The 72,089-nt window shown below is 35.8% G+C and overlaps 3 protein-coding genes across 3 annotated transcripts; 1 reads left to right on the plus strand and 2 right to left on the minus strand.

Annotated features, from left to right (window-relative positions):
* Nucleotides 1-37,644: 37,644 nt before the first annotated feature.
* LOC114410648 (serine/threonine-protein phosphatase 7 long form homolog) lies at nt 37,645-40,221 on the minus strand. The gene is made up of 5 exons (XM_028374603.1): nt 40,161-40,221; nt 39,913-40,038; nt 39,700-39,770; nt 38,161-38,331; nt 37,645-38,079 (listed from the first exon to the last, which is right to left on the minus strand). The coding sequence occupies exons 1-5, from the start codon at nt 40,219-40,221 to the stop codon at nt 37,645-37,647; spliced, it is 864 nt and encodes a 287-aa protein (XP_028230404.1).
* A 7,041-nt stretch (nt 40,222-47,262) lies between these two features.
* LOC114410649 lies at nt 47,263-49,384 on the plus strand. Its single transcript, XM_028374604.1, has 3 exons — nt 47,263-47,439; nt 47,817-49,286; nt 49,364-49,384. Exons 1-3 carry the CDS (start codon nt 47,263-47,265, stop codon nt 49,382-49,384), a joined length of 1,668 nt encoding a protein of 555 aa, XP_028230405.1.
* A 4,430-nt stretch (nt 49,385-53,814) lies between these two features.
* On the minus strand, nt 53,815-54,792 carry LOC114410650 (protein spotted leaf 11-like). Its single transcript, XM_028374605.1, has one exon. It carries the CDS (start codon nt 54,790-54,792, stop codon nt 53,815-53,817), a length of 978 nt encoding a protein of 325 aa, XP_028230406.1.
* Nucleotides 54,793-72,089: the final 17,297 nt, after the last annotated feature.

The following is a 72,089-nucleotide window of genomic DNA, read 5'->3' on the forward strand; positions in this document are numbered from 1 at the left end:
ATGACAAGAAAAAAAAGGGAATTGCTCTTAAAGCCTCATCTTCAATCCAAGAAGAAAGTGAAAAGGAAATTGATCTAGATGAAGATGATGATCTTAGCCTTTTTGTAAAAAAGCTCAACAAGTTTCTGAAAGTCAGAGGAACTCAAAGGCAACCAAATTTTAAATCTAAAAGAAGGATAGAAATTTCATCTTCTACTCCAAAATGCTTTGAATGCAATCAACCTGGACATCTGAGGGTTGATTGTCCTATCTTCAAGAAAAAGATGGAGAAATCTGAAAAGAAAAACTTTAGTGAAAAGAAAATGAAGAAAGCGTACATCACATGGGATGACAATGATATGGAATCTTCTGAAGATTCAGAAAATGAAGAGATAAACCTCTGTCTAATGGCTAAAAGTTATGAAAGCGATAAAGAGGTAACATCTTCAAATAACTTATCCATTTCTTTTGATGAATTACAAGATGCATTTGCTGATTTGCATAAAGAGTCAATCAAACTTGCAAAGTTAGTTTCATCTTCTAAGAAAACAATTTCAGATTTAGAAAATGAAATTTCAAAATTAAATAAAGAATTAGATCATCTTAGAACTTAAGTCTCAATTTCTAAATCAAATGAAAAAGTTTATATCTCTACTATTTCTGACAAGAAAATATCTGATTCTTGTAGTTGTTGTGGAAAATATGAAAAAGAAATTAAAGATTTGAAAAACTCACTTGCAAAATTTTCTTATAGTAAAAATAATTTAGATGTCATATTAGGAAAACAAATATGTGTCTCTAATAAGGCTGGAATAGGATATAAACCTAAAAAACAACAAAAATTTCATCAAAACCTCTTTGCTTCCACACAAAAATATAATTCTAGTTCTATCACTTGTTTTTATTGTGGAAGAAAAGGGCATGGCACATCTACTTGTTATTTTAAGAAAAACTACAACAACATTAAAATGATATGGGTCCCAAAAGGATCTTCAGTCTACACTAACACACAAGGACCCAATAAAGTTTGGGTACCTAAGTCAAAAACTAGATCATGTAGGTGTCTTCGAGGAAGGAATGGTACATAGATAGCGGATGTTCAAAACATATGACTGGAGATGCATCAAAGTTTACACATATCTGTCCCAAGAAAAGCGGGCATGTAACTTATGGTGACAACAACAAAGGTAGAATCCTTGGAGTTGGTAAAATAGGTACAAATTATTCAAACTCCATTGAAAATGTTCTACTTGTTGAAGGTCTTAAGCACAGCCTACTTAGTGTTAGTCAATTATGTGACAAAGGCTATCTAGTATCATTTGATTCTCAAAAATGCCTTATAGAACATAAGCATGACACTAATATAAAGCATGTAGGATATAGAGTCAACAATGTATATATGATAGACTTAAGCCTAAAACTAGATAACAATCATTGTTTTCTTAGCAAAAATGATGATCCATGGTTATGGCATAAAAGAATTACTCACATAAACATGGTATTGAGCATAATTTTTCTGCACCTAGAACCCCTCAACAAAATGGAGTTGTTGAGAGGAAAAATAGGTCATTGGAAGAAATTGCTAGAACTTTATTAAATGATACTTCTCTTCCAAAATATTTTTGGGCTGAAGCCATCAATACTGCATGTTACATCATGAATAGGGCCTTAATAAGACCCATTTTAAAGAAAACCCCATATGAGTTATATAATGGTAGAAAACCTAACATTTCACATCTTCATGTTTTTGGTTGCAAATGTTTTGTGCTTAATAATGGTAAAGATAATCTAGGAAAATTTGATGCAAAATCTGATGAAGGCATCTTTCTTGGATATTCATTTCAAAGTAAAGCATATAGAATATATAACAAAATAACTATGAGTATTGAAGAATCCATTCATGTTTCTTTTGATGAATCTAATGCTATTCTATCAAGAAAGAATATACTAGATGATATTGTAGAATCTTTAGAACAAATTCATATTCATGGACAAGATTCTAAAGGAAAAGGGAAAGGAAGCAATGAAGATCCTCAAGAAGAAGCAAAATCAAATGATGAACTTCCAAAAGAATGGAAAGCCTCAAAAGATCATCCCCTCGACAACATTATTGGTGATATCTCAAAAGGGGTAACAACTAGACATTCTCTTAAAGAATTATGCAATAATATGGCTTTTGTATCTATGATTGAACCTAAAAATATAAAAGAAGCCATAATATATGATAATTGGATAATTGCTATGCAAGAAGAACTGAATCAATTTGAAAGAAACAATGTGTAGGAACTTATTGAGAAACCTAAAAACTATCCCATCATAGGAACAAAATGGGTATTTAGAAATAAGTTAGATGAACATGGAATAATTGTTAGAAATAAGGCTAGATTAGTTGCAAAAGGATATAATCAAGAAGAAGGTATAGATTATGAAGAAACATATGCTCCAGTTGCTAGATTAGTAGCCATTAGAATGCTCTTAGCATATGCATCCATAATGAATTTTAAGCTTTATCAAATGGATGTTAAAAGTGCTTTTCTAAATGGCTTAATTCAAGAAGAAGTATATGTTGAACAACTACCAGGTTTTGAAATATTGGATAAGCCAAATCATGTCTATAAATTGAAAAAGGCTTTATATGGCTTGAAACAAGCCCCTAGTGCTTGGTACGAGCGTCTAAGTAAGTTCCTTTTAGAAAAGGACTTCTCTAGAGGAAAAGTGGATACTCCTCTTTTCATAAAGAGAAAATCACATGATATTTTATTAGTTCAAATTTATGTTGATGATATTATTTTTGGATCCACTAATGAATTATTGTGCAAGGAATTCTCTCATGACATGCAAAGTGAGTTTGAAATGTCAATGATGGGAGAACTTAATTTCTTTCTTGGATTGCAAATTAAACAAACCAAGGATGGTATCTTTGTCAAGTAATCCAAGTATTGCAAAGAGTTAATCCACAAATTCGGCATGGAAAATGCTAAGCACATGGCTACACCAATGAGCACTACTTGCTATCTAGATAAAGATGAAACCGGTCAGTCAATAGATGTTAAGCAATATCCAGGTATGATCGAATCACTTCTTTATTTATCTGCTAGCAGACCTGATATAATGTTTAGTGTGTGTATGTGTGCTAGATTTCAATCAAATCTCAAACAATCACATCTTAGTGTTGTTAAAAGAGTCATAAGATATTTAGTAGGCACTATGAATGTAGGCTTATGGTATCCTAGAAATTCCACATGCACCTTAATTTGATATTCTGATTCAGACTTTGCCGGTTCTAAAACAGATAGAAAGAGCACGAGTGGAACTTGTCAGTTCATTGGATCTACTCTAGTCTCTTGGCATAGTAAGAAACAAAATAGTGTTGCTTTATCCACTGCAGAAGCGGAATATATTTCTGCCGGCAGTTGTTGTGCACAAATCTTATGGATGAAGCAACAACTTTCTGACTATGGAATTCTTCTTGACCATATACCTATTAGATGTGATAATACAAGTACAATTAATCTTTCCAAAAATCCAGTTCAACACTCTAGAACTAAACATATAGAAATTAGGCACCATTTTCTAAGAGATCATGTTCTAAAGGGAGATTGTGTGTTAGAGTTTATTGATACAAAGAATCAACTTGCTGATATCTTCACAAAACCTCTCCCCAGAGAAACATTCTTCTCTATTAGAAGGGAATTAGGCCTCTTAGATGTTAGTGATTTAGATAAATAAGGATTGATTGATTGATTGATTTTTATGATTGATTTTTTGTGTTAAGTATGTTACTTTGCTTGATTTTGTTTAAATTCTTGTTATTATGATAGGCTTTATGCATTATTGTGTGTTTGATGTTTGAATGATTGAATTAAATGCATTAGTAGTGATGATTGATATTATTAGATGTATTTAGCATAGACATAGGTAATTTTTAGAGGAACTAGCCTAGTTTATGCTCTGGTAATCGATTACCATTCAGTGTAATTGATTACACAAGAACAGGCAGCCTGTAATCGATTACAACATCCTGTAATCGATTACCAGAAGGATTACTACTCCTGTAATCGATTACCATACCTTGTAATTGATTACACCTCATCCTCCTCTATAAATACCTTCCAAACCAGTCACGCTGCGCAGCCTCACTCTCGTTCTCGTGCCTCCTTCATCCCTAATCTTCAAATTCTCATATTTTCCTCAATTCTTCACCAAAACACGTCCCGTAAAGCCCAATCTTCCTCATTTTCACTCCTCTTTCGTTTCCACCGATTGAAATTCACTAAAACTTCCTCAAATGGCTGAATCGTCGAAGAAGAGAAAGGGATCATCCTCCACCATCACTGCTGCTGGCCATCGCCGCCACGGACCATCTGAAGCACCCACAACACCTATCGATCCTTCCTTATCATCTCCAAGATCATCCACTCTGTTTTCTTCCGATGATCAACGTCTACGGTACCTTTCTCAATTTTCTTCTAGGATCATTTTAGACCCTAAGTACCTAGACATAGATTTCTTCAATGATGAGACATTTGATTGTTATCAAGTGTTTCAAAATTCTGGATTGGTTGATTTCATGTCTTTAAAATTGCCTTATTATCCTGAACTTGTCAAAGTCTTTTACTGCAATTTAAAAATTCAAGATGACATTATTTCTTCTGAGGTGCATGGTATTTCCATGATCATTGATCAATCTTTGTTCTTTTCTTTGACTAAATTACCCAGTCAAGGTGCACCTTTTGAGGGCACCATAGTTGATGACTGAAAATTTGATTATTCTAGTCATGATGCTCGCCGTATGGTTTGTAATGACCAGGCTGAAATGACCGGTAGATTGCTGGCCGGATCATTGACCTTTGATAATCGCATCATGCACTACATTATTGTTAGAATTTTGCTTCCCCGGTTTTCAAATTTGGCTCAAGCCTCTGAGGAGGACTTGATTTTGATGTGGGCTTTCCTTACCGGTCGTCAGATCGACTGGGCTCACTTGGTTTGGTATCGAATGCATAAGGCATTACGGGCCAATGCACCTCTCCCTTACCCTCAATTGGTCAATCTGTTTCTCCGTCATTTTCAAATTCCACTTGATGATGAACCTTTTGTTCAAGTCAAGCGTTCCTTTGCTATTGGTGTTGGGGCAGTCACTTCATTTGGATAACGTAAGGATTGGAATGGTCAATGGCTGAAGAAAGATGCACTTCCTCCACAAGATGAGCGTACTCCTTCTCCTCCTCCTCAGTGAGATGATTCAGCCCTTATGACTGAAGTTCTTTCCGAGTTACAGGGTCTTCGTACTTATGTTGGTGAATGTTTTGACTCTTTGGATAATCGCTTTGCCGGAATGGATATCCGTCTCACATAGCTTGAAGAAGATGTGGGTTATATTCGTCAGAGCTTCGATCTTCCACCACCACCTCCACCTTCTTAGAGTTTAGTTTATAATTTTCTTTTTAAGCTGTGTATTTTGGCTATGGTATTTAAGTTATCATTTTCTGAACTTTATTTATCTTTTGGTATTTGGACTTTAGTCTTTTATGATTGGATTTTATGTGGTTTTGAATTATGACTATTTGGATTATATTTTGGTTATGCCTTATTTAGGATTTTGGTTGGTTATGACTGTTTGGATTATATTTTGTTCACTACATTATATTATCTATTATTGATTCCCACGAACTTTGGCTTTTTTATGTTGCCAAAGAGGGAGAAAAATGGGGTGGCAAAAAAGCTTAGAAGAAAAAAACTTAGAAATCAAGTGATCATTAATTCTCAAACATAGGGGGAGTGAACGCAATATATTATGCATATACATTGCTTGCTTGTATCTTGATTTCAGGACTTAAATTGTCATCATCAAAAAGGGGGAGATTGTAGAAGCAAATGACTTTGATGTTTTGATGATGATCATGATGATTTGATGCAAATGCGCTTTTCAATTTTAATTCAAGACAATGATTCAAGAATACAAGACACAACATCAAGATGATTGCTAGTATTTTAGGAAGGGAACTCCTAATTGAAATAGCAAAAGGTTTGGCCAAGTAATTTAAGTTAAAAAGTCTTTTTCAAGAGATTTACTCTCTGGTAATCGATTACCAGAGGATGTAATCGATTACTAGTGGCCAAAAATGGTTTACAACAGCTATTAAAATTTGAATTCAAATTTTAGTCTGTGTAATCGATTACACAATATTGGTAATCGATTACCAGCAGTTAATAAACGTTTCAATTCAAATTTTAAAACCTGTAATCGATTACACAAATCCTGTAATCGATTACCAGATGAGATTTTCAAAAAATTATTGGCCACCAAAGGTCTATATATATGTTACTTGCAACACGAATTTGCTGAGAGTTTTCATAACAAAAAGTCTTATTCTCTCAAAAGAGCAAAAACATTTCATCCTCTTAAGAATTCCTTGGCCAATACACTTTCAATTCAATAAGGAATTAATTAAGTGCTCAAATTGTACAATCTATCTCTTTCAAGAGAGATTTATTCTTCTCTTCTTTCTAAATTCTCAAAGGGGATTGAGAGACCAAGGGTCTCATGTTGTAAAGAAATTTGAACACAAAGGAAGGATTGTCCTTGTGTGTTCAGAACTTGTAAAAGGATTTTACAAGATAGTGGAACTCTCAAGCGGGTTGCTTGGGGACTGGATGTAGGCACAAGGGTGTGGCCGGACCAGTATAAATCTGAGTTTGCACTTTCTCTTCCCTTAAACTCGTTTATTTATTATTGCTTTATATTTATATTCATATTGTTCTTTTTGAATCATTATTTAAGAGTTCATTTTTTAAGGGAACGTGCAACTTGCATTGAAATTGAAATAGAATTTTAATTGGGGAAATAGTTTGCAATATCTTAATTCAACCCCCCTTCTTAAGATATCTGAGGCCACTTGTCTAACACGAAATTTTTCAAGAGCAAAAACTATGGCTAGTAGCTCTTTCTCAGTAGTAGTATAATTCGCTTGGGCAGCATCTAAAGTTCTAGAAGCATAATATATCACCCTAGGCAATTTATCAATTTTCTGAGCAAGGACAGCCCCCTATGCATAATTTGATGCATCACACATAAGCTCAAAAGGGGTTGTCCAGTCGGGTGCTTGGATGATGGGGGTGGTAGTCAATGCTCTTTTGAGGCAATCAAAAGCCTCTTTGCATTTATCATTGAAGTCAAATTCCACCTCCTTTTGCAACAAGTTGGATAGTGGAAGGACTAGTTTGCTAAAATCTCTTATAAAGCGCCTGTAGAATCATGCATGACCAAGAAAAGATCGCACCTCTCGCATGCAAGAAGGGTAAGGCAATTATGAAATAACAGAAATTTTTGTAGGATCTACTTCAATGCCCTTATTGGAAATAATGTGGCCTAAAACTATACCTTGCTCAACCATAAAATGACATTTTTCAAAATTTAGAACAAGGTTAGTTTCAGTGCATCTATTCAAAACCTTTTCCAGACTATCCAAACAAATATCAAAATAGGATTCATATACAGTGAAATCATCCATAAACACCTCTATGCAATTTTCAAAAAAATCATTGAAAATACTGATCATGCATCACTGGAAGGTACCAGGGGCATTGCACAGGCCGAAAGGCATCCTCCTATAGGCAAAAGTGCTGAAGGGGCAGGTGAATGTGGTCTTTTCCTGATCCTTAGGAGCAATAGTGATTTGCATATAACTAGAAAAACCATCAAGGAAATAGTAGTGAGATTTACCTGCCAGGGGCTCAAGCATCTGGTCAATGAATGGCAGGGGAAAATGGTCCTTTTTGGTAACCTGGTTCAGCCTCCTATAGTCGATGCAAACTCTCCAACTGTTCTGCACCTGAGTAGAAATCAGCTCCTCCTTCTCATTTTTTATGACGGTGAGGTCGTTTTTCTTCGAGACTACCTGGACGGGACTCACCCATTGGCTGTCGAAGATAGGATAAATGATTCCAGCTTGCAAAAGCTTGGTTACCTCCTTCTTCACTACATCAAGAATCATTGGGTTGAGTCTTCTCTGTGGCTATCTTACTGGTTTAGCCCCATCCTCTAAATTTATCCGATGCATACATGTGGATGGGCTAATACCAGGAATGTCTGCTAGGGTCCAGCCTATAGCCTTCTTATGCTTCTTGAGAACTGATAACAACTTCTCCTCTTGCTCATCAGCAAGGGAGGCAAATATAATTACTGGAAAACTTTTGCTATCATCCAAGTAAGCATATTTTAAATTTGATGGCAGAGGCTTCAATTCTGGTGTGGGCGGCTGGATAATGATAGAAAGAGATGGTTTCTCAGCCTGTACCTCATAAAGAAAGTCAGAGGTATGTGTACTTCCTAAAACATGGTTAGTTCTATCTGACTATAGAAAATCAATCTCAAGAGGTAAAACATCACCAGACATGTAATCAATATCAATTTCAGATTCACTCTCAGCATCAAATTCAGACATATGATCAAGTACAAATTCAGATTCAATGCATGAAGAGTGACATGCATGCAGATTAGAATGAAGATCAGTCATGTATTCATCAACAATATGGTCAATTATTTCAGCATGAAATACAGAAAGATCTTCAGATGGGTGTTTCATAGCATCAAGAATATTAAAATGAACAGTTATATCACCAAACTCCATAGATAGTGTGCCTACATATACATCTATCTTAGTTCTAGCAGTTTTCATAAAAGGTCTGCCTAGAATGATGGGAACTGATCCTTGAGAAAATCCCTCCTCCATATTCAAAATATAAAAATCAACGGGGAAAATCAGTTCACCAACTCTAACTAAGACATCCTCTATGAAACTAGCAGGATAAGCAACACTTCTATTAGCTAAATGAATTACCACATCAGTTGACTGCAAAGGGCCAAGAGATAGAGAATTAAAAATAGACAGAGGCATAACACTAACAGAAGCTCCTAAATCTAGCATGGCATTGTCAAACTTATTGTTCCCTATAATACAAGGTATGGAGAATGTACCTGGATCTTTACATTTTTCAGGGATTTGGGGAACAGATTTACCAATCAATGCGGAGACATTTCTGCCCATACTAATTCTTTCACTTCCTTTAAGCTTTCGCTTATTAGTGCACAACTCCTTCAAGAATTTAGCATATCTTGGAATTTGCTTTATTACATCCAGCAGAGGTATGTTTACCTCTACTTTTCTAAATGTTTCCAATATCTCCTGCTCTGCCTCTTCCATTTTTTTGTTGGAAATTGCTCTTGGAGTGAATGGAAGAGGGATATGCTGCTTTTGTAAATCAAAATTACCAGTGGAAGATTCACCTGCATAGAAATTGTTAGGTAACTTACTCTTTAAATTTTTGTCATCATCTTTTTCTGGAGTAGAGTGAGGTTAGGCAGGTTCATTTGCGGATGAGGAAGATGCTACTGGTTGAGGTCCTTGACATTGCTTTCCCGACCTCAATGTAACGACACTCACATTTTTGGGATTATGGACAGATTGAGAAGGTAATCTGTCAGAATTTTGGGATTGTTGTTGATTTAACTGTGTAGCCAATTGTCTCATCTGATTAGCTAAGCTTTGAATGGAGGCTCTGATCTCTTGTTGAAACTGCATGTTTTGCATAGTCATTTGCCTCACAAGTTCTTCAAGGGAAGGTTGCGGAGGGGCCTCAACTGTTTGTTGTTTTTGGGGCTGTTGTTATTGTTGTTGCTGCTGGATTGGTGGAGGAACGTATGGTCTCCTTGGGCCAACAACATTCTGAAAATAAGGTTGTTGTTGTTGTTGCTGCTATTGTGAACGATTCGACCATCTAAGGTTGGGATGATTCCTCCACCCGGGATTGTACCTGTTGCTGGAGAGGTCATAATTGTTCATTTGTGGCTGATTTTGCTGTTGAGGTTGAGGAGGTCTATTGTAGATGTTTGCAGCATAAGCTTCAGGCTGTTCAATTGCTTCAGATTGCTGCACAAAAGGGCAAAGGTTTGTGTGGTGGTCAGCAGAGGAGCATAAACCACAGAGTCTGGCGAGAGGTGCAAATTTTTTATTCAAGGCCAGCTGGGTTACCAGGTTAACGAAGGCATCTAGTTTACCTTAAAGCTTCTTAGTCTCAACTGATAAAGATGAATTCGTGGCTACTTCATGCACTCCTTTAATGACAATAGCATCATTTCTGGCACTAAACTGTTGGGAGTTGGAAGCCATCTTCTCAATTAAATTTCTGGCTTCAGCAGGGGTCATGTCTCCAAGGGCTCCACCACTGGCAGCATCTATCATACTTCTCTCCATGTTACTGAGCCCTTCATAAAAATATTGGAGAAGAAGCTGCTCAAAAATCTGGTGGTGAGGGCAACTGGCACATAGTTTTTTAAATCTCTCCCAGTATTCATATAGGCTCTCTCCACTGAGTTGCCTAATGCCTGAAATATCCTTTCTGATGGCCATGGTCCTGGAAGCAGGGAAAATTTTTTCTAAGAATACTCTCTTGAGGTCATCCCAGCTCGTGATGGACCTTGGAGCAAGGTAATATAGCCAGTCCTTTGCCACTCCCTCTAAAGAATGAGGAAAAGCCTTCAGAAATATGTGATCCTCCTGGACATCTGGGGGTTTCATGGTGGAGCAGACAATATGGAATTCTTTCAGATCTTTGTGCGGGTCTTCACTTGCAAGGCCATGAAACTTTGGAAGCAAATGGATTAGTCCAGTTTTAAGAACATATGGGACATCCTCATTAGGGTATTGGATGCACAAGCTTTCGTAGGTGAAATCAGGTGCAGCCATTTCCCTTAGAGTCCTCTCACGGGGTGGAGGTTGTGTCATGTTCTCAGAATGTTCAAAATTATAATGCTCAAAATCAGGATGTTCAAAATCACCAATAACAGAATGCACAGACTCACCGGTAACAAAATGCTCAGGATGCTCAAAAGGTATAAAATGATGCCTAACTAATCTATGAAATGTCCTATCTATCTTAGGACTAAAGGGTTGTAAGTCAGATGGATTGCCTTTAGTCATACACTACATTCAGCATGCACAACTAGTTGCCTTCTTATGCAAGTAACAATGTAGGTTTGAACTACAGCTACCATTAAATGATATCCAAATTACTTGAAATTTTGTAAGCAACCTAATAAAATCATAAAAAGATAGCACAAAAATTTTCAAACAAAAATTCAAATTCTAACTATGGAAACTACCTAAGGAAAGTTTAGAAAAATAAAACAATAAAACTTGAAAAAAAAAAACTAGTAAACAGGCGAGTTTGGCTAGTTAGAGACCTCAGCCAGCCTTTGACAGGTTGCCACAGTATGGGAAATTTTTTTCTACCCCAAATACATATATAATAATAGTCATTCTAATACCCGGAGCAAAAGTTATGGCCGTTTGAAGTTTGCTAAACACAAGTTCTCAAAATTTTTTTAATCTCTCAAATCTGGCCACACCAAGTGTTCCTGGTATTTTTCACACAAAATATGAGTCAAAAGAACCTACCACACCAAAATTCAGCCAAAAATAACAACCCTAACTATCAAAACAAAAATCGCCAATTAAATTGTCAGCAGCAGTCACTAATTCAGTCGCTAATGGATTTGCACGACTACTCTATTTCCCAGGTCAGCAAAAGTGGTCGCTAAATCCGTCGCAAAGCACTATTCACAGCAAAACACAAAAACTAAAATAGAGGAAGCGCTTAACAGAAAAACTAAAACAAAACACCACACTAAACAAAATAACAAGACATTAACACAACATGAAAGCATAAAACAACTAAACATAAAACACGAATCACTAGCTATTATGAACCTTTGGACACTGCTCCTCGGCAACGGCGTCAAATTTGATCGAGGCCGTATCCAAATCAAATAAACATTAAAAATGCAGTATCTAGGAAGTGATCCTAGGTCATCCTCAACGAGCAACGGTCAACCAAACGTTCATAATAGATAGTAGGAAAATAGTAACGAATTGGGGGGGGGGGGTTGTTTGCTTTTGTAAATTAAACAACGAATAGATGTGAATTAGAAAATATCATAATTAAAACACGTTGCTTCCCCTTGATTCACAAGCAAGTCTCTTATCCTAGGTTACGAGAGTTTATCCTTTATCAGTTCAACCACTTAATCCAACCCTAAATTAAATTACTAAGTGAAATTTAACATAAAGCATTCATTATAAGATTAAGCAACACATACACCAATTAATCATGAACGATCATTAAGCATGAACGTAAATTAAGCGCAGAGACAATTAATCAAGGACTGAGCATGCATGAATTAATAGTAACAAATACAGAGTAATTGGTGAAGAGGAAAAACTGATCATAATTTAATAGTAATAATAGAACCTCAAAGAGAGTTGTGCTTGATCCTCAAGAGATAACAACGCTGGAGACTTAGCCTTCCATTAATCAATAGAAAACGAAATTGTAGTAGAAACAAAGAAAACTAGAATTATTCTCCAAAACAAAAAAGAAACTAAAACAAATTGAGAGTAGCACTCTAAAACTAAAACGAAAAAGAGAGAGGCGAGAGGAGAGAGAAAAGAGGGCCTAAACTAGAACCTTGGTGTTGTTATATAGTTTTCAGCCCCAAAGCTTACAAATCTGTTTTAAATCCAAGCCCATAAATAAAATAAAATCTAGATAAGATAAGATAAGATCTAGATGAAATAATATCTAGATGAGATCAAATCTAAATAATAAATAGATAAGATAAAATCTAGATAAGATAAAATTTGGTAGAATAAAATAGTCTGCTCTCTTCAAGTCCAAGCCCAATTCTGGATTTAAGCCCAATTGCTTATAATTCTCCTGAAATTAAATTAAAAATACAAAATTAATCCAGTAGGCCTAAATGATAAAACTACATAATTAATTTGGCAATTAAGGCTAATCAGTAATTTAAATGGTGACAAAAAGGGTTAAGAAATATGAGAAAATGATGACACATCAGCGAGGACGTCTAGTCCTCTGAAGGTGAGGGCGTGTAGCCCTCTGAAGGTGAGGACGTGTAGTCCTCTGAAGGCGAGGACATCTAGTCCTCTAAAGGCGAGGACGTCTAGTCCTCTTAAGGCAAGGGCGGCAGCCCTCTGAAGGTGAGGGCGTGCAGCCCTCTAAAGGTGAGGGCGTGCAGCCCTCTAAAGGCGAGGGCATGTAGTCCTCTGAAAGTGAGGGTGTGCAGCCCTCTGAAGGTGAGGGCATGTAGCCCTCTGAAGGCGAGGACGTGTGGTGCTCTGAAGGTGAGGACGTATAGTCCTTTCAAGGTGAGGACGTGTAGCCCTCTAAAGGTGAGGGCGTGCAACCCTCTGATGGCGAGGACGTGTAGTCCTCTGAAGGTGAGGGCTTGCAACCCTCTAATGGCGAGAATGTGTAGCCCTTTGAAGGTGAGGACGTGTAGTCCTCTGAAGGCGACGGCGTGTAGCCCTCTGAAGACGAGGACATGCAGCCCTCTAAAGGCGAGGGTGTGCAGCCCTCTGAAGGCGAGGACGTGTATTCCTCTGATGGAAAGGACGTGTAGTCCTCTGAAGGTGAGAGCGTGTAGCCCTCTAAAGGTGAGGGCATGTAGTCCTCTGAAGGTGAGGACGTGTAGCCCTCTGAAGGTGAGGACGTGTAGTCCTCTAAAGGCAAGGGCGTGTAGCCCTGTGAAGGCGAGGCCGTGTAGCCCTCTGAAGGTGACAACGTATAGTCCTCTGAAGGCGAGGGCGTGTAGCCCTCTGAAGGTGAGGACGTGTAGTCCTCTAAAGGCGAGGGCGTGTAGCCCTCTGAAGGTGAAGGCGCATAGCCCTCTGAAGGCGAGGACGTGTAGTCCTCTAAAGGTGAGGGCGCGTAGCCCTCTGATGGTGAGGACGTGTAGTCCTCTGAAGGTGAGGGCGTGCAACCCTCTGAAGGCAAGGACGTGTAGTCCTCTGAAGGTGAGAGCGTGTAGCCCTCTGAAGGTGAGGACGTGTAGTGCTCTGAAGGTGAAGACGTGTAGTCCTCTGAAGGTGAAGATGTGTAGTCCTTTAAAGGCGAATGCGTGCAGCCCTCCGAAGGCTAGGGTACTAGTACCCAAGGGTCCACCCTTATGAGAAAGCAAGAGATTGACTCATTGAGAGAGCTGGTCATCCCAAATTCAAAAAGATTGGACATTAGATGTAGGAAATCCATGTAGTTAACATGATTTTTAGGGATCCAGATGCATGCAACCTTTCTCTTGAAATGCAGTAAATGCAGACTTTGTATGGAACAATGCAATGTAATGGAAAGTTGTACAATGTTCATGACATTCTTTCCCTATTTTGTGATTTTGATTTTGATTTGATTTTTTTGGAAAACACAGAATTATTGTCGTTTTGAAAGAGGTGATAATTCATGCAACCTCATCCTATCTTTTGCAAATCTCTCCGGGAACTCCCTCATAGTGTATGTTCTGTTTGATTTAAACACTTGACCATTTTGGAGTGACGGCAATGGATTCGTTTGACGTTTAATCAATCCATTGAAAGCCCAGGGTTTGTCCCTCTCTTTTCATTTAAAAACATCGACGGGTGAGAACTTTTGATCTTCCCCTAGGTTTGCTCAAGGCTTATGCACAGTGCCCCTCATTGCCCCAACGTAGGGCTTCGAGGTACCAATTGTTATCTTTCGTCATGACCTTGTAGCTGGGAACCTATTAGGTGAGAAATTCAAATCAACCCCTAGGTTCGCTTGAGGTTTATGCATGGTGCCTTTCATTGCCCCAGTGTAAGGCTCTAAGGTATCCATCATTGTTTTGTTTTCACAACCTTGTAGCAAGGAAGAATGAAAGAAGCGGTTGATTCTCGCAAAAATAATTTTTCCAGGACGAGAAATAGTTGAAGGATTTTTTTCAGTTTGACGGGTTAAGTCAAATGATTCCTATTCTTGATAACTCACATTCTCTCTCAAAAAATACAAACTTTCAGGAATGATAAAATGAGGTCACATGAATGTTTGTACTTTATTTGAGACACAGTCAATCAAATGTTTTTTGTTCTTTTATTTTGAAACTTATTGTTTTGAACTTTACTCGTTGTTTTACGGCACCCCCACCAACGTGCAAGACGAGTAATCTCTGATTGAACGGTCTTGGAAGTCAACACTCAGGAGCGTAAGTCACTTGAGCAAACAAACCAATGGCTTGCACCCACATTCCAGTGGAAGCAAAGATGTAATTATGAGAGGATGAGGGACAAAGATGTCAAATTTATCCCATTTATTTAGCATTGTAACTATGGTTTACAATAATGGCATAAACTTGAAAATTCTGATGAGTCATTAGAGACATCTAACAACAACTTTCAAAATTGCCCCATGTGTGGTGTTGCTTGTCAATGTTAGGATTCACAAGCGATTCTCCTCAAATTTTAGCCAGCCTGCATTAATTAGACCTTGCACCTTATGCTTCAAGGCCCTACAATGCTAAATGGAACGCCCCAGGGCTTCTCCATGACAAGCACACGTTGCGTTCAAGTCGTATTCTCGAAGAAATGGAGGTTGAGGAACCTTGGTTGGGGTTATGGCTACCATTGAATTATCGAGTGGATATGGGAGCAAGTCAGCATAGGACACCGGAATTAGGGTGAATTCTATAGGCTTTTTCATTGCAAAATTCATTTCTTGGTTGGTGTTTTGGTTTGTGCTAAAGGTGGTGTTCGTTATTGGAAGTGCGGTAGACAGGCTTTGTGGTTGATTTAGGGATAGCCTTTGTGGATGATTCGGTGAGAGGGACTGTTATTGGCTGAGTAATGACATTGTTAGGCTGATGGGAAATTTGACCGTGTAGGAATGGCAGTCATAGAAAGGGTTTCTCCGTCATTCTCACCCTCTTCATTTGCCCCAGTTTTCTCATTCGTCCAAGCAGGATGATTAAATTTGCCTCTTTTCAGACCCACTTCGATCCTTTCGTCAGCGAAAACTAAATCAACAAAGCTTGAAGGTGTGTAGCCCACCATTTTTTCATAGTAGAACACTGGTAATGTGTCTACTATCATTGTTATCATTTCTTTCTCCATCATTGAGGGAACCACTTGGGCTGCCAGATCCCTCCATCTTTGAGCGTATTCTTTGAAAGATTCGTGCCCTCTCTTGCATATGCTCTGTAGTTGCATCCTATCCGGAGCCATATCAGAATTGTACCGATACTGCCTAACGAAGGCAACCATTAGGTCCTTCCAAGAATGGACTCGGGAAGGTTCCAAATTAGTATACCATGTGACAGCTGCCCCAATAAGACTTTCTTAGAAGAAATGTATCAGCAGTTTCTCATCTTTTGCATATGCCCCCATCTTCCGACAATACATCTTTAGATGGTTCTTGGGGCAAGTAGTCCCCCTGTACTTGTCAAAGTATGTCACCTTGAACTTGGGAATGACCATGTTTGGGTACTAGGAACAACTCTTCTACGTCAATAAAGGCATAATCTTTGCCTTTTTCAACGACCCTGAGCCTTTCCTCTAGATGATCTAACTTTCCCATTTCTGCCATAGCATGAGGGTTTTTACCCATTGTGGAATGCAAGGGGTGTGGTTGTGGGTGATACTGAGGGCCCTCCAATGTGTTTTGCAGGGGTATATCACCAACTGCTTGCCCTTCAGTGGCATGTTCGAGGCAAGGCTCGAAGTCGGCTAGATTATGGTGGGTGTAGATGCAATTGCCTTTGATGTTTTGATGATGATCATGATGATATGATGCAATTGATGTAAATGGGCTTTTCAAGATTAAATTCAAGACAATACTTCAAGATTACAAGTCACAACATCAAGATGATCACTAGTATATTAGGAAGGGAATTCCTAATTGAATTAGCAAAGGTTTCGCCAAGTAATTTAAATTAAAAAGTGTTTTTCAAAGAATTTATTCTCTGGTAATCGATTACTAGAGGAAGTAATCGATTACCAGTGGCCAAATATGTTTTATAACAGCTACTAAAATTTGAATTCGAAATTTTAGACTGTGTAATCGATTACACAATTTTGGTAATCGATTACCAGCAGTTAATAAACGTTTTAATTCAAATTTTAAAAGCTGTAATCGATTACACAATTCCTGTAATCGATTACCAGACAGGATTTTCAGAAAAATATTTCTAAGAGTCACAACTTTTCAAAGGCTTTATTCATGACTACCATTGGTCTATATATATGTGACTTATAACACGAATTTGCTCAGAGTTTTTCAGAACAACAAGTGTTTATCCTCTCAAAGAGCAAAAATCATTTTATCCTCTTAAAAATTCCTTGGCCAATTCAATTGCAATTCATTAAGGAATTATTTGAGTGCTCAATCTATAAAATCTATCTCTTTCTAGAGAGATTCATTCTTCTTCTTCTCCTCATTCTCTAAGGGATTAAGAGACTGTGGGTCTCTTGTTGTAAAGGAATTCTAAACACAAAGGAAGGATTGTCCTTGTGTGTTTAGAACTTGTAAAAGGAATTTACAAGATAGTGGAACTCTCAAGCGGGTTGCTTGGGGACTGGACGTAGGCACAAGGGTGTGGCCGAACCAGTATAAATCTGAGTTTGCACTTTCTCTTCCCTTAATCTCCTTTGTTTATTATTGCTTTATATTCATATTCAAATTGTTTTATTTGAATCAATATTTAAGAAGTTCATTATTAAGGGAATTTATAACTTGAATAAAAAGTGAAATAGATTTTTAATTGGGGAAGTAGTTTGGAATATCTTAATTCAACCCCCCCCCCCCCTTCTTAAGATATCTGAGGCCACTTGTCTAACAGTGGGGAATTTCATGTGTCTCCCCAATGGGTCGAAAGATATGTGCATGATCAGATTGAGGTTGTTGGCTCTCAATGAGTATAGGAGTAGAGTTATTGACATTCTCATTGGGAGTGTACGCCACATTGGGTGGTGTATAGTTGGGAGGCAAGCCATATGGTGGGAAGGCATGCTTGTTTTTTGCACTAAATGAGGGTCGCCCGTACCTCCCAACTTTTTGCCTTCCAGACCTACATATCTGAGGTTGGATGATTTATTTGGTTGAGGCCATATGGGGGGGTCAGGTCCACCTCAGCGATGGTACTGGTAGCGGCTATTGCAGCTGCATTGACCTCCATTATCTTCTTCATGCTCATCATGGCCTCCATCATTGTGGCCGTTTGCTCTTTCATGGCCTCCATGTCGGTCTTCATCTGCTCTTGCACCTCCTCTACTTCACCCATTACTCTAGCTTTAGCACGGGTTCGGTAAGGGCACCGTAAAGCGTGTTCCTTTCTTTTTTATAACAATGATTAAGTTCATTTTTTTTAAGGAAACAATGCAATGAGCAATGCAACCAATGAAAAGCATGGATGTATGCGAATGATGCACAGTTGGAGTATTGCGAATTTTTACGCAGGACATGGGGTTGAATCAATTTAGATTTTCAACATGGTCCATGACACCTTTGTCAAGGTGAAACTGGAAGTAACAAGGACATCAACAATCCTAAATGTGTTTGGGTAGTAGACGAAGCAGCGATGTAACTCGATCCATCTTTTTCCCCAATTTTTTTGCAAGATGGTTACTCCCAAACTTCAACTTGACTTGATGAACCTTTTCGTAAAAGCATAAACTTGGTTCAACCCCATAACCCAAGGAATGGCAATTTCAATTGCCAATAATTTGACAACATTTCACAGAGATGAATGACTCGAGCATACTTAAGTTATGCATGGAAAATGTAATTATGAAATTGAGATGCCCGAAGAAACATCTTTTCTTAGTTAACCATGCATTAGGTACCATGTTCAATCATTTTGTTTTTAAGTGAAACGGGTTTATGATCCCAACATGGTTGGCTCATGATACCGAACATATGCAACTAAGAATGCAGCGTGAATTTTCATGCTTCTTCTTTTGTTTTTGTTTTGCAGAGGAAAATGCAAGGATCATGCATGAGTAAACATGAAAACAAATGGTATGCAAAAAACATGTTAGATGCAGATGCATGGTGATGAAGTGACTTATGCAAGATGCAATGCATGAATATGGTAAGTGACAAATGCAGGAATGATATGTCCATTACGATGCCATGAAGAGATGCTTATGCGGTGCATGATATGAATGCATTTACGGACACGAGAGACCGAAAAATCATATCTCCTTACTTGCACGTTTAGGGGCACAGTGCCCCATGTATGCAGTTAAGAAGGTGATATGGACCTTTCGACCTCTCATGACAAAAGACGAGACCAACATACAACGTGTGCGTGACGACATGATGCAGATGCACAAAAGCGTAACAGGGGGATGTACCCAGCATGGTAATATCCACAAAATAATCATACAGCAAAGGCATACTTGACATTTAGGTTATATGCATGACAGTGTTCAAAGGAAAACAAAACACATAGCGTGTTTGCTTCATGCCCCTACTTTGGGGACCTAAACGGGAGGAACTAAAAGGCTTTTAGTGATAATTCCCAAGGTGGTCATATCTCTCTTGATGGTTTCTAGAGGTATCATCCCCTTCAAAAAAAACATATTGCGGCAGTAGGGACTACCAGCAACAACATGCTATCAAAGAGAAAAACTCTAGATGAGGGTTCACTGTTATCAAGCAAGTTGGAGACCCAACATGACCACAGATTCACCTCCACTCCTTATGTTCCCATGGACCCGAGTATAGGGCCCTTTTTCAACTCACCGTATGTACAAATAGTGTTGGTGTTTGTGTGCATCAAATGAATAAATATCTATCTCATGTATACATTTCAAAAACACACTAAAAGCATCAAAGAGTTATATATAAGAACGTAAGAGAAATAAAAGGAAATCGACAAAAGAGGAAGTCATGATATTGCACGAGATTAGAAGACCTAACTCTCTAAAAACAGTCCCCAGTGGAGTTGCCAACTGTTGCAACCTACCCTTCGGCGGGAGGGCGACGCGGGGCTCACGGGTGCGTCTTCCATGGGAGGAAAGAAAGTGAACCAAAACTTATCGGTTGAAGAACGAACAACGGATGAAGAACAATGAAGAACGATGGAAAACCTTTATGGATTTGCTCACGGAAACATCTCGGAAGCGTTACGGAAGCACCTCGGCTTGGATTTTCTTCACGGAAATAATTTTTTTAACCCAAAACAGTTGTAATGCATAGCATAGGGGTTAGGGACCATTTGGTACAACCTCCCTTCATCTATTTATAGGAAAAGGGGGGAGGAGGTTGCCGCCTAGCTCGCACAAGCGAGCTGGGTTACTTCCTCCTTAAGTAACACAGCTTCCAAAATGTTCTGGAAGGTCCAAATTAGAAGATTTGAAAATTTCTATTTGCACCCCCATCTTGATAAGTTCACCTCCCACTTCCGTAATATACGGAAAAGTTACGGAAGCATATAGGAATTGATTTTCTTCTTTTTCCTCTTCCCTTTCAGCAATATCAAGTGAAATATACTTACCCAAAGTTTTCAGAAATTTTACGGAAGCATTATGGAATTCCCGGAAGCCATTTTTTAACAAAACCGGGGAGGTGGTTGTCGCCCAGCTCGCCCAGGCGAGCTAGGTTGCTTCCACCTTAAGCAAGGAAATGCCCAAAATCCTCTAGAAGGGCCCAGATTTGATAATTGCTATTTGCACCCCCCCCCCATTTTAATAAATACACACCCCCTTTTGTGTTTTTTTACTGATTTCTTTCCGAAACGTTGCTGAACTTTACGGATAATGCAATGATGCTTGTTTCGAGGGTTCCAAAGGGAGGAAACAAGGTTCAAGTACCGACCGCAAGTACTCCCGAACGAAATTAGGGTATGACACTTTACATGCCTCATGACACCTAAGCACACTTAGTGGAGAATCTTGGACTTGATCTTGGATTAGTGGGATGAGGCCTAACTGAAATTCACTAATCATAATTAGTGAAATTTTGGCTCCATAAATTCAAATTCAAATTCAAGTGAAATTTGAAAAGAAATTCAAATTTCCCTCCAATTTTGTGTGACACCTAGGCTATAAATAAAGGCCTTGTGTGTACATTTTTTCAACTTTGATCATTTGAGAATTACACTTCAAAGTTCAGACCTCATTTGAGGCATAAAATTTCGTTCCTTATCTCTTTCTCCCTCCACTCATCTTCTCCTACCTTCAAGCTCTTATTCATGGTTTCCTATGGTGGTGAGCTTGTTCTTGACTCATCTTCTCCTTGAAGTGGCGTCTCCAATCATCTTTCTTCCTTCTCCATTTTATTGCCATTGATCTTCAAGAAGCAAAGGACTCCATTGATGAAGAAGATCCAAGGCCTACAAGCTCCACATGGAGCTACATCACCAAGAGCATTGGAACCAGCGACCATGAAGGCAATTCGCATTCAATGGACAAGATATTATCTAAAAGTTAAGAATAAAACCCTAGGTGTTTAAGTAATTTTAGAATTGTAGAGCTATGTTAATTTAGATTAGGTTACAATTGATTTTATGTATTGACTTTTATTACTTTAAGTAAATATTCAATTATTATGGACATAACTATCTGCTAAAAACTACTTGAAAATTGTCGAGATTGGTTATGTTTTTTAATTTGCAGGTTACTTTGGGGTAATTAAAAAATAGAAAAGATATTAAAAAAATTCCAAAAAACAACATCATTTTTTAGTTTTTTCCAAAAAAACATTAGTTTTCAGAATGAAAAATCAATGTTGTTGCGCAAAAACAACTTCGATTTTTAAAACCGATGTTGTGTTCTACTCACCAATATTGGTTTTTAGAAAAATTGATGTTTTGGCTTACTGACAACATCGATTTTTCGATGTTGGTGAGCAGAAAATAACATCAATTTTTAGAAAAATTGATGTTGTCGTCAATTTACAACATTGGTTTCTAGAAAAACCGATGTTAACAGTCAACCACAACATCGATTTTTATGTTAGTTTATAAATATTTTACATTTTTTTATTATTTCTTACTATACGACATTGGTTTTCTAAAATCGATGTTAACGTTAATACTTTTAATGTCAGTAGTTTCAACATCGGTTAATAACCAATGTTAAAAGTCCTTAACAACCAAAGTTAAAAGCCTATTTTCTAGTAATGTTGCCACCAACGATAGTGCATAGTGGTGAAAGGAAGTGAGACTTATGCTAAGGAGGGTCTATCATAAATTTTTGCACCTTAGATGAATCTAGGGGCTCTTAATTGTGCTTCATGGTGAAACTCAATGTCATCCTTGTATTTGCTAATCTCTATCTCAAGGAAATTATTCTTTGAGTTGGAGGTAGTTGCTATATAATGAAGAGGAAACACATCATCATGAGATTAGGCAAAACATCTGGAGGAACTAGGGCGTGAATCAAACTTTTGAATAATAGAAAACAAAAACAACTTTTATTAAATTTTAGATGTAATAAAAATACAAGAGATACTTACCCAGGTTCCATATATTAAAAAACATTGAGTGTATTTTTTTATCCTAATTATACAAGGCTAAAATACGTTTTTCGTCCTTATAAATATGAGAATATTTGAAATTTATTCTTGCAAAATTTCCAATACATTTTTGTCCTCACAAAATTGAAATGTGTTAATTTTTTACTTGGATATAAGTTCGGATAAACCTGAACCTATGATGATGACTTTTTACATCGATTGTGTGTATAACCGATATAAAATTAGAATGCATGTAGTTTCGGATGTCTGAACCTTACTCTGGGTCAAAGAATGACACATTTCAATTTTGTGAAGACGAAAAGTATTTAAATTTTTTGTAGAGACAAATTACTAACATTTTCATATTTATGAGGATGAAAAATATATTTTTGGCTTATAAAAAATATATACTTACTTTTAGATGCATTAATTATTAATTAGTTTTTTTTTATACTTATAAAATGTATTAATGAGACCTCACTCATTTATTTATTATAAAATTAAGTGAGAGAAATTTAATAAATTTAATAAATTAGTTTTTATACAGGGCAGAGCTAGAACATTTTGTTTGAGGGGGATAAGAATAAAAATTGAAATTAAATTAAAGTTTTAAAATTAATATATTAAATTTATATAATAATTAAAAAATTATAATAATTTAATCACATAATATGAAAGCCATATTTATATAAATTAACAAAAAAAGTTGCAAAATTATAATGTCATATTAAAAGAAAAAAAGATTGAGTTTTTAAAAAATTAAGTTCTAATTATATGAACTTTTTATTATATTAAAGGAATGGAAAAAAATTGGGGAAAGGGAAATACAAGAAATATAATATATATTTGAAGGGGCATGAACAAGGTCACTTCAGCCATACAAGTACCTTCTTTCCGAAATACAACTAGATAACATATGAAAACCACACTACAATACGTGTCCTTAATAATAATGTATTGTACTACTTTTAGGCATATTTTCCTCTTAGTATAAATTTCTTTTTATTAATAATATGTTTGTAAAAAAATATAATCTATATATAATGAGAAATTTATCATATTAGATTGTAAAATTAAAACTCTTGTTCTTCTCTTGTAAACTCCGCTCCTGTTTAGATATAAGCTAATTTTAACTTATATGTGAAACTCAATTTATATTTTTTAAGGGGAAACTTAATTTATTTTAATTTTTTTTTCAAAATTACTTTTTGAAAAATTTGTCAAAATATAGCATAATTTAATGTAGTTTCTGTTTTTGAATGTATATTGGACCACCATTGACTTTGCACCAGTAAATTAAGATCGACCTTTTCATCCCCTCTTTTCACCGGAAAAAATGTAGACTACCCCTTCATAGTGGGGAACTTATTATTATTAATCGTGTTTGTGAGTTGATTAAAAAACGTTAAGGTACTCTTATTTTTGTGAGCATCAATACTTTCCTGAGCTATCATATTTTTATGAGGTCTTCATAAGTTATCATGCATAAGTTGATTTTATTCTTGGTAAACAGTTAGGGGCCGCGTAATAATAACAATAACTGTACAATATAACTAGATAATTATTTCCATGTAATGTGAATTAAGGAACTTGTTTGTGTCTACTTACATGCTTGTTGAGTCTATTAATTAATTATTTTTCCACTCTTTGATTTGTCACCTGCTTTTCTGTTCAGCACATGTAAGTAAGAAAATGAAATATGACTTTCTCTAGTAATTTCGTATCCCTGTGCATGCAATGCTATTCTATTCTCAAGTTTAGCTTTCCCTGCATTCACCTTACCCTACCTACAAGGTTTTTTACATTGCTCTTGCTCGTTCAGATTTTGTTCCTTGAGATAGTGAAAGTTGAGGATGCATTAAAAAAGAGAAGTGCAGAAGGAAAAAGAGGATGTTAAAAAATCTAAAGCAAGCAATTGGAGAATATATGCTGTGTTTTGTGAAGTATTTCAAAAGTTCCAAGTCTCACATTGAGTAGTTTAACATTTTTCAAAGAGTATATATATCTAGATGAGATAAGATAGGAAAAACTAGCAAGAGGCAAGGGTCTGATGCCCATGAGATTAGGCTAAATTTTTTTCCTAAAAAATATTTGAATTTGAATTGTTTATCTGAAAAAAATCAAGTTTTAATGTGACAAATTTTGATATGATGAGATTACGAAAAAATTGGGGGATTTTCAGCCTTAATTATGTTACCGTTAAAATTCATTATTTTCTTACCATTTTTATTTAAACGTTTTAATTACCATTTATTCCCTTCTTCCCTTGCCTACAAATATCGTCTTGGCCAGAGTTTTCATACACCAAAAAATGAAGAACATTTTTTTTCTTCTTTTCTCTCTCTCTCTCTTTTGTTCTCCTTGCCAATTTTTGTTTCCTATTCATACAGGAAGGGCTTGTTATATCCTAGGACAATGTGTCTAACACACATCTTGGGTCTAGCTAGCTCTTGCCTCATCGTTCTGTATCACTCAGCCACCATGACCAACATTCTTAAGGATTTAATGGTTGACCACATGGAAGAGGTCGAGCCCTACATTCACAAACTTGTCTCTACCCTAGTCAACTATGCTAGACCGTTCCCAGATGTCTCCAAAATTGAGATTTCCGTAGGACAAAATTTTCGAAGGTGGTAGGAACATGTCTAGGACATTTTTGTACATGAGTGGAGTTGCTTTCGTGTTGATGAAGCCCAAACCACATCCTCCTGCTAACATTAGACTCATTGAGAAGTGGACTTTCGCAAACAAGGTATGTCGTCACACCATTATTACTACTCTTTCTAATGAGTTGTTCGATGTCTAATGCTCCTACAAGGAAGCCAATGCCATTTGGGATTCAATGATCATCAAATATATTGTTGAGGATATTGGGAGGAAGATCTTCATTAAATGCAACTACTACTAGTGGGAGATGATTAATGACAAAGGCATCTGAGTCCAAATCAATGAATACCACAAGCAACCGGAGGACTTGAAGGAAGAAAATGTCAACCTTCCCGACAACTTTATCACTAAACTATTGATAGAAAAACTGCAAAAATCATGGACAGACTACAAGCAGCAAGGAGATCGTTGTTGTAAGGGAAAGAGCTTTAGCGTCAAGGGCCAACATGGTGCAACACAAACCAAAACAAAACCAAAAGAGGTACGATCAAATATGTCCTAATCACAATAACAACTACCTATGTGTTGCTAATCTAACCTTCAAGAAAAAAAGGTTTTTGTTTTGTTTATGGAAAGCCAGGTCATCATGCGCCTTAGTGTAGGCAACAAGTTGTGAGAAATGACAATCCTTTTAAGCCTAAAGCTAATTTGGCAGAACATGAAGGGGATGATACTATTGTTGCAGTTGTTTCTCGGGCAAACATCATGACCAATTTGAGCAAATAGGTGGTAGACCCTGGGGCTACCAGGCATATCTGTGGTGATAGAAATGCTTTTACCTCCTACACTCTTGTGGGGGATAGAGAAGAACACGTTTACCTTGGTGATTCCAGCACTACTCCAGTTCTGGGAAAAAGGAAAGTTCTTCTTAAGCTCACATCTAGGAAGACTTTGGCTTTGACCAATGTGCTACATGTGCCCTCTATTAGAGTTAATCTTGTTTATGTACCACTATTAGGAAAGGTTGGAATTAAGGTGTCATTCGAATCTGACAAGATTGTAATGACAAAGAATAAAGTCTTTGTGGGTAAGGGGTATTGTGACCAAGGACTCTTTGTACTCAACATTTATGAAATTGGTAATGAATCTACTTCATCTTTTGCTTACTTGATAGATTCTTATTATTTATGGCAGGCTAGACTAGGGCATTTAAATTCCTCGTATGTTTTTAAAATGAAAAACCTAGGAATAATTATATTGCATGATAAACAATATAGGAAGTGTGAATTATGTGTTGAATGCAAAATAACTAAAAATACATGTTACCTTATGCAATGTGAATTTGAACCCTTATGCTTAATTCATATAGACTTAGTGGAATTAAAATAATGCATGACTAGAGGAGGAAAAAGGTACTTTGTAACCTTTATAGATGATTTCTAGATACACTAAGGTATATCTAATTAGAAATAAGAATGAAGTGTTTGATATATTTTTTATATACATAGCTAAAGTAGAAAACCAACTAAACAAAAAGGTAAAAAGGGTTAAATCCGATGAGGATGGTAAGTACACTTTGTTCAATGAATTTTGTGAGAATGAAGGTATCATACATGAAGTAACCCCACCTTATTCACCCAAATCATATGGAGTAGCTGAAAGGAAAAATAAAACCCCTAAGTAAATGAAGAATGCCATGTAAGTTAGTTTTTATACGCCTAGCAACCTTTGGGGAGAAGCTGTGTTAACCGCTTGTTTCTTACAAAATAGGATCCCCCATATGAAATATCTAAGAGTGTGGGCGTGTCTAGCCAAAGTAATGCTAACCGACCCTAAGAAAACAAAAATAGGCTCTAAGACTTCTAATTACTTGTTTACCGGTTATGCAAAATATAGTGTTGCCTATATGTTCCTAGTGTTAAAAAGTGATGTGCTTGATGTCAACATAATAGTAGAGACTAAGAATGTTGAATTCTTTAAAAATGTGTTTCCTTTGAAATCTAGGCAACCTACAAGAACCAACAATGATTTCTATACCTACCTTATTGAGGATGTGCCTATAAGCTTCACAAAAGCAATTAGTTCTTTCGATGCATTCTCTTGGGAACAAGCAATTAAGATAGAAATTGACTCTATTAAGAAGAATAATACACAGACCTTAGTAGACTTACCCCAAGGAACGAAACCAATAGGGTGTAAGTGGATCTTTAAGAAGAAGTACAACCTTGATGGATCTATCGATAAGTATAAAGCTAGATTAGTAGCTAAAGGGTTTAATCAGAAACAAAATATGGATTTCTTTGACACCTTTTCCCCTATGACTAAGATTTCCTCTATTCGAGTGTCGATAGCTTTAGTTTCCATGCATGAGTTGGTGATTCACCAAATGGATGTAAAAATTATTTTTTTGAATGGTGATCTAGAGGAAGAGATCTATATGACTCAACCTGAAGGGTGTGTTATACCTGGTCAAAAGGACAAAGTGTGGAAACTCTCAAAATCCCTATATGGACTTAAACAGGCACCTAAATAGTGGTATGATAAATTCAACTATGCTTTGTTTGATGATGGTTCTTCATACAGTGATTGTGTGATTATCTATTTGTATGTGGATGATATGTTGATCTTTGATACTTGTATTGATAGTTCTTAGGACTAAATCATTTTTTGCTTCTAAGTTTAACATGAAAGACATGTGAGAAGCAAGTGTTATCCTGAGAGTTAGAATTATAAGGAAGGGTGATAGTATCCTACTAATAGAAGCAAGAGTTCTTAGGACATTATGTTGAGAAATTTCTTAAGAGGTTTGGTTACTATGACCTTAACCTAGTGAGTACTCCTTATGATGCTAACTCACAGTTGAAGAAAAGCATAGGAGACTTTGTTGACCAAACTTAGTATACCCAAATTATTGGGAGTTTACTTCATCTAATGAACTTTTCAGGACCAAACATTGTATATGTAGTAGGCAGACTAAGTAGATATACTCATAGTCCTAATCAAGACCATTGGGAAACTCTTGTAAGACTCATGAGATACATGAGAGGTAACATAGATTATGGTATAAGTATAGTGGATTTCCCGTTGTACTAGAAGGGTGTAATGATGCTAACTAGATCTTTGATTCAAATGAGACAAAATCCACTAGTGGTGTGTTCACACTTGGTGGTGGTGCAGTTGCATGGAGATTATCCAAACAATCTATAATTGCAAGATCAACTATGGAATTAGAGTTCGTAGCTCTGGAGTTCGCTGTTAGTGAAGCTGAGTGGCTGAAAAACTTAGCCTACATTTCTTTGGCGATGAAATCAACCTTGTCAATGTCAATGCACTTTGATAACCAATCGACGATAGCCATAGCGAAAAACAAAACCTTCAATGGAAAAAATAAACATATACAATTGAGACATAAGATGGTAAAGTAGCTGCTAAAGGATGGAGCAATTTCCATTGACTATGTGAAGTCAGAAGGAAATTTGGCAAACCCTCTGATGAAACCCCTAGGGAAGAAACTGATATACGAAACATCGAGGGGAATGGGACATATGCCACTTGAAACAAACAAGTGATGGTAACCTAACCTTTATGATTAGAGATCCCATGAAGAAGGTTCATATGGGTAAGAACAAGTCACTTTTAGTTCTGCTAGCACTAAAATTAAAGAATTTTAGTCCATTCTTATGGTGTGAGAAAGTGCTAGATACACTACATTAATGAGAGGTTAAGCTTAAAGCTTTTAAAGAATTACATATCCCTTTCTCAAAAAGTATATATATATATATATATATATATACACACACACACACACACACACACACACATGAAATAAGATTGTTAAACTAGCTAGCATGAGGCAAGGGTCTCACACGCATGAGATTGGGCCAAGTGGGCTCAATGTAGTGCAAATCATCTGATCCCCCCCACCCTTCGCACGTGTGAAAATGGGACTGTCAAAATCTTTTACAAAATGTTTTTGTCCCTTAATTATTTTACCGTTAAAATCAATTATGGTAATCAGATTTTCATTTAATTATTTTCTTACCATTTTTTTAAACAATTTAATTACCATTTGTTCCCTTTTATTTTCTTATCATTTTATCATGTTTTCCATTCCCTATAAATACCATCTTCAGGCACAGTTTTCAAACACACCAAAAAGTGAAGAACATCTTTGTCTTCTTTTCTCTCTCTGGCTTCTCTCTCTTTTGTTTTTCTTTCCAGTTCCTATTCCCTACTCATACAGGAAGAGCCTGTTATATCCTGGGAATTTATGCACTACGCAAATAAATCCTTAAGGATAATGGGTCTAACACACATCTTGGGTCTAGTTCTTGCCTCGCTATTCCGCATCACTCAACCACCATGACCAAACAATATAAACTTATACTTTTATTTAATCATGTAATAATATTTTGTAATGGAATTATGGAAACATGCATCATGATGAGTAGTGTTGTACTTTAAGTTTCCATATTGTATTTATCCTAGAAAATAGACACCTTTGATTTTGTTAGTTTAGTTACAATATGAAAGTTTTTTATACATGACATTTGTGCATCGATGGATTTTGTTAGTTTAGTTCCATATTTTATTATTTTATAAAAATTAATAATAAGAAAATAAAATATATTTAATTTAATAATTTATTATTATTATATGGCTTTCACCTACAATTGGATGTTGTAGGTACAAGGAAATGACTTTTACCTATAGTTGGAGATTATAGGTACAAGGTAATAACTTTTACCCATAGTGATGATTGTAAGTATAAGTTAAAGACTTTTACCTACACCTAGAATAAACTGTAGGAACTACCTATAGTGACAGACAAATACAATCATAGGTAAAAATATATCCATAGGTAAAACTTATATATATAGACTAAAAATAGTCACAATACACTCCCTCAAAGTTGATAGGGAAAGTATCTGTAGGTAAATGTCAATTATGCTTTTACCTACGAATTGTCCATAGCTAAGAGTCAATTTTCTTGTAGTAACTCCTATGGGGCAAACTGTTGTATGTGATGAAAAAATGCATTTATAAAGTCACTCTAATACTAAAACAGCATAAGTGGTTTCGAAGGTCCCCTTTTTGCAGTGCGTACTTAGGTGAGCTATGTAATTGAAGTCAACCTAAGAGTAATGTTATATTTTGGATGAACATCTGATATTTTTCTACATGTAATTAAGGAATATTCTTTTGAGCCATTAATATTTATTTAAACAATTGACTTTTTATAGCATGTGTGTTTTCTATTTGCACGAACTTGAAATTGAATCCATTGATTATATGTTTAAGAGACTGGGTTATATGTTAACCATGTCAAACAATGTTGATATTGTTATATTCTTACAATATTTGTTCACTATTTTATATATAAATTATTAAATAAAAATAATAAATACATTTACTATGTTGATAATACTTATCATGTAAAGGAGTAGGAAGATGGGTAGGATGGCATTGTAGGAAAATTTAAAACCATTCTTAATTAAGTCTAACGAAGAGTGCTAATAACACACTTTTTAGTTTCTAGTTTCTGACACATTTTCTTAGCACACATCTTATTATTGATTAAAATTTATTGAAAAATACAAAATCACAACTGAAACTCATTAAATGAAAAAACAAACTAACAAATGTTTACAATTTTTTATAAATTTTATTAAATGATAAAAAAAAGTATTTAAATGAGTGAATTTATTGCTCGATAATCATGAAAGGGAAGATGTGGAAGGTCGGGGTGTGCAAGATTACCCAACCTGACACAAAATCAGGAAAATCAAGAAAAAACTGTGTTTTGGTTGGGTTCGAACGATTTGGCAGGTGACATGATTGATTTCAAGGGATTTAAGGTGGTCAAGTTTTGAGAGAATTTTACAACTATACATGACCGAATCTGACCGTAAATGTTAGTAGCATATATGTGCCTTATTCCATTTAATTGGTTGAGGTCCAATTATGTTCATTCAGAGTTGGCCCATGCTCTCACATAGTTGAGGCCCAACTATATTCACAGTTAGCACAATTAAATTAACCTTAGAAAGTAGAAATGAAACCCAATGTTGCTTCACCTCCACCTTTCACCTTGCCTCCTCCTCCATGATCACACCTCTCAATCTCTCCATTTTTCTCTTAGTGTGCTCTTCCTCCTCCAACAAAAAAAGGCTCTATGTCTTTGTTAGTTGCCACTCGCTAGTTCCTCATGGCCTCACTAAGTCGAGAACAAAGTCGTGCCCAACGGCTTTCTTTGCCTACAACCCCACACCATGCGCAACGATTTCGTGCTAAATGACATTGTTGGGAACAAAATTGTGCACCCTTATTGGTTTGTCCTCCATGATGTCTTAATCTCCTACTACAAGATCCTCGACCCTATTGAGGCAGTTTGATGGGTAAATGTACAAATTTGAAAAAATCATTCTCTCATAGTCCTTTTGCTCTTCAAATCATTCTCCTTGTCCCTCATTTCAACTGTGAATCTTTGAATTATTTCTAATTCTGGGTTTTCGTCAAACAGAATCGAGAATCCAAAATCCATTCAAATTGTGACCCTTTCAAACCAAAATTGTCGGTCAATTGGTTTCAGGATGAAAATAGGGAATTGTTTGGGGCACCCAGCAAATTTCCTAAATGCCAAAAATACCCTTATGGTATTTTCAGTTATAAATAGCAGTAGGATTTTTTTATTTTTGCAGCGCCATTTTTTCCCACAAAATTTCCGTAAGTCAGTGTACGTTGCTTCCAGTAAGGATGATTTGGAAGCGTATTTGTTCTCTGGTGGTGTATGTGCGTTGGTGAGGAGAATACGGTGGATTGTGGTCGGCTTTCGTTGCCGGAGAAGAAGAGTTACGCGAAGAACATACGGATCACCAATCCGTATTGGTCATACATATTGTTGATTCGTATGAACATACAAATTTTTTTATTTATAATTGTTAAATTAATTATTAATAATTTAGTAAATTTTGATTTTACTAATTTTTGTAATATTAAATTCCTTAAAAATGAATATACTAATGATTAATAATTAAATAAATTTATATGAGAATGATTATGTATTTAATGTTCTTTATTAAAGGATGTATTTATTAGATTTATATGACATTTTAATGAAAAAGTCCTGTAAAATATTTTTTGTGTAAACATCTATATTTGCGTGAATTGAATTTGAATTTGTTGTTATTGAATTTGTTAAATGTTTTATTAACATGGATGAAGACCAGTGGATGTATGATAGTATCATGCCTGACGAAGTTGAAATGAATGTCGAAAATGAGGAAGATGATGGCGTTAAAGTTAATTGCTCTGATGCCTTTAATACTTCTAAGGTATTTGTGCAATTTGTTGTTGTTGGTACAGTAATTATATTACATAAATGTTTACTCATGGAAAACCTGATTTGAATTGTGTTGCAGTTGTTTGGTAGCCATGATGAAGTTTTACAATGGGCTCGATCGTTGGCTCATGACATTGGATTTGTTGCCGTTATAATGAGGTCAAACACCAATACCGGTGTTCGAGGAAGAGCCTTATTTCTGTTGATAGCTTGTGAAAGGAGTGGGGAGTATAGGCCTAAGAAACATAATTTGGTAAGAACATGCACTGGCAGTAGAAAATGTGGATGCCCGTTTAAGTTGTGTGTAAAGCCAGTTTTGGGAAGAGACAGTGGATGGTGAAGTTAATTTGTGGGATTCACAATCACGACATGGCAAAGTCATTGGTTAGGCATCCATATGCAGGTCGACTGACAAAGGATGAGAAGATTGTTGTTGCTGATATGATGAAGTCCATGGTGAAGCCAAGAAATATTTTGTTGACGTTGAAGGAGCACAATGACAACAATTATACAACAATCAAACAAATTTACAATGCAAGACATGCTTATTGTTCCTCCATAAGAGGGAGTAACACCGAAATGCAACAACTGATGATGCTGCTTGATCGAGATCAGTATATTCACTGGCATAGGCTGAAGGATGATAATATTGTACGTGACTTGTTTTGGAGTCATCCTGACGCAGTGAAGTTAACCAATTCTTGTAATTTGGTTTTCTTGACCGACAGTACCTACAAAACCAATAGGTACAAACTTTCGTTGCTTGATATTGTTGGTGTTACACCAACAGGAATGACATTCTCTGTTGGTTTTGCTTACTTGGAAGGAGAGCGTCTTAATAATGTTGTTTGGGCTCTAGAACAGTTTCGAGGTCTTTTCATGAGAGCTGATGCACTCCCCGGGGTTATTGTCACTGATAGGGATTTGTCTTTGATGAATGCAGTGAAAACTATATTCCTGGATGCTACGAACTTGTTGTGTCAGTTCCACATTGACAAGAATGTCAAGGCAAAGCGCAAAACCCTGGTTGCTCAAAATAATGCATGGGATTATGTGATGGAGGCTTGGGGGAGTTTGGTTGACTGTCCTAACGAGAGTTCTTTTGATGAGTACCATAAAAATTTGAAATGGCTTGCTCTTCGTGGCCTATGTTTATGGACTATGTGTGTCAAACATGGGTGATTCCACACAAAGAAAGATTTGTGAAAGCATGGACAAACAAAGTGATGCATCTAGGAAACACAACCACTAACAGGTATGAATATTGATTTTTGTTTGTTTTCATTTGTTGAAGTGTTGATTTAAATGGCAATGATGCAATTGTTTACATGTTTTTGTATATTTCATCTGTAGGGTTGAGAGGGTTCATTGGTCACTAAAGAGACTCCTACAAAACTCTGTTGGTGACATATCCAGTGTTTGGGAAGCAATGAATAATATGATGACACTTCAACAAACCCAGATTAAAGCATCTTTTGAGACAAGCACGCACGTGGTTGGGCATGTGTTCAAAGTAACCTTGTACAAAAAACTACTTGGTATGGTATCAAGGTACGCTTTACATGAAATTGCTGTTGAGTATGAGCGTGTAGCGTATGCAGGCAAAAACCCTTCACGATGTGGATGTGTCATGAGGAATACCCACGGTCTTCCATGTGCATGTAAGTTGTTTAAATATGTTGTTAGCTCCATACCACTGGAGATAATTCACATTTTTTTGTGGAGACTTAGTTTTTCAGATCAAGGGTTAAGTGAGACACAAGTGACCATAACTGAGGAGATGGAAACCATATCGAAACACTTTCAGCAGCTCGATGTTTGTGGTAAAATACATTTGAAGTCAAAGTTGCAACTTGCTTGATCAAATCCTTCTGTTCATTGATGGTACATCCGGAAGGAATGTCAAACTTTTTTGGATTTTTTCCTGTGAACGAGTAACCAACAACTCATTTTGGCATGGCATGTTCCACCTCCCGTTGTAATATAGCAGGGCATCATGAGTAGGGGTCAGAGTGGCTTCAAGTAAGTTTAATATACCATCTGGTGTTCTACCAATGGTGCATAATAACTCAATCGGGCCAACACACGAAAATGGATGATTACACATTAACATTGCGTTAACATCATCATCATTTTTCAATTGCATACATTGAAAGCGAAATTGGTTACCTGTATCTGTGAATGGCTGCAAGTAGTAAATTTCATCCAAATATTGTTTGTCGGTTAGCTGAAGGGTATTGTGTATTCTGGTTTTTAGTGTTTCAAAATCACAAGTGTTAGGTACTCGAATGGGTACTGGAGTGGAACTTTGAAAATAAACACCACTATCGATGTGAATAATCTATCCATTTGGAAAAATAAAACCCAATGTGGAGTTCACAATCGTCTGACTTGTTGTTTCTCCCAAAAATGCCATACTTTGTTATAAAAATTAGGTTGGGAGAGATTTTGTTTTTAGAGTGTTGGCGTGTGTCATATATATAGATGGTTTTCACTAACATTACTTCAATTTTTTTAAAAAAATAGAGACGCGTGCACATGATTTCTGTTTATGTTGTCAACTACAACAATGTGGTGTCAAGCTTTATCTTGCATAGAATGTGTTGTCAAGTCTAACAATGTCGTGTCACACTTTATCTTAATACGCATGCATTTCACAATGTCTTGTCAATTCTAACAACGATGTATCATACATGCGTAATTTATTTTAATTGCACCAATTAATTTATTTCTTAACGCAACAATTAAGTAATAATTAAGGATAAACAAATGACAACAATTTATATCACATAATGATTAAAATTAAATAAACAAGTGTCACTGTCCATAAATAAATATACAAAATAAATAAAATATCCAAAATAAATAAATATATAAAAATTATAAACCAAAAATTTACAAAGCCAAAGTAAAACTTCAATGTCTGTCTGTACGCCGCCTTCGCCTCGATCTATGGGCTATAGTTGGCTAGCCAATGTAGCGTCTTGCGATGCCCACACATTTTTCAACAACAGTATAGGCTTCTGTTCCTTCGGTCAAGATCCTCAGGTTTAGTAGTCTGTCCAACCTATCAGTAATTGCTGCAAAGTCATCCTAGCAAGTGAAATAAAACAAACATAACAATTGTTAGTAATCAAATACCAAACAAAGCAACAAACAAAAAAACCAAAAAAAAATATTACCACTGCATGCCAAAGATGATGTTGATCAATGTCTGCTTCATTAGGTGCCACTGCCACCATCGGTTGCTGATACATATCTGCTTCAACAAATTCTTCATGCACGTACTAGAGGTCCAATGACATGCACGCGGTCTCCTCTAATCGCAATCCTCGGCAGCAACAGTGGAAGCAACGAACGGAAAATGCTCGTAAATGCAGCACTAAATATATTTTACAAACATATTTATTAAAATACACGACAACATATAATAATAAACTTCAATGAAAAAAAATTTCGTGACATGTTAACTAACCTATAACAAAGTGATATATCCTGCAAGCTGCCTCATCGTGCTCTTGAATGCGTCATTTAAATTATCATACATTTGCACAAGTGTAGAGCCGTCAAAATGGGTTCCGGCCCGTGGGCCAGCACGGCCCATTGTGGGCTAGAGGTGGGCTGGGCTTAATATTTTTTAAAAAAATCGGTATCGACAACTTTTCAACCCAGTCCACTTAGCCCGTGGGTTAGGTGGGCTCAACCCGTGAGTTGGTGGGCCAGCCCGTCAACCCACCAAATTTAAATAATATATTATTTTATTTTATTATTATTATAAATTTATAATTGTTAAGGAATTAAATTTTTATTTTATAGCTAGCAACCCAATTGACAATTCACATTCAGTAATAGAGCAAACCCAAACAATAGCAAAGCCTAATTGTTAATTTATGGTCTGCAACGCAACTACGCAAAGCCTGCACCTTTCTTAATTTCTTTGCAACCTAAAGCAACACCAACACATCTGGCATTATGTTTACGCACAAACAAAAGAGAGAAAAGTAGAAAACCTAAACGGCAACAAGCCAACAAAAGTTACGAAACCTAAATCCCTAATAGTGCGAATTGCGAAAATTGATCTAGCGGCACCCCTCCACCATACGAGCCACCGACGGTGACGGTGACGGTGACCTCCGAACGCTCGATTGCCCGTCACCACGGCACCGACATTCCTCTTCCACCTCGTTTCAGTTGTTTGCGACGTCGTTGTGGTCGACCTCCAAAACGGTAATTTCTCTCCTATTTTCATGCTTTTAATTTCTTTCCTTTTCTTTGTTAAATGTTAATTATTCTTGATGTATTGAATCTAAGTTGAATGGCTTCTAACTGTGAACCGAGTTGAATCCGAGTTTAATTTCTTTCCTTTTCTTTGTTAACTACAGGTGCATTAGATTGATGGAAATGGCTTCTGAAACTGTAAATCGAGTTGACTCTGTTGATGATATTGAGTTTATGGAAGATGAGGAAGAAGCCAGGTTGAACCTAAACCAAATACAAAGGAGAACAGAAGTGACAATGATGAAAAAGAGAGTAAAAAAGTTAAGATTTGCACGTAATGCATGTGGGCAACAACATGTAATTGGTGGGAGTAAAGTAGGTACTTCACATTTATTGCGTTATGTTAAGCTCTTGTGTAAAAAGAAAGCTAAATTTTATGATGTGGGTGGAATGATAATTGATCATTAGTAATTGGTGGGAGTAAAGTAGGTACTTCACATTTATTACATTTCTTTTTCTATCATTTTTAGTTTGTTATTGGTGTGCTGTTTTATTTATTTGACTTATTAATGATATTGTTTATTTTTTTTGTCTTTGTAGATGAAATTAATGGTGATGTTGAGAAAGAAGAAGAAGTTGTTCTAGATTTCACAGTCCATGACTCTAATGTTTAATTTCAATAATTTAGAAGTTTATTTTTTATGACATTTAAATTTCAATTATCTTAATGTTGAATGTTTATTTTGAAGACTTCAATCACTTTAATATTGAATGTTTGGATTTGATTTAGTTTGATTTTTATATTGGATTTTATTTTAAGTTGTTTGGAATAATTTTATTTTTTTTTACAAAAAAAAGCAGAAAAGTGGGCCAGCCCGCATAACCCACCAACCCGTGGTGGGCCAGGCCGGGCTGGCATTTTGTTAGCCCACACAAAAGTGGGCCGAGCTGGGCTAGTCCACTTTTAGCCCAACCCATTGCGGGCCAGCCCACGTGGGCCGGGCTGGCCCATTTTGACAGCTCTACACAAGTGCAGCAGCACCCCAAGCGTAACCTCCACTCTGCGTCAAATCACGCAGTGCATCCAAGAATACCACGTGCATGTGTGTGACACTCTTGTTAGCAAAGAGTGTGCATCCAAGAAGATGCAATAAATAGGCTCACGCTGCTATGATCTAGTCACATGCCCCGATCTTCAGCTCATACACATCGTGCAGCCACAATAATCGAACATAAGAGCCATGACACTGAATCGTCTCAGCTCTCGCCTCTGCAGCACTGACCACAAGCAATTCCACCAACATCTCGACGATGTCATCGACATGAAGTAGCTCGAAGCTGTGGAACGCCCTTACAATAGGAAAATGTAGCAACGATGCAACGTCATCCAAGGTGATAGTCACCTCTCCGACGGGCAAATGGAAACTGCTAGTTTCCTTATGCCAACATTCCACAAAAGCAAACATTAGTCCCTGATCGCTCGTATCAAGGGAACAAGCGATCAAAGGACTCAGTCCACTAGCCACCACAAGGCCTTCAATCTCTGGGGCAAGCCTCCCGAACTTAGCCATCTTCCTTCCATGGGAAGATAGCTTCAACTCAGAACGTTCCTACAAACAATATTAGGGATGATGTAAAAATAATAATTAAATAGTAAACTACGTTCTTTAAGTTTTTTAAAACTTACATACCTCTCCATTCCACACTCTCAAAGCAATGTGATTTTCAAAATCACTCAGAACTGATGTGTCATGGGGTCCGCCTGGAAAACCCTTAACATCAGTAGCACCTTCTTCAATAAGTGCTTTTGGCTGGTTGTCAACCAATTCCTCCTCGGTCGTAGAAGGGTGCTCGACAACAACCTATTGTTGTCGCTGTCTACAGGTTGATGAAGTAGGCCTTCACCGCTGGGGGCATCAACATCACTCTCGTCTCTCCTCCCCAACACTTTTCCTATTGCTCGGCCTAAAGCCTGATCAAAACCTCTAGTTCTAACCATTATCTGCATAACAATTATCCTATTTTTTATATTCAATGGCCCAGATTTTAATAAATGATTTCAATCATTTTTAATAACTTACAAATTTGTTATACAATTAAAATATTTGTTTCAATTTTTGTATAATAATTTTTTTTTAATTTTCAATTCAATTATTTTTATAACCAATTTTAATTAATTTAAATATAGTCTTACTTTTGGAAATCTTAGGTAATCTAATCTTAGTCTTAATTTGAGAAATCTAATCTAATCTTACTCTTAATTTGGGAAATCTTACTAATCTAATCTTACTCTTCATATGGGATATCTTATCTAATCTTACTAATCTAATCAAATTTAATGTTATATTACCAAACATAATTAAATAAAAAACTAGCCAAATAATATAAATAAGGGAGACTAAAGAAAAATAATGAACAACAATAATCAAATCAGTCCACACATAATAAATTTTCAATAATGATTAAATTTCACAAATGATTACGATACTCCAAAAAATAATTACACCAAATTTTATTTACAAAATCACTAAACTAAAAAACATTTCAAAATAAATACAACAAAATTAAATTAAAAAACTAGTTTTGAAATTAATTTAAACAAAAAAATTTCAAAAGATTCAGCCTTCTTTTATAAATTTTAAAAAAAATGAAAAAAAAAAACATAACTGATCCGTATGACAAAGATTTTTTAAAAACATTTAAGAGTACTTTATAAATTTTAAAAAAATTAAAAAAAAACATACAGATCAGTGATCCATATGACAAAGTTTTTTTTAAAAACATTTAACAATACTTTATAAATTTAAAAAATTAAAAAAAAAATCATACGAATCAGTGGTTCATACGGATTGTCTTTTCTTAAAAAAACATTTAACAATACTTTATAAATTTCAAAAAAAAAACCATACGGATCATTGATCCGTATGGTTCATAAAAAAAATTTTAAAAAAATCATACGGATCAATGATCCGTATGGCACAAAAGCAAATACAGTTTTAAAAATCAACTTAAGCATTTTTTTAAATTAAAAAAACAAAAAAAAAAACCATACGGATTAGTGATCCATATGGTTCATACGGATTCACAATCCGTATAAACCACTGATCCGTATGGCATTAGCAATAATTATTTTTTTTTAAAAAAAATTACCAGCCAATATTTAAACATATTTTTATAATTTAAAAAAAAATTAAAAAAACCCAATTAAATTTAATAAAAAAAACCCATACGGATTGTTGATCCGTATGAACCAGTGATTCATATGGGTTTTTGTCTACAAAATGACAATTTTCCGGCAAAGCTTCACAACAAATTCAAAACCAACAACAACAACCACCCAAAACCAATTACAAACAATAATACAATCATGCAACAACATCACAATAGCAAAAAATCATTGAACGCTTCAACAAAAACAGCTTCAAAGGGAAGGGACCACTTACCTGTAAGAAGATTACCCAACCACCGAAAGAAAATGGGAACAACCACCAACGGAAGAAGTGCATGGCGGAAGAACACCAAAACACGAACAACCACCAACGGAGGACTGAAAGAGGAACAAGCAACAACTGTCAAACACCGGAAGAGGAAGATGAACACTCACATAGGCAAAAGAACATGAAGAAATGGATGAGAGGAAGATGAAGACGAAACAGCACTGTATGAACGAAATGCAGCAAATGCACTATACAGATGGCTAACTTTGGGATTTTATAGTAATAGGGTGAAGGGAATTTTGGACTATTCGCCATGGGTGCTGGGTGCCCCAGCAAAAATGTTGGGTGCACCAAGTATCACCCATGAAAATAAACTCCCGTAGGGTTAGGTTGGAATGGGTTTATTGGCCCAAACTGCTTGGAGTAAAGTTCCATGCAATACTTTTTAAGAAGTTCCTTACTTTTTTTTGAAATGTCAATGACGAGGGAGCTAAATTACTTTCTTGGTCACCAAATAAAGAAATTAAATCATGGAAATTTTCTCCATAAAAAAAAGTATTGCAAGGAACTTCTTAAAAAGTTTAAGATGAACAAAAGCAAGGAGGTTGCGACTCCTATTTCTACAAATTGTTACCTTAGTGCTGATGAAAAAGGAAAATCCATTGATCAAACAAGGTATCAAGGTATAGTTTGTTCCCTACTTTACTTGACTACTAGTAGACCAGACATTAAGTTTAGTGTTTGGATGTGTGCTTGCTATTAGTCTAGTCCTAAGGAGTCTCCTTATGGGAACATTAGATGTTAGGCTATAGTACACTAAGGGTTCTAAGATCTCTCTTGTGGGATACACAGATTCAGACTTTGCTAGATGCAAGTTGGATAAGAAGAGCAATAGTGGTACTTGTCACTTTTTAGGGAATGGCTTAGTTTCTTGGAATAGTAAGAAGCAAGCATGTGTTGCCTTGTCTATAGTTGAGGTTGAATCCATGGCTGCAGGAAGTTGTTATGCACAAATATTGTGGCTTAAACAACAACTTTTTTATTTTGGTTTGCATTTAGAACATATTCCCTTAAGATGTGATAACACTAGTGTCATTAGTCTCACCAAGAATCCTATCATAGATTCTAGGGAAAAGCATATAGAGATTAGGAATCATTTCATTAGGGACCATATTCATAAGAGTGATTGTGATATTGAGCTTGTTGATGCAAACTCACAACTAGTTGACATCTTTACCAAACCACTAGCAAGGGATAGGTTCTACCATCTTCATAATGAACTTGGCATTTTAAGTGAGTCTAATCTCACTTGAGCCAATTAGGTAGCCTACATTCATTTCATGCACATATGCATATTGTTTTATATTTGTGATTGCATTATGTCTTGTTTGAGTGTTTGTTTGCTATGTGCATTAGAAAACATGAAAATCCTTTTTGCATATATTTTTTTTTGTAAAAAAAATTGCATATTCATTCATGTTATGGGTCTGGAGTAATCGATTATACTATTTGGTAATCGATTACATCATTTGTAGAGGCCTTAACCCCTTATGGGTTGGGTTATAATCAATTACAACAATTGGTAATCAATTCCAAAGTGTCTGAAACATTTTTTGAAAACGAAAAGACATTTACTTTGTTTTTATTAAACCCTTTCCTGACCTAGAAACCTTTATCCTTTATCTCTCAACCCTTTCTCAAAACCTAAGTGTCTACAACACATCCTTTCATCTTCTCCAAACCTCTCCATCTCTCTTTCTTTTCTTATCTTCAACCTCCATCAATGACTGAAACCAAAGGCAAAAGGATGAAGAGCATTGGACACAGACCCACAGCCCCTAAACCAAGCTCGAAGAAGGAGAAGGAAACAACAAATGGTCGATCTTCCAGGAAGGGCAAGAGGACAACAAAGTCTCCATCACCACCACCCTCTCCAAAGGCAACTCCATGGTTTTCAGAGAAACATTATAAGGCACCCTACAAGTTCAACTATGCCAAAAATGAGTTGATTCAACATAAGTTCTTGAGTCTGCAATGGTTGAAGTCTCAAGGATTTGTCTTTCTAGAGCTCCTAGAGTACCATGGGTTGAAGAAGCTTATGGAGATGAAGGGCACTTACTACCCTAAGTTGGTAAGAGTCTTCTATACTACAACTCACATTGATGGTGACATTGGTTTTCTATGTGTTAAGGTAAAGGGGAAACATATTGTGATGATCCTTGAGGTGTGGGAAGAGGACGTTGGTTTGTCATTTAATGGGATGATGGAAAATGACAAAGGACTAAAAGATGTTGGTCTAACTTTCAACAAAATCACCAAGTACAAGAATCTAATGATGGACCCCTCCACTTACACAATTTTTGTGTCCAAAGGCAAGGGCAAAGAGAGATTTGGTACAAACCCCTTATTATTGGAACACAGACTTCTAGCTTATATGTTCGCTTGGATCATCACTCCTAGTGAGATTAATTATGCTCAGTTAATAGAAGAAGACCTTCTTCTCATCAACCTTATGCAGGGATAGATGAAGATAGACTAGGTCAACGTTGTTGTGGACAACATGTTGAAGACCAAGAGGATTGGTTCTTTCAAGTTTCCATATCCAATGCTGATCTCTAGGATTCTTGATCACTTCCAAGTGGATAACCAGGATGAGGTGTTTCACTTTGTAGAGCTAGAGTTTGAAGTGAAGGCTAAGGCTCTTAAGCAGATGGGCTACATTGAAGTTGAAGAAGGAGCAAGAGGTTGGATTAAGAAGCCTAAGAAAGAAGAAGGCTCGGTAGCAACAACAATAAAAGAAGTAGAAGAAAAGCCTATCATTCCCTTTGAGCTAATAATGATGATGGTTAAGATGGATGAGCTCATGAGGATTCATAAGGAAGACTATAGGGGGCTGAAAGCATGTTTTGAAGCTATCTCAGGGAGGTTGGATGCTATGGGGCACCTCGTGTGAATGATATCTGATTCTACCCTTTTATCCCATCTAAGACCTATTAGAGTTTAGGATAGTTAGCCTCTAAGCTTTCTAGGATATAGTCTTGTTGTTTGTTTGTGATATTTGATATGTTATCTTTATGTTCAATTGCTTTATCTTTTGATTAATGACTTGTAATTTGCTCCAATGAATGACATTACTTTTTCTCTACCTAGTGTGTTATGCATTTTATTGGTTCGATTTTTTATACACGTTTTGGCTTTGTGATGCCAAAAGAGGGACAAAAACATGTGTTTGATTGTGTATGTACCTAACTACATGAATTGAATAGATGCTTCTAATATGTTTGTTAAGTATGATCCTGAACAAGTACATGATCAAAGGAAAAACACCAATACACATCAAATTGGTTTGGCATGATCAAAACCAAAAAGGTGGAGATTGTTGGATCAAGAGTTTGAAGACTTGAAGATTAGTCTTAGGATTCTTTTGGTTTTTACAATTTTGCAATGCCAAAAATTTCCATAGATGTGGCATTTGTATTGGATATTTTAGACTTAGCATGATTGAATGGTTTAGATTAGGTTTTTTATCCATGCTTAGTGGGTAACAAAACATGAGGAGATTGATGATTTGATCTCTAAGTTTCTAAGAGGCAATAGGTTCAATCACTATGTAATAGGTTATTAAGTTTAGACAATCAAATTACAAAGGAGTATTCAATCATGTTCTTAATTATTTCTAGTTTCTTTTACCTTGATTAAGGTTATCAAGGGTTATTTGTGAGTTGATAAGGTTTCAACTCCTAATCTTTATCTTGTAGGGTTCAAGGGGAGAGTAAAGTATTAGGGAATTGCTTATGCATAGTGTTTATATTTGATTCTCTATTAGTGGAAGTTCTAAGGGTTCTTAGAACAACTAGACGTAGGTCCTTTTGGGACTAAACCAATATAAACCTTGTGTTTGATTCTCTTTTTTTCTAAACTTTTGTCATATTATTCAATCTTGGTAATGGAATTAATGTGAAAGGGCCATATAACTCTGTTTTCTAAGGTTTGTTTATATATTGGTTTTAAGTTTTGTTGATCTTGCTTCAATATAACATTTGTTAAAACCTTGATTTTTCAAGGGGTATTGATTTTAATTGAATTAAGAAATTAAGTGGTAAATTTTTCGAAAGAATTTATCCACCTCATCTTCTAGATTCTTGACTAACCTAACACACGGCACGTGCTTACGCAATTACTCTACAATGCCTCTCTACCGCATCTGATTGAGCATTTGTAGATTAATATTTTTCTACTCTTATTAGCTCAATTGACATCTCTTTGACCCTTATTTGCTCACCTTAAATCAGTTTTGGTCTAAGGCAAATGATTGAGCTTAATTGAGAATTATAGCTAAATTTTAGATTTTGTGCTTACTTTGACCTATCTGCCTTGTGCAGGGCCTAGAGGACATTACAGAAATCCAAATGGAACGTGTGAGTCATCCCTGGAAAGATAAGAAAAATATATTCAATTTTGTTTCAAATAAGCTTTGGCCAATTCTGCCATCTCGAGGGTCAAATTGAGCCTGGAAGTCAGAACCTCTGCACTTGAATAATTGGGCTGGGAGTTTGGGCTTTTGTTTTGTGCAATTAGTTTAGTTAGGTAGTTCGTTAGTTAGTTAGTAACACTCTATATATTAGTGCTAGTTAGTTAGTTAGTGACTGAACTCCATTTTGGAGAAAGAACTTCACTTTGGACTTCATTTTGTATAAAACTTGTGGTGCATGCTTTCTCTTTTCTCTCTTCTTCTCTCTTTTTCTCTCAATTATTCTTCATCTTTTCACTTCTGTTCCACCATTTTGTTACACAAATTTCGTGGTTTCTCCATTGGTGATGATCATGGAGGGCTAAACAATTAATCAATTCAAGGATCCACTCCAAGAAAAGCTGAATTTGAGTCCTGATTTGGTTTTTCTACTCTTTGTGAATGTTCTTTCTCTTCAATCCTATTTTCGTTTTTAATGATTCTGGTTATGTTTAGGATTGAAAATGGATTAGGTTACGGATTCATCTCCTAATTTCAAAATTTAATCACAGATTGTTTGAATGATCTTCCAACATAATTTGTGATTTCAAACAATTTAGAGATTTGATTCGATTGAACTCTCTCTAATGCATTTGAGTGAACTTTCACATTGAACATCATTCATAGTAACTGTGATAATTCTATTTATATTGGTTTGTTGAATTGGATTGATGCTTTTCATCTTGAATTGTATTATGTTCTTGTTTTATTTTGTTCTTTCTTCAATTTTGTTTTGTGTGTTTTCACATTCTTTTAGAGTTGCTTACAAACTGTTTGACAAAAATCCCCCTTCATGTTTATAAGTGAATGAATGTAAGGACCATATTGAATCATATTTCTAAGTTCGATCTAGGTTAATCCTATGCTACAAAATTCTCTAGTAAATTTTTTTTTGAACGATTCAACATTCGTTATTAGCATTTTCCCCTTTATGCGAGACGCCTTCATGCGGGGGGTTGCGTCCAAAAACGTATGATGTCTGTTTCGTGCAAGCCATCAGAAATCTGAAAAAAAAAGTGGAAAAATAAGTCAATAATCCTTCATAATAAATCATTATATTTAACTAAGAAAATAAAATTAAAAACATTACATTAGTCTATAAATAATAAAACATCAAAACACATAATGAAATCACAATTTCATTGTATGTATGGCCAAAAACTACAACAAAATTGTGTTCCCATTTTGCGTTTGTTCAAAATGCACAACGAAAACATGATCTCGTCGTAGTCTTTGTCCTGACGCACAATAGAATTGCAATTTCGTTGTGTCATTCAAGAGTAAAAATAAAATACATCGTTGCGTATTTCACGACTCCATTGGGTGTTCTTTTTTTTTAAGAAACGGAATTGTGATTCCATTGTACATATATCTACAATGGAATTATGATTTCGTTGAGCACAAAATCACAAAAAAAATTACCAGCTCAGAGGGACACAAAAGGGAAAAAGGGGGATGGTTGGGAAATGAAGGAGAAGGGGATGGATGGGAAGGGAAAGGAGAATGGAAGAGTTGGGAAGGGGTTTAGAAGGGAAGGGTTGGGAAGGGGAAAGGCACAAAAGGGAAAGAAAAGGTAGGGGGTGCTAGGAAGTTGGGAGGCACGGGTAGAGAGAAGGAAGAAGAGGGAGAAGTGGAGAATTTTAAAATGAGGGGCAAAAGAGTCTTTTCACGATTAGGTAGGGGCTAATAGCAAAAACATTTAGGGGCCCATAGTAACACCTCAAAGTTGATTTGAAAGCTCATGTACATCTTTAGAAGTTTCCAACTTGCTAGATTAGAAGCCCACATTCACTAATTTGATTATTGGAACCATGCAACTGGTCAACTAAGGACTTATAATTAGTTTCAAAGATAGCCCTATGGTAAAATAACCTAATTACTCATTTCATAGCTTGGATTCATGTGTTGAGGTGTGGGGGCAATTTCCCCCATAAGATTTTTCTTTTTATTTGTATATGTGTAATAAAAAAATCATCCCCATAAGATAATTTTTTTGTTAAATTGAATGTTAAATTATAACAAAATAGTTTAACTTACAATTTGATAATTTTTAATATGATTAAATAAAATTTTAGTCTTGTAAATTTGTGCTAATTTTTAGTTTCTACAAGTTTTTTTTTCATTTAGTCTATGTAAGTTTACATCTTTTCTATTTAAGTTCTTTTAAGATTTTTTTTTCATTTAATTTATAGTACTCATAAGTTTGGTTTAGAAACTAAAATTAAAAAAAAAAAACTCAAACTTTTAGGAAAAAAATGGGAAAAAAATATTACAAATACCAAAATTGAAAAGGCTCAAAATTACAAGACTAAAAATGACAAAAAAAATACAATACCAAAACTGAAGAGGTGCAACTTACGTAATCTGAATTCATATTTAAGTCATTTTAATAAATATATTGATTTGCCTTTCAAAATTAATAAATAAATTGACTTGGTCTTGCCCAATTCAATAAAGCATGTGGAATTCCATGCACAGTGCAAACTACATTAAGAGAACTATTATGAAAATGGTTTGGTCATCGAAAAGGAAAAAACTTGAGAGAACCAAAAAGTACAACCATGCAGGGTCACTCGTGTGTATAAAGCAAAAACCATTATCCAAAAGCTAGGCGTTTGGACGAAGTCTCCCTCAGCTCATATAAAAGAATGAAACGAAGATTAATAAAAAAAATCTTTTAAATTAAAAATTGGCTTTCAAAGTGAGTCCACTTTAAATTTATGCTAAACTTACAAAGAAGAAAAAACAAAAGGAGGGGAATTGAAACTTTCAGCAAACATGAAAGGACATGCAAAAGATTAGATGAGAAAGGATCAGTGTTGTTAAATGGCGGCCATGGCGGCGTCATGACGGAGTTGCGTAGCGGATTTTTGAAAAAACGCCACCGAATAGTGGTGGCGTGGCGGGTTGAAGATGGCGGCGCCATGGCGGTCATGGCGGATATGGTGGCGAGGCGGAAAATGGCAGAATTTTTTTTTTTTGTCCACGGTAGGAGTTGGGCTGACCCGACCCAACCCTACCCGGTAACTTAATGAAAAGCACGACCCCTCCAAGCTTTCAGAGCGCAGCTGCGAGCCCTCCAATCTCCAACACAAAGCGCGACCCTGGAACCTAGCTGTGACCCGCAGCACACAGCAACCAGCAATGACGACCCACGGCGTGAACGGCGGCAACGAGCACGACAACGACGACCCACGGCGCGAACGTCGACGACGACCCACACGCAGAACATCGCGATCCAACTCTAGTGGGCATCTTGAAGCTTTATTATTTTTTTTTGGTTTTGTTTTTTCTGTTTGACACCCATTTTTTCCCTTTTTCTATTTGACACCCTCTTTTTACTTTCGATAGTCCCATTTTTATTTTTTTTTCTATTTGACACCACAATTTTTTTGTTCAGTCCTCTTTTATAGTTGAACCATCATCTGATGCTGCTATTGCAAGTGCAACGAGGAAAAATAAGGCAGATCCAGGCTGGAAATATTGTCATCCACTGGTGGAAGGAGATACAAACACCATTGTTTGTAATTTCTGTGGAAAAATCACAAAGGGAGGAATAACCAAAGCCAAACAACACCTGATTGGGAAGTCGGGTAACGTTGCAGCTTGCAAGAAAACTCCACCAAATGTAGTCGAAGAGTTGAAGGAATATATGGCTACCAAAAAAAGTGGGAGCACTTACAGTACTTTTGGCAGTGGTAATATGGCAAATATAAGAGATTTTGAATTTGGTGAACCAATTGGATGTGATGGAAGTGAAGAAGATGAGTTTGCAGACTTTTGTAATGTTGCTGCAAGTGCAAAGACAAAGTGTGGAACTAAAAAAGGACCAATGGACAAATTTTGTAAGAATCCAGAAAATGCAATCAATCGGAGAAAAATGGAGATGTTGAGGCAAATGAACATAAGAGAGTCAATGGATAAGAATGAAGTATTGAAGGTGCATCAACATATTGCTCGCTTTTGGTACCAAGCAGGTTTGTCATTCAACCTCATTAAATTGAAAAGCTTTGAGAATATGGTTGCAGCCATTGGTCAATATGGGTCATATTTGCCCATTCCTAGCTATCATGACATTAGAGTTCCACTCCTGAAGAAGGAAGTTGAATATACTGAAAATTTGATGAAAGGTCATAGGGAGCAATGGGTCAAGTATGGTTGTACTATTATGTCTGATGCATGGACTGATCGGAAACAAAGATGCATCATTAATTTTTTGATTAACTCTCAAGCTGGTTCCATGTTTTTGAAGTCTGTTGATGGATCTGATTTTGTAAAGAAAGGTGAAAAGCTTTTTGAGTTGCTTGATGCCATTGTGGTGGAAGTTGGAGAAGAGAATGTTGTTCAAGTTGTAACCGATAATGGGAGCAACTATGTTTTAGTAGGTAAGTTGTTAGAGGAGAAAAGGAAACATATTTATTGGACTCCTTGTGCAGCTCATTGTATTGATTTGATGCTTGAAGATATTGGGAAGCTTCCCTTGATAAGGAAGACAATTAGAAGGGCAATTAATCTAGTTGGGTTTATCTATGCCCATTCTAGTACCTTAAGTTTATTGAGAAATTTTACAAACAAGAGGGAATTGGTGAGACATGCTATTACTAGATTTGCCACTTCTTATCTAACCTTGGAAAGGCTTCACAAAGAGAAAGAAAATATTAGAAAGATGTTTACTTCTGATGAATGGACCTTGAACAAGCTATCTAAGGAGCCTAAGGGAAAAGAAGCTACAAAGGTAGTTCTCATGCCTTCTTTTTGGAATAGTGTGGTTTACACTCTTAAAGTCATGGCTCCACTTGTGAAAGTGCTTCGTCTTGTGGATGGTAAAAAGAAACCAGCCATGGGCTATATTTATGAAGCAATGGACAAGGCAAAAGAAACAATTATCAAGTCTTTCAACAACAATGAAAGCAAGTATAAAGATGTGTTTGCAATCATTGATAAAAGATGGAATTGTCAGCTTCATAGGCCATTGCATGCAGCTGCCCACTTCTTAAATCCAGAGTTCTTTTATGACAACACTGACTTGGAGGCAAATGTTTGGGTCACAAACTCCAAATTTGCAAAAGCTAGTTATTAAAATTTTGAGTTTGACTTGCAGTGCTTCAGGATGTGAAAGAAATTGGAGTGTGTTTGAGCAAGTAATTGTGACAAAACTCTAACTATAGTTTTTAATTTTATTTAATTTTGATGATCAAGTTTTATTTGGAGTATATTTGAGATTGAAATCAACATTTATTTTTTATGTTGTAGATTCATTCCAAAAAAAGAAATAGGCTTGAGCACAAGAGGTTGCATGATTTGGTGTTTGTCAAATACAACCAACAATTGAAGCAAAGATATAATGCAAGAGATGAAATTGATCCAATTTTTCTTAATGATATTGATGTGTGCAATGAATGGCTCGTGCGAGAGATGGATCAAGATGATGATAATGATGCTGGAAATGATTTGGTATTTGAAGATGATGATGCTCTAAATTGGGCAACTGTGTATCAGGCTTCGGGGGTTGGAGAGTGTAGGATGTATACTAGGCGGAAAAAGCAAAAAACAACAAGTGTTGTTGCTGCCCAAACTTCTAAAAAACAGGCAATGGTTGTTGGATCTTCATCAAGGAAGCAAAAAGCAGTCCAAGAAAATGATGAAGATCTAGATTTTGAGGAGAATATTGATCTTGAATCTGAAGAAGAAGAAATCATGGTCAATTTTGAGGCGTCTGATGGGGAAGAGGGAGAGGGAGATGCTCCATTACCATATGATAACAACGAAGATGATTATGTTGGGATTGGAGAAAATGATTAGAGCCTCAACCTTCCCTTTGCACTTTGCATTATGTTTTTATCATTTTCTTATTTTGAACTCTTTAATGAGTTTATTTGGTGTTGGTACTTGATTATTGTATGAACTCATGAAACTTTTTTAGTTTATTTGAATGCAATCCTTTGTTTTTTCAATTTCAATGAGTTTATATATATGTTTTTTTTTTTGTCCGTCATGACATCCGCCATTTTCCGCTACGTCATCCGCCATATTTTTATGGCGGATTTTTGACTTTCCGCCATGAACCGCCATCTGCCATTAACAACTTTCACATCATGCTTAGACTATTAAGATGCTGGCTTTACATTTGTTTGAAGGTGTTTGCCCCAGTAGAAATAAGCTTCTTGCTTTATTAGGTTCCAAATTTCAGTTCCTGAGTTATGAGAACTGCATCATTGATTACATATTTTCCGAATAGAGCTATTGAATCTAATTTTGTTCAGGAAACTAAACAAGTAGCAGATCACCACCTATTTTCATTTGTTAGTAGAGTTCCTATATGTGTTCATAAATACTCCCTCACTTTTAATTAGGAGTGTAAGAAAATTAATCAAATTCAATTATTTTTTTGATAAAAAAATAATTGATGGAATTCTTAATGGAATAGGTATTACAAGTTTTCTAGCTCAGTTCTTTTTCAAGTGTCAGTTTTTTGGAATTTTGTGTTTCTATTTATTTGTTAATTTTAAAAATTTAAGATAACAATTTTTTTTCAATCTTCACTCTTTACCTAATTTTTAATTAATTTAAAATTTTGTGATGAGAGTGGAAATAAAAAACTAGTCTGTATTTATTTTGGGAAAAAAATACAACAGAAAACTTGATAACTATTTTAGGGGAACAAGAATTTTTTTTGCATTTTTTAATTTCTGATAAAAATCTTAAATGATACTCAAAAAAGAAATTGAGGTAATGAATTGTAATAACTTCGAAACATGTGTCATTACAATACAGGCTTGTTCAACTCATGGTACTGCATGATAAGAGACAAAAACGCATATAATCAAGGAAATTCTTTTCAACTCTGTAATTATATGCACTCAATCAAAAGCCTGATGAGAATGGATGATATTTTTAACAACTAGTAACAAAGCTTCTGTTCTTGTCATATTCTTTCTCTTCATGGATATTTTCCTTTAATCCTTTTGAATAATAATCATACATCTCTAGGATTTTCCCGAAGATCAAAAGTATTTGGTCTGCACAGTCATTGCAGTGGGAAGTTAGAGAGATTATTGTTAGGCAACTTTTTGAATTACTTTGGTCAAGTTATTTTCGTTTTTTGTACACTGTAGCTATGTCTAAAATTTTGTTTTGATCTCTCAAACTAGCCTTATGTTTGAGCTCCTAGGTTATATATTGTATTTGTATCTTGCGCTTACAGAACAAAACTCTCAGAAAAATTTCAAAAGGGCCTCTGATTGTAGTCCATGAAATAGAAGAAATAGACATAAAGTTTAAAATAGTATCCTTCAGTACTGTACATTACAATCACACTCCACCATATCAACATAATTGAAAAATAAAAATGAAAGAGCAGTTAGGAGAAGGACAAAGAGGAAACCTCGAATTCATGAAACGCCAATAACTTCTGATGCACAGGGCACAAATCATAATGAACCATCAACCATATAGCTGTTTTGTGAACTACTTTAGCTATTTAAGATGGACATGCATATTGAACAATTTAGGTGCCAAAGCTCATGCACAAGTTAGCAGAATAAGCAGATACCATCAACAAAGTAGAGTGGAATGGAATAAAATGGCATTAATTGTCATTGTTTAGGGTCCTAAAAACAGGATAAAACGAAATGGAACACGATTGAATGTGTTTCATTTCATTTCATTTTATCCAATACTTTCTTTTATTACCACAATTTGGGGATATATAAGATGGAATGGAATCAAGTATAATTCACTGATTACCATTCAGTCCATTTCCCTAAATAGAAACTTAATTGTATCATAAAATAGTCAATGGTATAGTGAATATATTCTATTATATTCCACCCATCATTAGATATCCAACCAAAAAATCAACATGTACATCTCTATTTTATTCTTAATACGAGATTTCAGCCAAAGACTTTCACAGCTCCTCGGACTTTTGATCAGGATTCTTATCACCCAAAGAGTGAGAATTTTGAATTTGTTCTTCATGATACACATTTCTTTCTAGCAAGTATCTATTTCTAGTGAGAAGCAACCAAAACACAGACTACACATCAGCTGGTATAAAACGGACACACTAAAAGCCAGGAAAATCTTCCAAGAAGTATCAGAGACCAAAATTTACTTACATATCACTTCATGTAAATAATGAATCTATGAGAAGGACCATTAAAATTAGTGCTGCAATAACCATAACCCAGCCTTGTGCTTCCCAGCACTCAAATGACCACCACACAACATCATGACAGAAAAAACTTAAAGCATGGAAAAATTATACATACTATAAACTTTCTTCATTAGTTTCAAACACTAACTATTTCACCGTTTCTGTGAGCTAGCTTGAGATTGAGATTAGGCTTGTTGAGGAAGATTGTGCAAATTATTTAAAATGAATAATTTGATGGATGCATGAATAAGATCACATTATATAGAGTAGAGTAAATTACACTCACATCCCTTATGGTTTCTTCAAAATTAACATGATTTCCTTTCCTTTTATTCCCTACAATAACCCTCTGCAGTTGTTTAAAATACATCCCACCGTATACCACATTACATTGTGTTTTTGTTTTCTAAGAAACACATTACATTATGTACCCTGTAAAGAGGATTAATGTTTAGTTAAAATAGAAGATTTATCATGCGAATTTGACAAAAAGCACGGGGAGTATCACGGTAATTTGCTGTACTTATTATTGATTATTGATAAGATGATGGTATATAGTTCTATTTACTCAGTATCCTGCATGAATATACTCATTAGCTTCTCAATGTACAAGACTAGATCAACCACTTGAAGCAGTGATGCACAAGTATTTTAGGGTTAACTATTTTAATTCAAAGCTACACACAACATGAGCAAGGCAAACATAGGTTGCAGTCCAATCAAAGCAATAGAGACAAAAAAAAAAAAAAAAACAAAGAAAAGATACACCGGCAAAAGAATAAACAGAACATGTTATTAACTGTCATAGTTTCTATTTGAATGTACAACACAACAAATATTGCCATTTGCTATAACTTAGCTTGATCAACTAGAGTATAGTATAATCAACCAACACCTAGTCATAATTTTATACACGCTACCCCACCTAAAACTGATCCAACTAAAGAATAAAATATATATAAAAAAATTGTGATTTTATCTGTCTCTAGTGCCCCCGAATCCGTTCTCTTTTTACAAGTCATATGTATTTTCTTACGGAACACAAATATGCTGGAATTAGAAAAGATTATTATAAAAATTCTCCGACTGAACACCACATTAGGATTGAGTGAAGCGATATTGCAATTGGAGTTTTTTCTCTTTTATAAGTCACATGTATTTTGTACCAGAAACAAACATGTCCAAACTAGGTAAGACTATTATTATAGACCACAAAATTTTCCGTTGATTGCGATAATAGTTACCCACTACAGCTTGAACCCGATTCTGGATCAACGGGATACAAATCTTGAACAACTTCACCACTGCTTCCACCATCAAGCAAAAGCTTAAAAAACGCCACGGCTTTGCTCTTCCCTTTGGGGCTACCGTGTTCCTGCACGTACGCGATCCCATCCAAGCCCCCAACTTTGTCTCTAACCTCCCGAAAAACCCTCTCACTCCCACACCTCACCAAATTCAACAACGCCGCAACAGCATTCTCCTTCGTCCTCAAACTGCAGCTCCCACTCTCCGAACTCAACATCATCGTTAACACCGAAACCCCCGACACCTTCCGAAACGCCTCCTCGCTCTCCTCACAGGCCGCCACCTGCGCGATCACAGCAGTGGCGTCCTCGATTATGCCAGCCCTCCTATTTCCGTCCTTGCCCTTGGCTACGAGAGCGAAGAGCGCAGGAACCGCGCCGAGCCGGATTAGTACAATCCGGCTCGGCGGGTGGAGGGCTACTCCAAAGCATGCCTTGAGGGCATCCTTTATGGACCTCGTCGGGGAATCAGAGTGACTGATTATACCGACGAGGGCCCGGATGATGTCGGGTTTAGAGGTGATTATGGGGCGGAACTCGGAGACGACGGCGAGGAGGCTGTGGAGGGTGGCGGCGGCGGACTGGACGGCGGAGGCAGCGGAGGAGGTGGCGTGGCGGGAGAGGAGGTGGGCGAGGGCGTCCGGGAGGGCGGGGGAGGCGGCGAGGGGGCGACGGTCGGAGATGGAGAGGTTGAGGAGGGTGGCGGCGGCGTGGTCCTGGATGGGGTGGGAGGGGGAGTAGAGGGCGGAGGCGAGGAGAGGGACGGCGCCTGCGGCGGAAATGAGGGGGCGAGCGGCGGGGTCTTCGGCGGAGGTGCGGCGTAGGTGGCGGAGGGCGGCCAGGCGGGTTTGGTCGGAGGAGGAACTGAGGGATGAGACGAGGGTGCGGATTGTTAGAAGCTTGGTGTCCATTGAATGAATGAATTTTTGAGGTTTATAATTTTTAATAATGTTTAATCCATTTGGGGGTTCTGAGAATTGAAGAAGTTGCCTTGTTGGGATTGTTATGTTGCAAATTGCAATTATTTTTGTGGGTTTAATAAGAGTGGAAGTAATGTTGTGGGATTGGAGGGACTGAATAGTGGAAGATAGTGAAAGGAGGAAAACAGTGAAGTCGATATAATAGTGCAGACATGGCATTTAATAAGTGTTTGTGAAGAAGTTGTTGAAAGATAATTGTAGATTGACTTTTAAAAGATTTGATAGTTTGATTAAGTCAGATTCAGATGCGTAAGATTTTAATTTTATCCGAGCAATTCACGAAGTGATATGTTAATTATTCACCCTAGGTGACGTGGTGTTAACGGGGATGAAGGGTTTTTTTACTATTGTTTGGTGTAATTATTTTTTTAGAATTATCAGGATGAATATTTTTTGAAATAATTATGAGAATGGATAAATTGTCAATTGAAGGATGACTTTACATACATTAAAATCGTGCTAGCAAACACGATTTTGCTTTGGTTTTTTTTTTTTATGAAGAAATCGTCCACAGGTTGACGATTTTATTTTTTAATTGTTTTTAACGTAAATTACTTGAAGTCATGCTTGCTTTGGTGAGTTCAATTTGATTTTTTTTAATATTAAACCAAAATCATATTTGCAAGTGATTATTTTGGTTTTTATTTAAAAAAAAGTTCATAAATTTATAATGGATTTTTATTTTAGTATAAAGTTATAAATGATTAAGGAATTTTTTAATTTAAAAAATATATAAAAAAATAATATGTTAATAATAAAACGATAAATAAGCGAAATTTAATACAATTTAAACAATGTTAATGATTATGAGAATCAAGATGAAGATAACAATAACAATTATGATAACAATTTTAGTTTTGGTGTCACTAGGAATGATTATGCTCAAAACGATGAAGATGACTTTCATTACGTATGCGTGTCATTTTCATATCGTCGTCAAATGGGTAGACATGTTGATACTATGATGAGAGAAGATAACTCGACATGATCCTATATCAAAAAAAGGACAACTAGACCTATGCGTGGGATATCTTCCCACAAATAAATATTTTTCTTTTAATATATATAACATTATATCTTTATTTATAATATTATGAACAATTTCAAAATGTTTTTGAATTATCCAAATTTATTATTATTATAATTCAAAACAACTTTTATTTGATTTTAATTTAAATTTAAATACCCTAATGCAAAAATTAAAAATAAAATTCATTATAAATTATAAAGGGGGGTAACGGCGATGGGGAAACATTGTCATTTGCGATAAGGAGAAAGAATTTTGCCTTGCATTAGTGGTGAGGACTGTATCATTCATCGTAATTGTAATGTAAGCCTTTGTCACGACGAACCACCATTTTAGTAGGAGAGAGTCTCTTGAAGGTGGTTTTTGAGGGTGCCAGAAGAAGGGGGGGTAACGGCGATGGGGAAATAGAGTTAAGGGGAGCAACGTGTAAATGGGAGGAGTGAATTGAGGACAAGCAGTGCTTTTGATGTCATTCAATTTGTCTTCCTACAACCTTGCCAGAGCAGCCACCTGGACGAGTGATAAAGGCTGGAGAGCCTGAACCTTGCAGAGGATCTCAGGCGATAAACCTAAAATGAAGCAACTAAGGAGGAAAAGAGGGAGGAGGGAGACTAACAATCTGGTTAGCCAAACTTTCAAACTCAGAGAAGTATGAGCTGACCATTCCTTGCTACGATAGTTTGAAGAGGGCTCCCTTGGGGTCGTCATAGAATGAGGGTGCAAAACACATCTCTAAGGCCTAGAGAAAATTGAACCATGACGAGATCTGGTCATTGCGAAACATCCACTAGTACCAGCTCAAGGCAGTGCGACAAGGTAGAATGAAGCGACCTGAAGGTGCTTGTCATCAGGGGTGCCATGGAACTCAAAGAACTAAGAAATTTTGAAGACCAAGATATGGCATCTAAACCATCAAACTGTGAGACATCAAGTTTCATACAGGGAGGATGATTCCGGGAATGACGACCAAACGAATCAGTCTTGAGGGAGTTGAGGCGAGAAATGACCTCATCAAGTTTGGAGTGGAGGAAGCTCTAGTTAGCAGTGAGGGCACTCTGGTTTTGGGTGAGAAGAGTGATAGCCTCTTCAAGGCGAGTGAGAGTTTGGGAACGAGTGTTATCAGCCATAGAAGAGAGGCAATGAAAGCACCAAAGATGATAGCTACAGTACCTAAAGGTAAGAATATTCTTCTCCTAAATTTGAGGCCAGGAGACTACCTCCAGAAATGTAGACGGAAAAAAGATTTACTGAATATTATTCTCTGCCTTTTCCATTCATTCTAGCATCCCTTATGACTTACTCTGTATAGGATTAACAAACTCCTAACAACTCTAATCATAATTGGACAACTGGATCACTAAATGACAAAAGGAAAAACATATTGCTCAATTGTAATAGCCTTATAACAGCTTAATGGATGTAATCGTTCTAGCCTTAAGGTCTCCTGGGGATCCTTTTGAGCTTTTCATCATCTGTTGGGCCCTTGGTGCTATCAGAATCCTCATTGAAACTACAAATATGCAACTCTAAATGAGACTCACAATATTCTTTGGGATACCTATATCCTGCAGTGTATCTCAAACAAATTCCCACTTCAATCTATTGTATGGTTTCTCCAATTCTATCTTTATCACCATCCAACCTTTCTAACCACATTACCTCCTTATAGAATGAAAAACTTCTTGATCAATAATGATATTGTCCCCGCTTTGTTAGGAAGCAACGAAATTGGATTGGAAAGGACCAATCAAACTACTCATGGTGGGAGGAAGTCTTTGGGAAATAAGACGGATGATAGCCTTACACTAATAGAAAAATACAGTTTAGCGACTGAAAATATTTAGTTGCTATTAGTTACTAAAATAGTGACTGGAATCTTTTTATCGCTAATTGCGACCGAACTTATAGTTGGTAGTTGACTTGCGTCAACGATCGTATTCCCGACCAAGGAGAAGCGTCACTGAAAATCCCGGTCGCTAGTTCAGTCACGTGCATACATAAATTCAAAAACATTTTCGCGACGGCATTAGCGACCGAAGTGGACTTGAAGTTAGCGACCAAATATAATTTGGTTGCTATGCTATGCTGATAGCGACCAAAACTATTTCGGTCGCTATTGGACAATTATTTTGAGGCTAGCAACTGAATGTATTTTCTAGAAAAAATAAGAAACTAAATTTTTAATTTATTATAAATCATAATCAATATATATCATTCTTAAATACGTTTTATAATTGAAAATTATTGAAATTAATATATTATAATATTTTTAAATTAACAAATCAATATTTTCATTAATTTGTAAATCATAATAATTATATAATATTTTTAATTATACTTTGGTGATTTATAATAAAATTAAAAGATCAATATTTACATTATTTGATTAAGATAAATAAATCATGGTTATCATTATTCTTTTAATATGTGTTTTATACAAAATAATTTTTTATTTTATATAATTATTTAAAAATTATAATAAATATATACCCTTTATATTATGAAAATATGCAAATCAAATTTTGTGAAATTAAGTATTTTAAAATACTAAGCATAAGTGTAGCACTAATGATTCATTAAGGTTGAATGTGGTATAAGTGAAATTTTATGCATCAATGAAGACCCAATAAGATGCCATGGGTAACTTATGCATTCACTAAAAGTCCAAGTTGACTTTAATTTAAGGCCTAATAACAAAAAAAAATAGCTTTCCCATATTTTTCTTATTTCATCAAATTGGTATCCCTATTTTTTAACTGTTGACTAACCATTCACTTGTTCAATTTTAAATATTGAGCTAGAAATTTCACCAACGTTTTGTTAAAAAATAAAAACTTAAAAAAAGTTTGAAAAATGACTAAAACCATAGTCCTTGAAGGACGAAACACACTCATTTACACTACATCCAAATACTCATTTGAATGTTTGGTACAAAATATAGTATTAATATAAGTTTTATGCGAAAATAGTTCAAAATTCAAACTTTATTCTTTTTAATTTATTATATTTTTATAGCGACCGAATTAGCAACCGAAATGCATTTATTCTGAAATTAATTATTTACTAGCGACCGAGTTAGCGACTAAACTTTATTTTTATGTATTTTTATAAACTTAGCTGCCGAATTAGCGACTAAAAGTAATTTTTAAAATTTTATTTCGGTGGCTAAAACTTTTAGCGACCGAATTTAACGATTTAGCGACCGAATGTGTCAGTCGCAAAATCATGATTTTTTAGTAGTGTTATACACATTATTACACAACCCAATCGGTCTAAAGTCCTTAACCAAACTCACTTCATCTTTTTTAGGGATCAAAGTAAGGAAAGTTTGGTTAATTTCTTCCACCCTATAGGGATGTTGGAACACTTCCTTTATCAGATCACAAAAATCAGCACCCACTACACTCCAATATTTTTGGAACAAAATCGCTTGAGATCCATTCCACATAATCCTCATTGAAGTTTTAAAGATGCCTCTAGTAGGATGGAAGTCGTGAAGAGCTTCTCCATTACATAGAATCCTCACTGAAGTTGTAGAAATGCAACTCCAAATGAGACTCACGATATTCTCTGGGACACCTATATCTTACAAAGTATCTCAAACAAATTCCCAATTCAATCTATCGTATGCTTTCTCCAATTCTATTTTTATTGTTATCCAACCTTTCTGACCATGTTTACTCCTTATAGAATGAAAGACTTCTTGATCAAAATTAATATCATCTTTGTTTTGCCAAAAAGGAACAAAGTTGGATTGAAGCCAGTCAAACTACTCATGATGGGACGAGTCTATGGGAAATAAGACGAGTGATAGCCTTATACACAACATTACATAACCTAATTGATCTAAAGTCCTTAACCAAACTCACTTCATCTTTTTAGGGATCAAAGTAAGGAAAGTTTGGTTAATTTCTTCCACCCTGTGGGGATGTTGGGACACTTCCTTTATCATATCACAAAAATCAACACCCACCACACTCTAATATTTCTGGAAGAAATCGCTTGATATCCATTTGGGCCTAGTGCCTTTAGACTCCCCACGTACTTAACATTTTGATAGATCTCAACTGAGGAAGGAAGCCTATGCAAATTGTTCAAAACATCATGATCAATGCTAGAGAAAGCATTCGAAAGAGGAAAGGAAATATAACCTCCATCATCTTGAAACAAATCTTGTAGATATCAATAACCATATGTTCTAGAGCTTGGGAGTCTGTCACCCAATTGCCACTATCATCCTTTAGAAGATCATACTTATTCTTGCGCATACAAATAGTCATAATACCATGGAAATACATGATGTTTCAATCTCCCAACAAAAGCCATTTTTCCCTTGACTTTTGAAACCAATAAAGCTATTCCTTTGCAAGAACATGTCCATTCTCTCCACACCCTACTATATTCAGCATCAAGAGTAAGGTCATAAGGATTAGATCTTCTTCTATCTAGATAATCTCGTTTCTTTTTCAAAAGATTTTATGCTTATGAATACAACCAAAAACATCCCTATTTCATATCTTTAAATTATTGGAAAAGGACGAGATCTTACTAGACCAGGATGAGACAACATTATCCTTCCCCCATTTTGAAGAGACAAAAGCTAGAAAATACTAGTGCAAAGTCCAAGCTGCCTCAAACCTAAATGCCCGACAGTGCTAGTTTCTTCTCTTCGCTCCTTCCAGTCTTAAAAGAAGCGTCTATGATCAGACTTTAACCAGTTGAGATGAACAACTGTAGCTTCCTGAAAATGAGTGTGCCATCCCAAGTTAACAAGACAACGATCAAGCCTGACTCCAACTCTACCATTCCTCCATGTGATGGAAGTAACCTGAAAACCCATATCAAGAAGATCTCCTTCCTGAATAAGGCTTCAAAACAAGTTCATATCTCTATGACCATGAGACATAATATGGATTGGTTCATATAGGTTTAAGTTAATTTAGATTTGATTTGCATTAATTGGATGAATTTGTGGGTTGGAGATTCGAGTTATTTTTTTTACAAACACTTTTTTTACAAGCAATTGATCTCTGGATAAAATGTTTGTTTTTTTACATACAGGTACTCATCAAATTTGACTTAACTGTTTTTTATTTGTGTTAGATAGAGATAGGAAAAAAAAAGTGCCAACAAGGTCTCAACTCTCAAGTAGAGAACAAAATGGAATAATGGACCAACAAGTTTAAAAAATGAAGTTTTCAGCAAGATGTATGAGGCTGTCAGAAATGAAACCTATAGGCTAGTATTAATTTTATTCCTTAAACTGTAACCTTTGAAATGAATGACGAGAAAATATAAAGAAAGCAACATGAATAATGATTTCTTTTTTAAATAATGTATAGAAAAAAAATTAAAGTTAACTTATTAAAAGTAAGAAATCCAAAATTTGTTTTTTCCTTTTTAATTTAAATTTCAAATTTTCCTTTTATATCTCATTTTATCCCTAATGTTTCAAATTTTGTTGTTTTATTTGGAGTATTTCAAAAAAAGTTCTTGTCCCACATTACTTGATTTTGCTTACCTTCAAATATTTATTTATTTTTTTGTGAAATCTTGATATATATATATATATATATATATATATATATATATATATATCAACATGTTTTAAAAACTTTAAACAAGTAACACACTACAAAAAAAATGATATTTCCGACGAAATATTTCCCACGAAATTTTTCGAAGGATTAAATTATGTCAAAAATTTAAAAATTGCAACGAAATTTACCCACAGAAAAATTTTCCATTGAAAAGTATATAATTTAATATCTTTCTGACGGATTTTACCAAAGGAATTCGATCTGTCGGAATTTTAATTTTACCCGAACAAAAGGGCCTCAACCCTAGCCCTCTTCACACTCACGTTTTCGACCTTGTATCCATTGTGCCGTCTTGTGAGCCCACACCTTTGTGCCTCCACTGTGCCTTTGTTGTCGCTCTTCCTCTCTAAGCCCACGCCGTCGTGCCCACTCCCGCCGTAGTGAGGTAATAAGAACAGTTAATTTACGAGCTTGAAGTTTGATCTCCTGTACTTGCAAGTAATTGTCTTCATCAAAACTCTTCTTGAGATCCTTATTGAGATAATTTTTTTCTACATATGGTCATTTTTGGGTTAATACTATGAACCTATTTCTATCTCGTAAGTTCTAATTGCCCATATAAATCATAGATAATAAGAACAATTAATAATACTTATTGTTGTAAGAGAACCACTGGTTTTCACTGGGCTTCTAACTTTTGGGTGGGAGATCTTCTTGCCATATAGTTACTATAATATATGAATAAACAATTTTGAGAGATATATGTTGAATATCTTGCTTTTGATTACCAAGATTTTGTTAATGAAGTAACTAAGGAGAATGCAATAAATAATAATTGAGTATGAAAGAGACCACTCCTGTGAAGCTACTGAAGTGAGGACAAGCTACTTTGAGTGGAGAAGGGAATGAAATAGAAATGCAAAATTGATTTTGTTTTGTCATTGTTAGTTTAGAAGATAAAAAAAATTGATTTATAAGGTCTATTAGATGTGTAAATAATAGAAGGGAAATAGTCAATCTTATAAAATCATCATTTTGTTCATTGCATAAAATAATATAATAAAAAAAATTTGGTCCCATGCAAGCTGTCATATTTTCTAGTTTATTCTCTGCCATGTCCTTGTTTGTCTTGACAGATTGGAATACGAGGTCTCCTAAATGCATTTCCTCCTAATATCTTTATTTATCTGGTCTTTTTTGCTAATAAACAGAAGGAAGGATAGGGCTCTTCTTCAGTGAGCAATGGGTGTATCTATCATACTTTATTTTAAGGATGAATACATCTCTACTTATTTACTTTTAGAGAGATTTTTTCCCTTGAGAAAGCATGTAATCTCTCAATTATTTCTCATTCTTCTCTTTAAAATCTGTCCAACTCAAATGAGTCTGTTTTCAAGCCTTGTGACAATGACAGCTGGCCAAGTGACTGGTGGTAGTGATAGACTGTTTTAGCTTTCTGTTCCCATGTTTTTGTCTTATCCTTATACTGCTTTTATCTTTGTCTAGTTGCTTTGGCATGACTATCATTTTCAAGTTATAATTTTTTTGTTGAGCGCCTTTCTAATTGTTCTTGATTGTCTAATTGATTGATGGAGATAGGGCACCCTTTTTTATTCTGGTGCGTATGGTGAACCAAGTTTCATCAGCCAGAAGCTCCCCATCATAATGCACCCAAAAGCACGGCGGCGTGGGTATGAGTTTAAGTTGTAGATTTAAGTTACATTTACTTTGTTTGTATATATAGTTTAATTTGGCATATATAGCATGAGTTTTTTGACAATATCATGCGACCGTTGAGGAAGAATTGAGAAAAGGAAAAAAAAGGATGAAAAAAAGAAAAAAAAAAGTCTCTATCATCTTTGTCTTCCTTCGTCATTAGTGTTGATCTTAGATTTAGTCTTCACCATGGTAGAGGGTGCTTTTTTATGGATTGTGTGGTCCATTAGGTATTTTGTTATGCCATTGACTTAGAAAGCATACTGGGGGTAAAGGTCTTTATGGGAAAGCATGTTGCTCTTGTTAGAATTAATGTCTCATGTGAGAGGGATGTGACTTATGTAGGGACTAATAAGTAAATGATTAACGATTAAGGGCTAAGTTATGATTGGACTTAATATGAGAAGTTTCTAGAGCTAACTGTTACTTGATGGGAGTAGTGGTTATAAAAGGGGTTTAATACCCACTAACGTGAAATAAGGTCTCATTCCTGACCAGAAAAGTGTTCTCTATCACCCATAGCCATCACGAACAGAGAGAGACATAAAAGAAAGACCTAAGGAAGTGAAATTTTATTTCTCTCTTCTTTCAAGGAAATCAAAGTGCACCAGAGAGAACTTCCTATGGAGAAAGGTACACATCATTATCTATTGTTTATTGATTGTTTGTGAGAATCATAGGTTTCAAGATTCTGTTGTTTCCTATAATTGATAGTCTAGGAAACCCCTTAAAATTTTACATGTGGTATCAGAGCATGTGTTATGAAATTTATGATTCTCCAAGAATGATTGAATTTCTCTCAATTATGTATAAACCTTAATTATGAAATTTAGGAATTTTAATTTCTATTACATGTATTTTCAATTACATGTTTCCATAGTATGTTTTTGGCATTAATTATGTTTTTCCGCTGTAAAGTATGAAATTTTGTATGAAAGGAATATTATACAAAACTTCAAAGAGAAAGCTTCAGCTGCTAATTTTATTTTTAATGGAGGAAGCTGTCTTTCCATTAACGTTATTTATATATTAAATTTGGATAAAGATTTTATATTTATCCTTTTGTACTATCAAATTTAGTTCCATGGTAATGGTGTCTGGTATTGATATTTTTATCATATAATATGAGAAAGCCATATAATGTGAGAAAGCCACATTACTGTGAGCGTAAGTTTCAACTTTTTGAAAAGCGTTAGCACGTATGTTACGTTCATTCCAGGGTATAAATATTATGTAAATTTGGAAAAAGCCATTGTGGCTGCCAGTATCTATCTATAATGGAGAAAGAAAGTGTGAGTTGCAATTCCAATTCATGGAAAAGTTGCGGCTGCTACACGTAGGTTTCCTGGTATAGGTGAAGGAATTTTGAAATTGCTATTTGCAACCCATTTTGCTATTTTCAGTCCCACTTGCCTTTTTTCCGGAAATTATTATTAAACGTGATTAAAGAATTGAAATTTTATACCCTGTAATTAAATTAACGTGAATGCTTTGAAATTATTGGTAGCAGTAAATATATGTATATGCTACATATTTGCTTGAACGTGTTTGAATGCAAAAACACAAATAAATACAAATATTATTTTATGGTCTGAAATGAAATTAATAGAATGGCTATGAATTGTTAATAGCAATAAGTATGTGCAGGCCATATATATTTGGTTGGAATTAAATGTATGTTGAATTTGTTAGTCACCAAAGTGGCAAAATTTGTAAGGTTATTTAATTCCAAATTAATTATTATTTCAATTATAATTGGTTGGAATTAAATGTATGTTGAATTTGTTAGTCACCAAAGTGGCCAAATTTGTAAGGTTATTTAATTCCAAATTAATGATTATTTCTATTATATTTGGTTGGAATTAAATGTATGTTGAATTTGTTAGTCACCAAAGTGACCAAATTTGTAAGGTTATTTAATTCCAAATTAATGATTATTTTGATTACTCGTAGAATAATGGATGCTAAATTATATGGTTATTGGTTTATGGGTAATTGAAATTCATTGTTATAAGGCATTTATGGATCGCCCAAAGGTTGATTAGTTGTTCTTATAATTAATGAATATAATTGTAGGCGATTTGTGTGTATCATTAGTTTTATTTATATACCCAAAGGAAATAGATACTACTAATTGGTGCATATTTAATTGCCAAATAATGTTAAAATTTTATTAGCATCATTATGTTTGTATGTTGTGTGTTGGTGTATCACCCAAAGGAGAACATCAATATACATTGACCGTTATTTGAATGAATCATATGTATGACATGTATTTTATGTCTAAAAACACTTATGTGAATTTTATTATGTAATACATGTTTTGAATTCATTGGATTCTTATGTATCATCTATGCCAATTTTAATGGGCTTAACTTCTCTGACAGAAATGAGCAAGTCCAATTTCACCTTAGTGTTTTGGATCATGATCTTGCTATGTTGGAAGAGAAGTTTGTTACTATTATTGATGCTAGTAGCAATGAAGAGAAACCCACTATAAAGATTGGGAAAGATCAGACAGACTCAGCCTAATGTAAATGAGAATGACTGTTGCAAACAGTATTAAGATAACTCTCCCTAAAATCGAAAGTTCTAAAAAGTTTATGTGATTAGTGGGAGAGCGCTCTCAAACAGCTGATAAGTTTGTTGCTAGGACATTAATGAGTACATTGACCACTATGAAGTTTGATGGTTCACCTACTATGTATGAACATGTCATTGAGATGACAAACATTGCAGCAAGACTTAAGACCTTGAGAATATAATGGTTGTGAATGAGAACTTTCTTGTTCAGTTTATTCTAAACTCATTATCGTCTGAGTTTGGCCCATTCTAAATGAGCTATAATACCATGAAAGATAAATGGAATGTGCATGAATTGCACAGTATGTTAGTTCAGGAAGAAACGAGGCTTAAGAATCAAGGAAGTCACTTAATCCATTATGTTATAAGCCACCAAGGGAATCAATGAGCTGGAAAGAAATTTATGAAGAAGCATGATAAAGGCAGAAGGTAATTAAAGATCAATACTCTTTGCAAATCTAGAGGAAGATATCAAAGGGAAATAATTGTCAATTTTGTAGGAAATCAGGACATTTCCAGAAGGATTACCTAAAGTGCAAGTCTTGGTTCGAAAAGAAAAGTGAGCTTAATGCTCATGTATGTTTTGAATCAAACTTAACTGAAGTTTCCCATGATACATGATGGATTAATTCTGGATGTATGACTCATGTTTCTAACGCTATGCAGAGATTACTTACCATCCAAACCATTAGCCCAAATGAGAAGTTCGTCTTCATGGGGAATAAAGTGAAAGCTCCAGTGTAAGTAGTTGAGACTTATTATTTAAAACTCGACACTGGACATCATTTAGATTTACTGGAAACTCTTTACGTACCTAGTTTATCTAGGAATTTAGTTTCATTATCTAAACTTGATGTTATTGCATACTCTTTTAATTTTGGTAGTGAATGTTTCAATTTATTTAAGCATAATCATCTCATTGGTACTAGTATTCTTGTGATGGTTTATATAAATTGGAAATGGACAGTTTGTATGCTAAAACTGTTTTAACTCTGCATCATAATGTTGGCACTAAACGTAGTTTAGTGAATGAACGATCTGCTTTCTTGTGGCATAAACCTTTAGGTCATATTTCTAGAGAAAGGATGAAAAGATTAATAAAGAATGAAAATTTTTCCTTATCTACATTTTACGGATCTAAATATTTGTGTGGGTTGTATTAAGGGAAAACAAACAAAACATACAAAGAAAGGAGCTACAAGAAGCACTTAACTTCTTGAAATTGTGCATACTGATATTTGTGAACCTTTTGATGTTAGTTATTTCAGAAAGGAAGGATACTTTATCACCATTATTGATGATTATTCACGTTATGGTTATGTCTACTTACTGCCTGAGATTTCTCAGGCAATGGATGCCTTAGAAATCTACTAGAATAAAGTAAAAAGACAATTAGACATAAATGTGAAAATTATTAGATATGATAGAGGTGGCGAGTATTACGGAAGATATGATGAAACTGGGCAACACCCAGGTATATTTGCTAAGCTTCTTCAGAAACGTAACATTTGTGCGCATTTTGAATGATTACGTAACATTCGTGTGACATCCTGGAAATTTCTACCCGGGATTTTGTAAACGATACATTTTGAATGATTATATATAAATACTATTTTGTGTATATATATATATATATATATATATATATATATATATATATATATACTTCTGGTAGAAGTAGGTATATTGGGGGAAAGATACGCGGGTTAGGCTGATTAACGAAGAGAAATCCATAACTAGATAGTTATAGATTAATTCTCAATTAATTAGTCTAAAAATTATCGTTTTGCGTGCAACTTAAAATTTAACAAAACCAACCTCTGAACCACGCTCGGGGTTTCATTCTGAGCGTTTTGATATATATATATATATTGCTTACTTTCGAAAACTGGCCCCGACGGGTGCAGAGAAACGCGAGGGACTGGAACCAAAAAAACAGCACGCAAATTGAGGCAGGATTTTAGCATTTCAAAAGGTCAGATTTTTTCTCTTCTTGTGGTTGAGTATGAGTCACATCAAGAGAAAAAGTGGGCCCCTTTTTGCTCCACTCAAAAGAAGACATGTGGCACAACTTTTTAAAAAAAAAAGAGAAAAGCCTTTTCTTAAAACACAAAGCCACATTCTCTCTCTCCTCACTCACTCAGCCAAAAAAAAAAAGAGGTTCAGAAGCTTTTCTCCCCCTCTCTCTCACGTTGCTATTCTCTTCTTCTTCCTCACCATTGAAGCTCCATCAAAGCTCCAACCTTTGCACACCATTTCTGCTACAAATCGCGAAAGGAAGCCATTTTCGGAGTCGTGAAGGACACCTCTACATTGTGGGACTTCAAATTTCAGGTTTAGGTAGACTTCTTCTCACATAAATTTTCATGGGTATTGGGTTTTGGGAGATATGATGGGTAGTTTTACTAGGTTTATGCCTTATGGTAGTTATTTGTGAAGAAATTTGTTGAAAGCATGCTAAACTTGTCATGTTTGGTGTGAGTCAAGCTTACACATTCTGTTTTAGGGTTTTATGATGATGCTTTGTGATGTTTGTGTGCTGAAATTGCTGATGGAAAATTGATAGAGATGAAGGGTAGAGTTAACCTAGGGTTAAAAAGTGAGAATGTAGTGATATGAGTGGAAAAATGTGAGGCTTTGAGGGTTTGAAAAGCTAAATCTGGATTTAGTGGTAATTGGAGGTTAAAGTGAGTTAATCCTAATTTAAAATATCATTTAGGAGTTATGGGAAAGCTGGGGCTGAGCAAATGAGGAAAATGAGTGACCAAAGTGAAAACAAGAGCCATTTCTAGGGTAAATTTGGTGTTGAGGGGTCAAATGTTGATTCGGGGGAGTTTTAGTTGTAAAACCAGTTTGAGCAAGTTTAGATTAATGTTATAGACTTGTGTGAGATGAGAGTTTTCTCCAAAATTACCCCATTCTCATTTTCACTTCTCAAACCTTGAAAATCCACTAAATTGAGGGGTTTTAGATACCTAGATTTTGAGTTGCTTTGGTTTGAAGCTTGTCTTTGGTTTAGATGTGATTTATACATGATTTAGGACCTGTAGGATCTAATTTGGGAAAAATTGGATGAAGGCAAGAGTGATTTCGAAAATCTGCACTATTATGCAGAATTTCGTTGTTGAAATGTGCAGCAGAATTTTGTGCTTGTGCAGAAAATGCTTATGCATGGCTGGTTGTGGAAAGGGTTGTACATATTGGGTTCTGGACGTTTTCTAGCAGATCCCAATGGTCAAAATGTAGACTTATGTACTAGGGACCTCCAGTAAAATTTTAGATTCAATCCAACGGTTAGCGAATCAAAACGAAGAGCATGTTACTGGGGTATTTGAGTGAAGAAAATTGTGGTATTTGAATGTGTTTTGGGTAGAGTTTTATGCCTCTGCCATGTTTTCTTGGTTTTGGATAGTTCATGATGTTTGGATGTTGTGGAAGCTTGGAGGAATTGATGGGGACCCGGTGTTGAGAGGAACGAGGATAAGGGCTACGTGGGAGTACGTGAGCTCAGTTGAAGGTGGGCAACTGGGGATGGTGGATTTATGTGTGATTTGTGGATGTGGAGAGTCGACTTGCACCATCGCCCAATCGCTACCTAGTACCACATATGACGGGTACCCCATAATCCTACAAGCTTGAAGTGAGAAAGTGTGGAAGAGTCAGTCTTCCTACTTTTATTCGTTGACCACAGAGTGGTACCTGGAGATATGTCGCGGGGGTCAGGAGACCTTGGGGACGTCAAGTGGGGTGCTTTTGCCCAAAACCAAGCTTGACCAATCCCGACCCAACCCGGGCATAGTCAGTCAGTGAGAACCTGTGACGTACCTAAACAGGCGAGCTCCTGGCAATCAACCGATAAAAGAACAAAGACCACAAAGTAAGAAGGCTTGTGTGGTGGCTGGCCAGCTATGAATCTTGAGTGATATTTGGAATATGGCCTCTGGTAATCGATTACCAAGGGTGTGTAATCGATTACAAGGCTTAAAAATGAAGACAAGAAGTTAAGATGGCCTCTGGTAATCGATTACCAAAGGTGTGTAATCAATTACCAGGCCTAAAAATGGGGTTAGGAAGTTGAGATGGCCTCTGGTAATCGATTACCAAGGGGTGTAATCGATTACCAGGCTTAGAAATAGAGACAATATGTTGAGGAGGCCTCTGGTAATCGATTACCAATACTGTGTAATCGATTACACAGAGTAACAGGTCACTGGTAATCGATTACCAGTTATGTGTAATCAATTACACAGTGCATATTGCAGGTTTCCATGTTCTAAAGCTGTGTAACTCGAGTTTGGCCTCTGGTAATCGATTACCAAGGCTGTGTAATCGATTACCAGAGATGAAAAGCCTTGAGGCACACCTTTTAATTGCATGTAGTGGTTATGGGACGCATTGTGTTGCTACCGTAGTTAGATCTCTCGTGAAAGAGTCTACCCCCTTTCTTTTATTTCTTGTAGATCGCGATGGCAGCGCAATTAATCCATGACCGAGTGGAGATGGAGTGCCTAGAGGGAGTTTGGGAGACCCTTGAAGGCAATGCAAGGTGCCGATTTTGGGGCACGATTCGATTCACGGCTACTTCATTGGTACATCCAGAGGAACCAGCACCAGCACGCACGCTTCAGCGCACTGTGGAGTGGATATTACCTACACCTACTCCATATCGACTAGTGGAGCCAGTCCAAGTGATAGAGGTGATGTCATCTGAGGAAGACCCTGAGGAGGACCCAGAGGAGCTACCTCCTGAGCCTGCTGTGGATGCTCTCGACTTTCTAGAGGGTGATGAGGACGTCATGTCGGCATCTGAGGCAGACTCTACGGAGGAGAGCGGTCCTGAGGGAATAGCGACTAGTGGAGGTTCTTCATCATAGCAAACGGATCATTAGACTAGGTTTATATACTTTTTGGGGGTGGGTGTATCTAGTACAGACAGTTAGGTTTACTCTTTTGGTTTTTGTATGGATAGACCCATTGTATAGGAATTTGATGATTGTATACATGTGGCTGAAGCCACCACAGTGGATACCTTTGCTCTGGATGTCACTATGTATTTTGCAAAACTCCCATATTTTGGACAGCTTTAGATGATGAATGTACTTATGTTTAATCTTGTTATTTGAAAAGAATGTGTTAACAAACTTTATTTACAAGAGAGTTTACCGATCGTATTTTATTTTATTATTTTACACGTGACGACCTAAAATGATGGCTGGTACACTTTTATTTTTGAAAGAGCAAAATATTTTAGAGGTTATGCGTGATCAGAAAGAAATGACTCCGAATAGAGTTGTGAACTAGCCATTCAGGACTCTATAGTGATGATTTTCCTTCTGAACTTAATTACTGGGAAAAAGAGAAAGAAACGAAAAAGAAAAAAAAAATCCCATGGTTTTTGTTATTTAAATCATTACTATTAAACCAGTTATTATTTAGGGACGCCACATTTATGATTACCTTATGTTTGCATGCATGTTTGTGTTAGAGTAATGTTAACAAGTTTTGTCTTGAATGAAGACATTATGTTGGACCAATTATGTACTCCTAACTAATGGTCATATTAAGGAAAAGACTAATTTGTAGTACATGGAAGGGACTATGTCGATTAGATGATGTACAACCGTCATGACTCGAATTGGTTCATATTCTTAATCATGAAATTATGATGTACCCAATGTATAGAACAATTTAGTCAATTTTTAATGTGCATTATGTTAGTTAATCTATTTATTTATTTAGTCCATAATGTTTATTAATGTCACATGAGCCAAGTGGGAGAATGTTAGAATTAATGTCTCATGTGAGAGACATGTGACTTATGTAGGGACTAATAAGTAAATGATTAACGATTAAGGGCTAAATTATAATTGGGCTTAATATGAGAAGTTTCTAGAGCTAACTGTTACTTGATGGGAGTAGTGGTTATAAAAGGGGCTTAATACCTACTAACGTGAAATAAGGTCTCATTCCTGATCAGAAAAGTATTCTCTCTCTCTCATAGCCATTAGGAACAGAGAGAGACAGAAAAGAAATGCCTAAGGAAGTGAAATTTTATTTTTCTTCTCTTTCAAGAAAATCAAAGTACACCAGAGAGAACTTCCTATGGAGAAAGGTACACATCATCATCTATTTTTTATTGATTGTTTGTAAGAATCATAGGTTTCAAGATCATGTTGTTTCCTATAATTGATAGTCTAGGAAACCCCTTAAAATTTTACATGGCTATCATTAACAAGTTATAATTTTTTTGTTGAGCACCTTTCTAATTGTACTTGATTGTCTGATTGATTGATGGAGAAAGGGCACCCTTTTTGATTCTGGTGCGTATGGTGAACTAAGTTTCATCAGCCAGAAGCTCCCCA

This window comes from Glycine soja, chromosome 4 (genome assembly GCF_004193775.1).
Source record: "Glycine soja cultivar W05 chromosome 4, ASM419377v2, whole genome shotgun sequence".
Taxonomy (NCBI): Eukaryota; Viridiplantae; Streptophyta; class Magnoliopsida; order Fabales; family Fabaceae; genus Glycine; species Glycine soja.

Bases quoted from the DNA above. Each gene is read 5' to 3' on its own strand.
- LOC114410648 (XM_028374603.1), bottom strand. From the start codon at position 40,221: ATGGCGAATAGTCCAAAATTCCCTTCACCCTATTACTATAAAATCCCA. The intron at 39,771-39,912 runs GTAAGTGGTCCC...TTTGTTGTGAAG, and splicing joins GTTGGGTAATCTTCTTACAG to CTTTGCCGGAAAATTGTCAT. The intron at 38,332-39,699 runs GTATGGGTTTTT...CGACAACAATAG, and splicing joins TTCATACGGATCAACAATCC to GTTGTTGTCGAGCACCCTTC.
- LOC114410649 (XM_028374604.1), top strand. From the start codon at position 47,263: ATGACGGAGTTGCGTAGCGGATTTTTGAAAAAACGCCACCGAATAGTG. The intron at 47,440-47,816 runs GTAACTTAATGA...TTTTTTGTTCAG, and splicing joins ACCCGACCCAACCCTACCCG to TCCTCTTTTATAGTTGAACC. The intron at 49,287-49,363 runs GCAAAAGAAACA...CATTGATAAAAG, and splicing joins TTTATGAAGCAATGGACAAG to ATGGAATTGTCAGCTTCATA.
- LOC114410650 (XM_028374605.1), bottom strand. From the start codon at position 54,792: ATGGACACCAAGCTTCTAACAATCCGCACCCTCGTCTCATCCCTCAGT.